The sequence below is a fragment of the Gobius niger genome (genome assembly GCF_951799975.1).
Source record: "Gobius niger genome assembly, chromosome: 6".
NCBI classification, from domain to species: domain Eukaryota; kingdom Metazoa; phylum Chordata; class Actinopteri; order Gobiiformes; family Gobiidae; genus Gobius; species Gobius niger.
Genome location: NC_136857.1, coordinates 32,892,564 through 32,959,847, shown reverse-complemented (window position 1 = coordinate 32,959,847; position 67,284 = coordinate 32,892,564). Strand labels below are relative to the sequence as shown.

The 67,284-nt window shown below is 43.7% G+C and overlaps 4 protein-coding genes across 5 annotated transcripts; 1 reads left to right on the top strand and 3 right to left on the bottom strand.

The window, feature by feature from the left end:
- Positions 1–3,859: 3,859 nt before the first annotated feature.
- LOC306964125 (putative beta-lactamase-like 1) lies at positions 3,860–16,687 on the top strand (the record flags this gene model as incomplete). Its single annotated transcript, XM_079558034.1, has 6 exons — positions 3,860–3,965; positions 7,865–7,968; positions 9,062–9,216; positions 14,435–14,637; positions 14,722–14,827; positions 15,712–16,687. The coding sequence occupies 6 exons, from the start codon at positions 3,860–3,862 to the stop codon at positions 16,685–16,687; spliced, it is 1,650 nt and encodes a 549-aa protein (XP_079414160.1).
- A 5,668-nt stretch (positions 16,688–22,355) lies between these two features.
- On the bottom strand, positions 22,356–31,211 carry LOC306964141 (histone-lysine N-methyltransferase SUV39H1-like). The gene is made up of 6 exons (XM_079558060.1): positions 31,168–31,211; positions 29,965–30,110; positions 27,561–28,220; positions 26,175–26,321; positions 23,491–23,620; positions 22,356–22,600 (listed from the first exon to the last, which is right to left on the bottom strand). The coding sequence occupies exons 1-6, from the start codon at positions 31,184–31,186 to the stop codon at positions 22,458–22,460; spliced, it is 1,245 nt and encodes a 414-aa protein (XP_079414186.1). The 5' UTR covers positions 31,187–31,211; the 3' UTR covers positions 22,356–22,457.
- A 3,928-nt stretch (positions 31,212–35,139) lies between these two features.
- Positions 35,140–42,866, bottom strand: LOC306964080 (organic solute transporter subunit alpha; the record flags this gene model as incomplete). The annotated part of the gene is made up of 7 exons (XM_079557931.1): positions 35,140–35,501; positions 35,672–35,924; positions 37,901–38,012; positions 38,088–38,243; positions 39,609–39,682; positions 40,843–40,994; positions 42,806–42,866. The coding sequence occupies 7 exons, from the start codon at positions 42,864–42,866 to the stop codon at positions 35,149–35,151; spliced, it is 1,161 nt and encodes a 386-aa protein (XP_079414057.1). The 3' UTR covers positions 35,140–35,148.
- A 1,830-nt stretch (positions 42,867–44,696) lies between these two features.
- On the bottom strand, positions 44,697–57,080 carry LOC306964136 (protein-serine O-palmitoleoyltransferase porcupine-like). Of its 2 annotated transcripts, none has more exons than XM_079558049.1 (13): positions 56,976–57,080; positions 54,099–54,324; positions 53,236–53,428; positions 51,273–51,316; positions 50,281–50,462; positions 48,740–48,870; positions 48,503–48,628; positions 47,966–48,066; positions 47,185–47,261; positions 47,047–47,110; positions 46,875–46,960; positions 45,851–45,961; positions 44,697–44,885 (listed from the first exon to the last, which is right to left on the bottom strand). In XM_079558049.1, exons 2-13 carry the CDS (start codon positions 54,232–54,234, stop codon positions 44,787–44,789), a joined length of 1,350 nt encoding a protein of 449 aa, XP_079414175.1. In that variant the 5' UTR covers positions 54,235–54,324; positions 56,976–57,080; the 3' UTR covers positions 44,697–44,786. The 2 variants fall into 2 exon arrangements, with proteins under 2 accessions (XP_079414175.1, XP_079414174.1); XM_079558048.1 differs by having other exon boundaries at positions 54,099–54,245.
- Positions 57,081–67,284: the final 10,204 nt, after the last annotated feature.

The following is a 67,284-nucleotide window of genomic DNA, read 5'->3' as shown; positions in this document are numbered from 1 at the left end:
ACAGAGACAAAGGACAAACACAAGGGGACAAAACTCCTCTGACTGTAAAACTGTTCTGATCAGAACCATCACAATAATGAAGTCTGAAAACTCCAGCGGCTCCTCCAGTTTCTGACCTGGAGTAGACACAGTTTCCATTTCATCATCAAAACATTTCATTTTGTTATTGAAAAGACAAATGCATCAGAGTTCAGCAAATATAATGACTGAAAAGGAGCAAAAAGACAATAAGATATTATCAACAGTTGTCATATTTTTAAAACACATTAAAGAACTTGGTTCACTGGCATGTTTGATTAGAACATCTTTCCTTAAAGTCCTTCTGTACCTGGGCTGTTTCTTGTTTGTTCTTTTCATCATTATGTCTTATACAACAACAAAAATAAACAAAACTAAACTAAACTAAATAATAACTAAATAATAAAAGCAGCACCAGTTTTATGTGCAGCACAAACACATTTGTATTTCGGGAAACACTTTATTTTACCCTTGATGCATTGTACCTAATTATAATTAGTACAATGTAATGTGCTCTGTAACAACTTAATAACTTGTACCTATGGATTAGATACACTATGGAATAATATGTGGCTTCTGGCAAACAGAAAGCAGGATTTCTTATGGTTTTCTTTTAAAAATGCCACTGTCATGAGGTCAGATGTGTGCAGTGTACGACTAATATTTGTCCTGTGGACAGTTTCCCCCACCTGAGCTGTAGCTCTCTGCTGTTCATCCAGGGTCATCACAGGCTTCTTGGTAACAGCTGTGGTCAGTGCTGTCCTTGTTCGGTCAGTAAGTTTAGGAGGACGGCCGGGTCTTGGTAGGTTTGCAGTGATGTCAGACTCTTTCCATTCCTGGATGGTGTATTTAACTGTACTTTGAAAGATGTTCAAAGCTTTGTAAAGCTTTTTATAACCTAACCCAGCTTTATACTTCTCAATAACTTTATCGTGGACCTGCCTGGTGTGTTGTTGGACTTCATGATGCTTCTGCTCCACAATAGTCTTTAACAGACCTCTGAGACCATCACAGAGCAGCTGTATTTGAACGGACATTAGAAACACACAGGTAGACTCGGTTTAGTTAAGGCAGCTGGTTGCACTAAAAGGAAATGGGCACAGATGTTTCCATTTCAATTCAACTTTATTACGGACTCGAGGTCCAAAGAGACAGAGTGACATCACAAACAAACAACACCAAAAATACACAGTCACTTTAAAAAGACTTTACCAGTACCTCCACATTCTCTGATAGTGAATGTGACTACAGGCGACATCAACCATTGAATCAATGACTGTATTTACAGACTTATTCAAACGGCATCTAAACATGTACATAAGCATCCGCAGTGTGGCTGCAGCGTGTTTATTCCAGCAGTGACAAACATCTCACTCACACTGGTCCATGTCGGCCTCCTGAGAAGCTAATGCAGAGGTCATTATAGGTCACCTGCAGCCTTTGCAAAGTTCCTTTTTTGTAGTTCGACCAGAACAGGTGCGCTGCGGCACGGTAGCGCAGCGGTTAGTGCTCTCGCTTCACTGCACTGTTCTCCCCGTGTCTGCGTAGGTTTCCTCTGGGTACTCAGGTTTCCCCTACCACTAAAAACATGCACAATAGGCCAGGATGAATGATGTGTGTGAGTGAATGTATGGTGGTGGTCAGAGGGTCCGTTGGCGCAGACGTGTGTAGTCGCGAAAGCGCTTCTGTCAGTCTCCCCCAGGGGAACTGAAGCTACAAACGTAGTTTACCACCACCGAGTATGGAGTGAATGTACAACTGTCTCATGTAAAGCGCTTTGTGACCATGTCTGTGAAAGGCGCTATATAAATAAAGATCTTCCTCTTCTTCTGTGTACACAGGTGTACAGTATGATCTCAACAACATTATTTTCACTTCAAAAAACAAATTGACTTTGCCAGCGTGTTTCGCCTGGGCCGACAACGCTCTACATGGTCTGTTTATGTCGGCATCATCAGACAAGTCCTCTGTCAGTATATGCCCAAGATATTTTATTTTGTTTGTGACATAAAGTGTTACATTAGACAAATAAAGATCAGGAAATGGTGTATTTTTATCCTCCTTGGTTCTACAGATCAAAACCAAACTTTTCACTACATTATATTTAATGTAATGCTCCAGGCCAGAGCTTGAACAAAGAGATGCTTTTGCAAACCCCACTTTTCAGATTTTATTCATAAAAAAAAGTTCAAAATCATGTATAAATTTCATTTCACTTCACGATTGTGTGTCACTTAGTGTGTGTCTTTCACTGTGAATATACTGTAAGTACATTGTGATTATTTACATCAAAAAAGTATGTTTGGTTGATTGTGTCAAATATTGTTGAGTTTTCTGGCTGGCGTTATTCAAATGTTATATTAAAAAGAGCCAGTCTTTTGAATGGCTCTTTCAAATGAACGGATCCCAAAGACTGGGCTCCCGGAGAAGAGCCGTAAATCCCATCACTACCTTTAAGGACGTGTGACGGCGGGAATTTCAGTAAGAATACGTGATCCATCTCTGTTTGAACAGATTGAACAGAATATTGAAGCGAAACTATATGAAATAAGTGTCTTTACATTTTGGAAAATAATTGTATCAATAGAAATAGTTAACATTTGTGTGAAAATGAACATTTTTACACTTTGACTTAAATAGAATTTGAAATTCTTTTTTTTTTTTACATGAAGTTACTTTGTAGCTCCTGTATCTGTACTTTTACTTAAGTCAGTACTTCCTCCACCATTGTGAGTGCAGTCAGTGAGTTGCAGTCAGTCTGAACCTGGAGCGGGTGGAAAGGTCCGCCCGGCTCTGTGACAGGAGAAGGTCCTCGTGAAGGCACTTGCTGGATGAGATTATGAGCTGGCAGTGGGCGTGGTCAGACCTGGATTAAGTGCAGTAGTAGGAGCTCTGCTGACCACATGCAGACCAGCACTGTCCCAGGACCACACCGGGATTAAGGGCTTTCCCAGGACCAAACCGTGCTGGACCATCTCAAACACCAAACCATTCCAGACCAGAAGCATCCCAGGACTGTTCCAAGATCTTACCAGGAACTGTCCAAGGAATATCTCAGGACCAAACCTGACCAACGTCTCGACTCTCTCAGGGCTATCCCAAGACCAGTCCAAGAGCCAGGGACCTTCGCAAACCAGGACCACAGCAACAGGTCCGGTCTGGGCCGAGATGAGCCAACCACGGTGAACATCGGAGAGCGACTGTGGTGAGTCGACACATGGCTCAGGTCGATACCTTGGCTTGGTTTACACGGTCAACCCAATCAGATCTGATGGGTTCACCCGATCATCCAAAACTCCGGCTTCTACCTTTGGATTTGGATTTTTAGAGTTACTGAACTCTCTCTCCACTCCCTCCCTTCAGTCAGGCCCATCTGCAGAACCAGGTCATACACTGAGGACCAAGCAGTGTTCTGCCACACGTGCAGCAGCCTTTACCACCCGACTATCTGCTGCACACGACGTCAGGGGGAGGCATGTTTTGTTAGTGGAGGGACAGTTTTCTTCATTTTAAAAAGACCAAGGGCCGAACCTGACAATTTAAGCCCAAAGTAAGGTGTGGGAGAAACTAGACTCATATAGTGGACAGACCCAGTGATTCCAGAGATATGAACCATAAACCAGGTCCTAACGTCTGTATTTTCATAGTTCGAAGGCAAACTCTACCATGGAACATTGTCCTCCGCCTTAATATTCAACTGTGGGTATGCCAGTCGTGTCACAGCACGGCAATAGAAGCCAACTGAGTGTCAACATGAGGGTGTTGTGATCTCTCGTGAAAGCGACCTGTGAAATGTATCTCCTAAACCTCATTTTTGCTCGTTCGTCACAGAGTTCTGGCGATGAAGATGCAGCTGTCCGTGGTGGGGACCGTCTTCTTCTTCCTGGTCTCGGTGCTCATGACGTTCGGCTTTATTTGGCAGTACCGGATACCCAAACTGAAGCCAGGTGATGTAACGCGGGCTGGGATTAGAGAGGAAATAGTAAAACAGGATTAGCACTTGTTAAGCGGCAGCAGCAGGAGGAGAAGAAAGAGCACTGCAGACACTTGGAGCATATGGGGGTCCTTGGGGTGAGGGCAAGAAAAACAGGTTTTCACGTTTTCTATCATTTTAGTTTCATGTACACTGCCTGGCCAAAATATGTAACATTACAGAAGCTTGTTGAGGAACAGTCTTGGCGTGATTCTCCTCGGCAAACCAGATCCTGTCTAACGTTGCTGATTTGTTGTGTGGGTACCCCAGGGCCCCCAGGGCCTGATTTTGTTTTTACTCTATGTCCTCCCCTTAGGAAAAAATATCCAGAGTTTTGACAATGTTTCCTAACATTCATTTGCTGCTCTGTTAAGACCTCTGGGATTCAAATTCCCAGCAACTTGATTCCTAGCAACTAAATCCAAAATTGAGGTGCTGGTGATGATGCCATTCCGGGGATCCAGCAGTATTTGGGCTTTAGAAAGCTCTATCTTTATCTGGCGCAACAACAGCGTTACCGCAGAGGAGAGTGACATCTTGCGTTCAAACAACTGGTGCTCCTGTGCTCCCGTGGCCAAGGCATGACTGAGGCGTGTTCCCCTTTTCTCTGCTCATCTTTACATTAACGCCGCTCGTGCTGCCTCATGTACTTCCTTCAGCACTGAGGCTGCATCATTTACAGGACAGACAACAAACTTTATTCCAGTAAAACGTCCTTGACCTTGACAAACTGCCTGAGTGACGTCCAGTCTTGGCTAAATTCAAATTTCCTGTCTTTGAACAAAGCCAAAACAGAGGTAGCTGTATTCGCAGGCTGTAACCCCCTGTCAAACCTAAATACTGACAGTGTTATTGGGCCTCTTGTTTCCTTTAACAGTGGGGCGGACTTTTGATACTGGTTTCAAATTTGAAAAACACAATGGATCTGTTGTAAAAGCCAGCTACTTCCAATTGAGACTGAAGGCCTACTTGCCTTTAGAGAATTTAGAGAAAGCGATCCACACCTTCATCACTTCAAGGTTGGATTATTGTAACTCCCTTTACACAGGGCTGGACCTGAAGCCTGCGCCTGCAGGGAGTCCAAAATGCACAAGAAAATGGGAGCACATTACTCCCATTCTGTCCGCTTTACATTGGCTACCAGTTCCCTTTCGAATCAGTAAAAAAATTCTGCTGATTGTTTTTGAATGCCTAAATTTGCTGGCACCTAAGTATCTGTCAGAACTGCTGCAGCTCTACTGTCTCTCCAGAGCTCTGAGGTCTGCAGACCAGCTCCTTCTGTCTGTTCCTAAATCCAAGCGTGTGTCCAGAGGTGACCGAGCCTTCTCAGTGGCCCCTAAACTTTGGAACAGCCTCCTCTACATGTGCGCTCGGCTCAGTCTGTAGAGGAGTTTAAAACCAAATGAAAAACTCACCTTTTTGCTTTGGCCTTCGGTTCCATGTGGACCAGACACAGTTTGTGCCTTTGTATATTACATGTTTAAAGTTTTATTGTGTTTATTGTAGATATTGTTACTGTTCTTGTACAGCACTTTGGTTGCCTGAGGTGTTTTTTAAATGTGCTTATTATACGGCTCTTCACAACGTAAGTAGAACGCTCCGTTGATTTGAATGGGATTTCCCAACGTTCTACCGGTCATTATTTTCTGATAAAGGACCTCTGAAAAAAATAATGACCGCTGCCAATGGCAACGGAGTTCGTGCTTTCATATCACTCCGCGCGTACGTAGTAGCGGACACTATCTCTGTCCCCGTCACTGCGAGAGAAGTTGGGGGAATTGCTCGTGAAGTTAGCGTGAGTCTGACTTTCAACTTACCAAGAGATTCACCACTATTCCTCCTCTCCAACTGCACCTTCAACTAAGTAGCTAGGCTAGCTACTAGCCTTGCTGCTTCTAGCCTAGCCAAACGTTGCCGAGCAACGCGCAAACTTTTGGGAACTATTTGTCGCGGAAGTCATTAAATAAACCTTTCGACCTTCATAAAAGTGTACGACGTTTATGTTGTGTGTGTTCAGTTGGCAAATGGCCGTATAATAAGCGGGATAATGTATAGAACGCTGGTCATTATCGGGAAAATAAGCACCTTCAGGGCGAAACAAGACCGGTCCGGTTCGCCCTGTCGGTGCTTATTTTCCCGATAATGACCAGCGTTCTATACATTATCCCTTACTTAATAAATAAAATTGACATTGACATTGACATAATCCACTGTGAGTTAAAAATGGGCCGTGTCCCGAAAGAAAGAGAACACACCGCAGGCTCTGGGATTGAAGAGCGCCGTGCAGGGCTCTACACGCGGCAGAAACGTGATCAAAACACCAGCACGTTTGCCCCCCCACCAACTGTACGGCTCATAACCCCAATCTCAAGACTCCCAGTCACTTTTCGTTTCCATTTTAAAATCCTGGTGCTGACTTTCAAAGCCTACATCAGAGACATGTTATGTTCCTATACCCACCCTCGGAGGCTGAGGTCTTTGGATCAGAACTTTCTTGTGGATCCTTGTCTGAAGCTCAGGAATAATCCTCAGTTTGCCTTACGTTCACTTGATGACTTTACTTCTTTTTTTTTGCAAACAAAAAACCTGTGTAATCTGATTAAAGGAACAGGCCACCGTTTTAACATTGTTAGAGGATAACATTAAATCACTATTTATCATACTGGGTCAGGCTGTACAGTCGTACTGTCTCTGTCACAGCCTTGACTGTGGAGCTCAGACTCTCAGCCACTGAATGTTTGCTTGTGTATCAGTCTGACGCTCTGAGAGAGTATTTATCCCTCTTCTGTGGAAGCACAGACAGACTTGAATGGTAGGACTGGCTCAATGTCTCGAGTTCATGTACCGGGTCCCGCACCGATGGTAAATAAACTTCTCCTGTAAAAGACATCCAGACTGCTGCCTGTTCATCCATCCTCTCCAACACCATTGTTGCTTCTCTAACAAACATACTGAGATATGTTCTTGCCTGAGCTTAGATGAGTTGATATGTACCTGTCTGGTCTTTGTGCTTGTGGAAGAGTGTGGTTCTCCCCCGTTTGGAGCTATAGGAAAACATTGGGAGTGCCCAAATGCAAACAACATCTTTGGTCATTTTGCTTGACTGACGGGACACACAAAGACCAGACAGGTACGCATCAACTCATCTAAGCTCAGGTAAGAACATATCTCAGCATGTTAAAATGGTGGCCTGTTCCTTTAAGTTTATATAGCAACCACAAATTACATAAATCTATGGTGGAAATTGTAATAATGAATAAATGACGGGCAAAAACGCGCTCAACTCACAACGTATTCTCTGACTGGGTGCTAATTCCTAGTGATAATGTATAAATGAAACAAAGGACAGCACTCCTAGTCAGGATGAACTTTTATAGCCTGTCAGACGTTTCGGGGGTCTTGGCCACCAATGTCTCCACCCACATCTCCAGTGATTGACAAGATCTATGTGGGAACCAACATGAAAGAAAAATATATATTGGAAATTGTAATAATAAAACTTGTTGTGTAGATTTGGTTTTCTACGCTTTAGTTTCCTGCTAGTGGCGCAGGTGAAGAATGGAGACCTTAAAATGTATATAAGATTGAAATAAAACTAACAATGTTGGTACTGAGAGGAACTGAAATCAATAGTTTTGAAGGCATTAGCCAGGATCACATTAGGGAAATGGCTAGAATGAGTCTGGTGAAGCTGCTTTACACTTTAAAAACACAGAGTTGAACCACCTCATGACATCAGCAGGTGGGGCTGTGCTTTGAGCTGGTGAGAAGCAGACGAGTGAAACAAACCGGGGCGACTGGTTACAAAACAGATGGAAAAGTTCACTATTTGGGGAATGTTTTTTGTCTGACTGTCGTCCCTGTCCCGTGCAGTGGTGGTGCTGAAGAGGCCGGAGCCCGTGGAGATGTGCCCCCGCTTCCCGGAGCCGGTGCCCCTCACCCATCCCATCACCTCCCTGAGAGTGGCCCTGGAGAAGGTCTGTGCTCTGCTGGGTCATTTGGCTTTTGAAAATATGACTTATTTATCTGTTGTAGCTAAGTCAAAAATATTCTATTTAATATATAAATTTTATTTCAGTGAAGCAGCAAGTTTAAAGAAGAAATGTCGGGAAGTTATTTCTGTTTGCATGTTTAAGCTGCTGACAGGAAGTGACATAGATAGAGGTAAAGTTCCAGAGCAGTTTGACTCATTTCCCATTGACATAACATGGTTGGCACGGCAACAGTTTCAAATTGTTGGCCTCTATCTGTGTCACTTCCTGTCAGTGTCCAATAAGGAAGTAAAACTATAAACCTCACTAAATGGGCAAACTAAAGAAAACTGGGGAACATCTTTAATCTTAAATAGAATTGTGTTAGCTACAGCATGTTTTAACTAAAATGTGTCGAATGTGTCATATGCACTTTAAAGTGACAGTCTGTAAGTTTAAATGTTTGACAAATCTAATAGATTGTGTATGATTGAGTGCTTGGGGCTTCAGTTTGACGTAACGTATTAAAGGTACATTATGAAGCTTTTATGCATGTTCAGTGACCCAGTGGCTGAATGGGAGGTCACTGGTCGATCCCGGTGGCCTCTAGGATGCTCTCGGATCAAATGTTGTTTAGGGTTTCAGGTCCTCACTGCTTATGGAACCATCTCCATGGTCACACATACAGTACATTCCATCTGGAAAACTGACGTGAAGCCCTTAAAACAAAAAAAAGCCTCTGTGGGTATGATTCTCGTTCTCTATTTAATCAGAGTCAGAGCGGTGCCTGTTAGCTCCGCCCACTGTCCACAGCTGAGTGGCGGAGACGAGAGGGGAGGGGGCGCACATGATTAGATGAACTATTTAAAATAACGTCTATTTTAAATATTTTCTTACTCCCAGGCCCAGAGTCTCTTTGGTTAAAAGTGATGTTAAATGCAGAAAAGTTTAATCTTAGAAATATATTGTTGAAGTATTGAAGTAGAAGTCCCATTTACTGTTTGCCAGAAGAGGGCATTGTTCCTATAGTTTGTAAAAGTCCTTGCAGTATATTAGAAAGTGCTCTGTGTCTGTAACACTCGCTGTACCCGGTCCACAGATGGACGTGCTGTTGCGCTCTCGTGTCGGCAGCCGACTCCCAGCCATGTCCGCCGTGGTGCTCCTCAACGACTCGGTGCTGTGGAACGCTCACTTCGGCAAACGCAACACCAGTGACCCCTCCTCACCGCCACCCAACGAGTACACCGTCTACAGGTACGCCCTCTGCTACCTGACCACACTGACCAGTTATTCCATCTGACGCACCTGACCACCACAATTCAAACAGAGAAAAAGTGTCTCAGGGAGCGCCTGGGATGCTATACTGTAACTACATTATAGCAAACAGATATTGAAATCACTTTATACCAATCATGGCTTAAAGGGGCTACATGCAAGTTAGCCATTTTATACTCACTACTGCCGCCTCAGGTCACATGTGTAACTGCAGCGTCAGCCCCGCCCACTTAGTTACTGTTGCTATGTCCGTCAAACTTTCTGATGCAGCTTCGAAAGTGACTCGTGTAAGTGACTCTAATTGAAGCAATAAATGCGCCTCCAGATCGAGGCAAAAGGGGTCACAGTCTGCAGCAGAGGGAGATATTAAGATATTAAACTATCCCACGAAGGATAAAGGACTATTGACACTACAGCAAACAGACTGGTCTGCAGCAAAGTCAAAGAAACCTTATGATCTCTTCCTTAAATGCAACAGCGCCGCCTTGTGGACGAGTCGTGCTCCTCTGACGTGTTTAGTATGTCTAAAAATAGGAACATTTCTCCGGTGCGCTAAAGTTAGCTAACGCTAGCTAAACCTACTGGTGCCACAATGACAATCAGCTACAGCCAGTTATCAGGACACAGACAAAATACACAGTACTTTTATCAGGGAGTGTTTGTGCCTTAGGCTATACAGTGAAATTTTTAAAATTGTAATATTGCAATGCAGTCCACCCATAAAGGTTCACTACGACTCCATGAAACTACACACCAAATTGTAGCTAATTTGGGCAACATTTAGAGGTCCCCCAAGGTCACTGAAGTTTTACCATTATGACATAGGTGACACTGCGGCAGGTCACAATTATTGGCCAAAATTGCCAAAATTGCAACAAAATCTGAATAATGGATTGAGCCAGATTAAAATGTATGGTTTTATTTTATTGGCATATTAGTAACTAAGATTTTTTCAGAGGGGATTTAGGATATACTGTTACTGTTATAGTGTTTCAATCATAGACTGTAAAAAAAAATGGACGTCTTATGCTCACTCCTCCCCGTTTACCAAAATGACCACGGTCGTGGGGGAATTCATGGCGGATTTACAGACTCCCCCTCCCCAGCTCTGACGAAGCATGTTCCTAAAAAGGACATAAGGGCGGGATTTTCCGCCCTTGCGTAACGTGTAGCTCGCGCTGCTCCAATGCTGACTGTCCGTGCCGCATTAAGTACGAGATTTCAAAAATTTAAACTACGAAAACCAGCCTGGTTTCATATATTGTGATTAACCCAGCGTTATCTCAGGAGGAATATCTAGCCTAGTCTAGTGTTAAAAAAATTGAAACCAGGCGTTTAAGTTGTTTTTAAGGTGTCTAAACTCCAATGCTTTTCAATGGGGGCCTAGTGGCGATATGGAGGTACTACAGCAATGGCGGAGCAATGGCGGCCCCCAGTGTCTTGGTCATAAAGCAGAGCAGCCAGCGGCCATTGGTTTCAATGAACTAATCACAAGTGAAAAGATCTATAAAAACTCAAATTCTGCCTGTTTTTTTGGGTTCAAAGCTAAATAAATCAGGCTTGGAATTAGATATTAAAATATCATTCTAAAAAATCCTTCAAAATATTGTTAAGTCCAAGACTGGAAAGTTTGAAGTCTGTTGTGCTCACCCGCTGACCGAGTGGGACCTTTCTTCATTGCTTTTTTACTTTTGTATTGGATTTCTGTGCTTTTTTATTGTGTTCTAGTTGCTTTTCCAGCACGTTTTTGTTGCTCTTCTGTTGCTTTGCTTCGCTGATTTGACGCTTGTCTTTCAAGAAGCTTTAAGATGTGGGTAAAGCCTAGAGAAAATGTGCTTGGTTCAAGTGGGGGTTAAGAAGTTAATAGTTATTTAGGAATAGCTTTTTGCTAGGGTTTACTGTTTAGGCCTTCAACTAGCTTGAAAACCAGACAAATTTATCCTAAACAAGTTTGCTCACTGTGCACAATATAATGTGTCTAACATTTATGTTTGCTTGCTGCAACATGGCCAAAACAATTAAGCATCACCTGGAACTCGAAGTACAGATAAGGTTTGGTTGATCGGTCATCCATGCGAAACAATAAACGGAGCTCGCCGTCCATGCGGTCCAGATGTTATGAAAGACTTTCCAAAGTGTAACCGTCACGATCTTGCAGACATGTAGTTCAGCTGAAGTGAACTATTGGGTTTATTGTGAGGCTTGTGAGCAGAGTAAAAGTTCTGAGAGCTTTGCAAAATATTGCTGTGAACATAAACATGTTGTTACATTAGCAATAACAATAATACAAGACTGTTTTGAAAAACGCTTCCAGTGTCACCTATATGTCTAGACTGTAGGCTTGTAAAAGTTCACCGCCGCAGTTAAAGTTACAGCTCCAGTGTCAGCTTGTGTAACGTTATGTGACTGTCAGTAGCCAAAGACTGTAGAAAAAATGGACGTCTTATGCTCACTCCTCCCCGTTTACCAGAATGACCACGGCCGTGGGGCAATTCATGGCGGATTTACAGGCTCCCCCTCCCCAGCTCTGACGACGCATGTTCCTAAAAAGGACATACGGGCGGGATTTTCACCGTAGACTCGGCCCTTGCGTGACGTGTAGCTCGCGCTGCTCCAATGCTAACAGTCCGAGCCTCATTAAGTACGAGATTTCAAAAAATCATATTACGAAAACCAGCCTGGTTTCATATATTGTTATTAACCCAGCGTTATCTCAGGAGGAAGATCTAGCCTCGTCTAGTGTTGAAACAATTGAAACCAGGATTTAAAGTAGTTTTTAACGTGTCTAAAGTCCAATGCTTTTCAATGGGGGCCTAGCGGCGATATGGAGGTACTACAGCAACGGCGGAGCAATGGCGGCCCCCACGTTTGTGGTCAAAAAGCAGGGCAGCCAGCGGCCATTGTCAGTAGCTAGATGTTAGCATGCTAAGGTGTTAGCATTCTAAGGTGTTAGCATGCTAAGGTGTTAGCCGAGTGGCGAGGCCCTAGCCTTAGCTTAGAGCAGACGTATGCTTGTTTATTTGGAGACATTTATCTGGGCGTAGGCCGTCCACATGTTTGATCCATTGTAGGCAGTCTTCAGGTCGTGTTTTCGGCTTTGGGAATAAAAATAACTGGACTCCCCTGACACACTCTTGTGGTCCCTAGTGTCTGATTTACATCCTCCACAGGCAGATGCTTCACCATTTTGCTTTTTCTTCTTTGTCTGGTGGTTTTTGGTGGTTAGCAGTAAAAAAAAAAGTTCCGTGTTCATTGCTGTTATGTCCCATTGTTTTGCATGGGAGGGTGGCATGACGGACCTGGCTTCATTGTAACGGTTGCTAGGATGTCTGATTGGACAATAGCCGTTTTGGGGCGTGGTTTTGCGACAGGTCAATACGAGCGATCACGATGTCGTCACATCCGTTGGCCGTGGTCGGCATTTTACATTTACATATTTTATAAACATTTTATTAAAATCCTATAATCAGCAAAAACAATGTTCATAAACAGTGCATTGCTTCTCTTGCGCTGGAACAGATCTATCATTTTATAAAACCGAGTTAGAGGCCTGTATGCATCAGCTGCTGCCGACCATTCACCAACACATCCGGCGAAAATTGTGGAAGTAAACAATAACAGCGATCACTCGTATATTCGGACTCGAAGTAAAACTTTCTGAGTGACAGTGCAGGATTTCAGAGGCAGTTGTGGTGAACAGGTCTGAGCTCATTCTACACTCATTTTACTTTTAACATTTTTAAACTCTATTTAGTCCCTTTAAGTATAAAACTCTCCCAGAAGCGGTTTGGAATAAGACTTTATTATTTGGACTCACCTCACACTTGACTAGAGTGGTAGTCTACATCACTGGGAGGGTTAGTGGTTGGAATCCTGCTCTGGACTGGTAATACATGGTCACCACACAGCTTAGACTGTTCCTTCGAAATGAGCAAGTGGGCTCCGACCCAGCAGGACTAAAGCCTTTGTGATCTCGGCTCTTAGCTTGATTAAAAGAGATCATGTCTCCTAAGCACCTAACAATAAAGATGATTACGTGCAGAGGATAAACAGGACACATTACACCATCACACACTGCATTCTGCTGTGAGGGTGTTTGTGCAAGCTCTTAGTTGTCCAGGAATTTTTCATTCCAGCTAAAGGCTATAACAGATGGTCATCTGGACCGAGTTGTCTATGAAGTGAAGGCGTTTTTCTGAGCTCTGACCACTCCACAGTCTGAGATACAGACCTAGGCCAGACTTAACTGCTGCTGTTTTATTAGCCTATTGTCCTGACTGTCACCTGAGGCTCAGTAATATGGGCTGAAAGACTTTGTATTGTTGTACATTTACCAGACCATTGTTGATTGGAGGACGGTCTGTCACCAAGTCCAGCTGAGGACTCTCACCAAAATAAAACCCATCTATGCACTTGTAACCTCGTGTGGATTATTGTAATGCTTGAACTCCACCTGGGCTCTATCTGTGCACGTCCCTGAAATGCACTGCACTCTGCAATCCTGATCGTTTGTTATACTTAACAGAAAACTTATAAATACCACCGACCTGCCCTGGGGCTGACCACTTCAGCATGGCTTACATACTATATATTATTGCTGGGATCAATTGTCCTTTATTTATCCAGGATAAAACTCATTGAGATTAAAAATCTCTTTTTCAAGAATGTCCTGGCCAAGATGCAGAGGAACAACTTCACACACAAGTTACATCTGTACACTTAATCACAAACATAGTAAAACTATAGCCGACAGTTGTGCACAGCTCTGTGCATGTGATTCTAAAGTGTTTTTATGGATCATACATTGTTAGCATTGCTGTGGTGCTAGTGCAGGGGCATGGCAGTAAAGCTCCGCTTTGCTCCCTGAAACATGTTCATAAACTCATTTCTGTGAAGACGTGGGATAAGAAAATGACCTGGGTACTTTTTTCTTCTTCTCAATGCTTGGTTTACGATACCGATTCCTGGACGATACTCTTTTCGATACCTGGGGTTAGGGTTACTACTAAAATATTTATCATCTGAACCATAAAACAGAACAATAATGTTAGTATTTCTTTTACATTTGCATCATTTATTTGAGCTGAAACAACCACAAACACAACTGTCTCTATAGTCTTTTATCAGCTCCTGCTTTCGATGCTTTTCTTGTTCATTATTTGTAATGAATTCTGTGTAACATTGTGGTTTGTTCCAGAATTGCCAGCGTGTCAAAGATCTTCCCCACGCTCATGCTGTACAAGCTGTGGGAGGAGGGCTCCCTGCGCTCCCTGGATGACCCTCTGGACAAGTATGTGCCAGAGTTCAACATAAAGAACCCCTTGGGTGGTGGAAGCAAGAGCAACGGGAACGGCCCCCCAGCCGCTCTCACCCTGCGCAGGATGGCCAGCCAGCTCTCCGGTATACGGCGTCTCCACTGTGTGATGTTTTCTGCTCGCAGCATTAGCATCACCGGTTTAAAGGACTTGTGTAATCCTTTGGCAGGTTTACCTCGCAGATTACGCTCCACTAATCTGCTGTGGGGCGGAGACACTGACGAGGCGCTGCGGCTGCTGCAGGACGACGTGCTGGTGGCTGACCCCGGGACCAGGTGAGAGCCCAGGCCTGGGACTGCTGAGTCAAAAATGGCTGGTTACTTCAACTGAATGCCAATGTTTTATTCCAGTTTTTTGGTTTCAGTGGAATTTACTTACTGTGTTCAGTTGTGTTTACTTGGTTTAGTAAAATATTACAATAATACGGTCAAGCTTTCGAATACCAAAATATAATACAGCCCTAGTTTATTGCAGTAAATCCATGTGTTTGTGACTGAATGGCACTGAAAGAAAGATTTCATGGGCCTAACTGACTTTTAAAACCTTTGGACGACTCAGCCTTGTATTATCATTTGCAGACCTGTCCTGTTCACTAAAGCAGAGACACCGTTTCAATCTGCACTCCTGCTGAAGTGGCTCAAATGCTTAGTGCAGGCAATTTCAGTGCTGAAGTAATCAGAACAAGTCAAGGACTTCATGGACTAAACGACGTGAGGAGGGACTAAATACGCGGAGGCACAAACTCCAGTGATATTTCAGCTGTAGTTTCATGTTTGAAGCTTGAGTTGAGACGTTAATGTGCTATGGAACAATGTGTCGTAACCTGTACCATGTAGTACATACACAGTAGAATAATGTGTTGTACTTTAGTGTTTAGCAAGTGAGTGTTTGTTGTATGTTTGTACTATTGTCATGTGATACAAGTTTTGTCGTACTCCTCTTGCCTGGTGGTTTGTTTTTACCTCATGGGACTGAAGGGAATGAGCTCTGAGTATGTATGATGTATGGTGATTCTGTCCCCAGTGTCCGGGTCAGATTTACGGGCTAGTGTGGGCTCCAGGTGAAATTGTGTAGCGCAGCATAAGGCATGCTTTGAGCACTATGTGGCGCTGAATAGATGGAACATGAATGTCCTGACCTCTGACCTCTGTGCCTCCAGGTGCCACTACAGTAACGTGGCCTTCTCGCTGCTGGGGCGGGTGCTGGGGGAGCGGGTGGCCCGGCAGGACTTTGAGAGCTGGGTGTCTGAGAACATCCTGCAGAAGCTCAACATGGAGGACACCAGCTTCCAGTGGGGCCCGTCGTCAGGACGACCGCTGGCAGTGGGCGTGTACAGCAGTGGTCAGCCCGCCCCCCTGTATGACCTGGGCTGGTACCGCCCAGCGGGACAGATGTACTCCACCACTGCGGACATGGCTAAGCTCACCATGGCTCTGCTGGGGGTCCCGGGGGCCAGTCTGCTGAGGCGGGACACCCTGACCACCATGCTGACCCCGCTGTTCCGCTGCCACACCGGCTACTTCGCCAACGCCACCGGCACGCCCTGGGAGGTCAACCAACAGCTGGGGTACGACGTGGTGCGGAAGGATGGAGACCTGGACGGGTACGCGGCCACTCTGTCCCTGGTGCCACGGCTGAATCTGGGCCTAGTGCTGCTCATGGCGGGGGTACGGCCCACGGAGGACCTGGTGAGGCAGGCCTACTCCTACCTCATCCCTGCCATCGAGAACGCCTTCAGAGAGGCCCCACGAACACTCCGGGGCCCCCCGGACCCTCTGCCCTACCTGGGCTTCTTCACCTACAGGAACATGACCTTCTATGAGATCAAGGCTGACTCTGTGGGGGTGCTGGTCATGCAGCAGTTTGGCCCGCAGGTCAATGCCTCGGTGCCGGCTAAATACCTGCGCATCCGGCTGGACTACCTGGACCAGCGGGTGTTCCGGGTGGTGTTTGACACTCCGTACCCCTGTAAACTCAAGGTGCACAGCTCCTCTGTGTCTCTGGAGACTCAGGACAGACAGTTATTTAACTTTTACATGTTCAATAAGAAGGGCCTGTCTCCAGGCTTCGACTCCCCAGGACTCAACACGTACCGCGTGCAGCGCATCGCGGGACGACCCTTTTTCACCACATGAACCGTGAACTCAGAGCATGAGCAGCTGCAGGACAAGGACAAGGTCCTGAATACAAGCAGTGATTTCATTCACTATATTTCAACAGAACATATCCAGCAGGACAGCGGTTAGTAGTCTTATCAAAGTCAGGGTTCCCTTAGCACCATAAATACCACCGCTGCGGCCAAATGTTTGTCCAGGTAAAAAAGAAGTGCAATTGAAAGTGTTCATGTTAATGTTTCATTTCAAATAAAATATAGAAAAAAAGTGAAAACAAAGGATGATCTGTCTCTGTTGTTTTTGCTGGAGATCTGAGAGCATTTCAAATCAACGTCGTCATGACTCTCTGGATGTCTTTTTTGTGGCAGGTTTTGCGTTTTCTACACATTACTTTGGGAAAATGCTTTTTCATGCCAATGAAGAGGCAATATTTAGAAAAAAAAGTAGAAAACTATGAGATTGTCCCATTGGTACAGTATGGTCTGATTCTGAATGCCTTATGACCCAAGACGTCATGTGAAAATCCTTCTACTATCAAAATTAAATTAGTTGCTCAACACTCACCCAAAAAAATACACCTTTTCCTCCAAATAAAAACATTTGCGTTGAAATAATTGCTTGCATTTTGTTTAATGGGTGAAAAGTTACACAGTATAGCTCAAAACATGGACAGCTTTGGCAGAACTCAGGCCACACAGAGGTTTATCATGTGCATAGTTTTGCAATTCATAGTTCAATCTTATTAGCGCAAAAGTGGCTAAGCTAACAAATACAGGAACGCCCACATGGCCACAGACGAGGGGGGAATTATTACTCTACAATTCCTTCAACAAATGTTGAATTATGGGTTTATTTAACAACAGATAAAGACATGGAGAAAGTAGATACATAAAAAACTAAAATGCTAACCATAATGCTGTAGGTTAACTTCGAGTGTGTTTATTTTCATTCTAGTGGACAATCTGCTCTTTAAAAACATTCATAATGACCCAGACTTTTGTGTGAGCTGAATATGCTTATTGTCCAACAGAAAAATAATGATTTCCCTCCCCCGTCGCTAGGCCACGCCTCCTAGTATGCTAGACCTAACTTCACAGAGCTAAACCATCCTGGTATTATAATCACAAGTCCAATGAATGGAGATCAAGTTTCAAACACCTGTGCACCGTCATGTGTACATGACCCGCCCACTGCTGGATCCAGCCTTTTGAAGGAGCCACATGTTTTGAGGCCAAACATCGGCTTTGAAAGTCAAGAAAATCCAACCAGTTCCATTAATTGGACTTGTAACTTAATAGATGTAGTTTGTTCAACTCATTCTTATTTGTAATCAGGTTAAGGCTCGCTGGAGAAGTTCAAAGCATAGAAAAAAAAAGAAATCTCAAACCAGTCAGATCATTCGGTCTGTTCTACTGTACATGAGATTTCAAACCATGAGCTTTTATTTACACCGAGTCTCCTGTACATGTACGCGTGTGAAAGACCATTTTCATTCCTATTCATGACAGAGTCTCAGTCGCTTAAAGCCACGCTGCGGAACATTCCAGACGGTCGTCTCAAAACACAAAATGTCCGTGAAGAGGCCGGCAAAAGGACCCACCGCGTTTTGCTACATGTAATCAAAATCTCCACGGAAACGAGCTGGTGACGTCCCGCTCCCCGCACAGCTACAAGTCAAGTCTGAGTAAAGGGAGTCGCTCGCAGTAAAGCAAATAAATGTCAAAATAAACACTTGATTTTATTCTGATTACTGGGTGGAATGTTACACTGTGTGGCTTTAAATCACACACATTACATGTTTGAGTCTAGATTCAAAAGATCATTTTGGGACATATCCACAATGCTCTTTAACGTTTTTATAACTCTGCGTAAATCTCACTCACTTTTAACGGTTCATGACGCCCTCTACTGGCGACATCAGGAAGTGCACAGATCTGCAAACATTTGGGTCAATAAAAGAAACTAAATTCATTTACTCAGGCACACTTGACATTTAGTATTTGTCATTCGCACACTGCACTTTTTACTTCTACTCTAGTCATATGATTTTTGTTAAGTTTCAAGTATCAAGAGTTAAATATATTCTGTCTTTCCTATGTTCATCTGATCTTTTGTATGTGTACTCTTTACTGCCCATCTAAAACATAACAGACTTTTACACTCAGTTATTCATCACTCAAGTTGTATTTCCAAATGTTTTTGTGACTCGTCTAAGTATTGAGATGACTGCTTTTCACTTCTACATGTGTGTCTTTGTTTAAGGCACCAGAATATTTACTTTCCACAAACTTGAAACTGAACTGCAAGGGAGTAAAATGGATTTCATAAGCGAAACTCAATATGGAAATGAGAAAAATGGGGTACAGGGACTTGACTGAAGTAAAGACAGTCCAAATGTGTACTCAAGTAAGAGTCCAGTGTATCCAGAAAGTATTCACACGATCCCCACATTTTGTTACGTCACAGCCTCATCTTTGCTCTGACACTCAAAACTGAGCTCAGGAGCACCTTGAGATGTTTCTACAGCTCTCCTGGAGTCCACCTGTGCTAGGGCTGCTCGATTATTGAAAAAATAATAATCACGATTATTTTTGTCATAACTGAAATCACGATTATTCAAACGATTATTTGTTGCCTTTAAAAAAAAAAGTCTATCTTTATTTTATTTATTTATTCATCAAAACACTATGATGATATTTTATGTTTTCTGGACAGTCATAAAAGTACAAATTATTTCAAGTTTGCCTTGATTAAAGAGAGGTCCCCGTTTCACACCTGCCCCCTGCTGGCCAGCCCTCACACCTGCGCAAGCAAACTGAGCAGTGCGGCCTGATGACATCATCACACAGCGCTGTTTGTTTTTACGTCACGCAAAAGCATGAGCCGTGAAAAGCGAAGGGAAAATAATCCCAGCGGCCTGAAATAACGCAAGTCTGCTTTGCAAAAAAAATTAAAAATAAATATATATAATCGATTTTTTGCGATTATGCTAATTTTGTAATAGTTTACTTTTGTAATCGAAATCATAATCGAATTTCGAGTAATTGCACAGCCCTAACCTGTGCTAAATGAAATGGACTGGACTTGATTTGGAAAGACACAAACCGATCTGTAAGGCTCACAGCTGACAGATGCAGGTCAGAGCAGAAACTAAGCCCTGAAGTCAAAGGAACCGTCTGGAGGCACAGATCTGGGGAAGGTCCTGAAGAGCACAGTGGCCTCCATTATTCGTAAAGGGTTCAGAACCACCAGGACTCTTCCTATACCTGGGCCCGTCCAAACTGAGCCATCAGGGAGGGGGGCCTTGGTCAGGGAGGGGTCCCTCTGACAGAGCTCCAGGTATTCTGAGGAACAGGGAGAACCTACAGACGCACAAACATCTCCACCATAAGGTCGGATTAGTGGAGTGCTGCAGGTTTTTTTTTGGCATTGTTGTGGCAAAAGTGTCAATACTTTCCGGATGCACTGTAAGTTATACTTAAGCTACAACTTGAGTACTAAATAAAGAGTAACCAAATGTTGTACTTATATTACTTAACTACTTGGAGATGTACAATCATTACAAAGTTGCCCTTGTTAATGTAACTGTGCCTAAAGTCCCATTGTCCAGCATCATCAAAGGTTAAGCAGTCTGCGGTTTTCCTTTGGTAAAAGCAGCTCATTGGGAGAAAAGGCGGGCTTTCTTATCTACTGTACAAACTTTAAAAACACACAAATTCAGCTCAATCAAAAATAGAAATAAAAACAGCGTTATACAGCGGATAAAAAACTCCATTCGGCATTTGTCCCGCCATCTTGGCTCCACTTGCCTCGGGCTGGGTACTGTTGCAATAGTTACTGCAGTATTTGTGTAAGCGCTTTAAATTGTGCAGCGGTTTTCCGTCGTTGTAAAGGTTTTCAATGTCGTCAACTGGACTGGGCGGTTTGGGAGTTTTGATAATCCAGTGCAGCTGACGGCTTTGAATAACAACAGTGTGATGAACCCACTGGTGTCATCTTTTGTTCACCCTGTCCATATCACACTTCAGTGCATGACCTGTTCGGACGAAAGCTTTAGTTAGTTCTGGCAATCTCAAACAAATCAATTAGGAAAAGACGACTGCACCGGAGATGTCCAATAACTTGACTTTTATGGCTCCAAGATCACGATTAACACCGCAAAGGTATCAGAATTGTGTAAAATGGGGTTTATGCAGTATAGCCATGATGTCCTGGTTTGTCCTGGACCGGAGTAAGAAATCTGTCAACGGGGAAAGTTTTTTACACTCAAATGAAGTAAAAAAAAAACATCCACATCAATCCTTTTAAGTGAATTCAAAACTAATATATCTCTTTGTGATATTTTTCTTAATCTAAGGAGAGATGCTGCAGGTGAATAGGGGAAAATGGAAGTTAGTGATATTAATTTGAAACTTTTGCTGAACATCTGAAATATAAATATTACAAGTCATTTTATGTTTTCATGTAAAAATATTTATTTTTTGCATTTGCAGATATTTTCTGTGACGAGTCTAATAAATGGATAGAGCCAGGTTTCAATTGGTCCATTTTATTGTTGATATATTTGTTCAGACAGATTCTGGATCTAGTTTTCTGAATAAACCATTTCATTGTGAGAAAAATCTGTAAAAATTCAAATTTTGTCTTATTTTGGGATTCAAAAGTCCATAAATCAGGCTGGGAATTCGATATTTACGAATTTCACGGAATGTTGTTAAAGAGCGGAATGAAAACGGCCCTAAAGTTGAGTCCATTATTCTGCTCATGCGCCCTGTGTTTATTTCTCCCGTCATTAGCCGCTGTTGTCTCCCAAAAGGAAATGACCATATTTGGATTTACAGCGTCATCTCGGTCACAGCCTTCCGCGCTACACATGGATACCAAACGTGTCAGTATTTGGGAATGAATAAGCGTGGGGGGGAAAGCTCGATGCAGCTCGTTGGGACTTACTTCCTGGAAAGCTCCGGTTCGCTAGCAACAAAACGCCGTCACATGAACATCGCAAAGGACATGTTTTGTCTTTTTCAATGTCGAGGGAGAAAACAAAGCTAATAATCTCAACAATGCCCACGGATTGAAAGTTCTTATGTCTAAACAACAACAAGCTTTTTTCCTTCCTGGTGTTTTGGTTTGTAAAAATCCCTGAAAACAGCGCGTGTCTTTACTGTGAAGTGTGAATCTCCAGCTCGTCTCCATGGAGATGTTGCTGCTTTGTTCTACGGCACAGATGTTCCACTATTCAGCCCGTGTGAGGACGACCCGCTGCATGTACGGTCTGCCATGTTTGTTTATGGTCTTGACACGAAGCAACCTCCAAACCTGGAATGTTCCGCACTGGGGCTTTAATAACGGGGCTTCCATCTTGTTAAAATAACACACGTAAAATAATCATCTAAAGGCAATTAACGAATAGAAGTTCAGATTATGGAACCCTTTTCACATTTCTTCGTCTCTAAACTTAACATTAGCCATTAGCTGCATGACAGAAACGCCCACCTTTACGAATCCTGCATCCCACACAAAAGTCCTCTTAATATTCCCCAGTAACTCAGTGTTCATGATCTTCAACACTGATTGAAACAGGAGTACACTGGGGCAGGAGCTAGTCTTTCCCTTTAGCAGGATAGTTCAGTATATGAAGCCGTCTGAACAGTACCCAGCCCCGGTCGTAGCTGCAGCGTCTGCGCTACATGGCACTCCCCATTGTTCAAATCAAACCATCTTGGAACATAAAAAAAAAAGCATAAAAACTGAAATTCCTGATAATAGTCTTGAGTAAACAGAGGGCAGGCTAAAAGAGGTATTTTCGGCAGGAGCTGGAGCCGCAGCGACACTCCACGCGGAGCCTCTTCTTTGGGGAGCTCTTTGGAGAGACGGGCAGCTCGGCCAAAGTAATACTGTCCAACCTGCTGCTGTCCAGGTCCACCGGGTCGACTGCGGGAACAGAGCACACAGACACAGGCACAGGGGTGAGCCTTACCCCGGGACCAGACTAAAGTGGAATTCTACAATGTTTTAGGAGACTGGTATTAAATGACCCAAGTGATGTGAACTTCTTGTCCATCCTTCCTTAATCAACCTTCTACGACTACTTTAAACACGGTAGCTTTGACATTTGTTCTTGAAAGGACTTACAATTTTGCTCTTCCCTCTTTAACTCTTCCCTCTAGAGGCCATAAGCACAACTGCAGGTGTAGTAGCAAGTTACCATTTTTTTAACTTATTAAATGTCTTGGTTGAGTAAATACTACACTGACAGGAAAGGCGAAGGGAGAGAGGGATACTGTGCATCCAATTATACAATGGAAATATTTTTTTTTCACTCAAACTTGGCTGTAAATACTGTTTAAAGTGACGCTAGCCCGCAGTTAGCTTTGCCCGTTAGCATGTTAGCTTCTTCTTCGTGATTCCATTAGTGTGTATTGCTTTCTCCGCACCGGTGGCAGTCAAGTTGCAAACATGGTTTTCTGTCCAGAGACACCAGGGGGAAATGAAAGACCCTCCAATCATCCCATAAACACTTGTATTACCCCCACAGGGACTACGGGAAGGATTTATTAAGGTAAACACGTTACTTAGTACTGCTTTAATTGTACTCGGTGGTGGTAAGCACCTTTGTAGCTTCAGTTTCCGTTGGGGGAGACTGACAGAAGGGCTGTTGCGACTGAACAGTGCACACAACTGACCACCACCATACGTTCACTCACACACACGTCATTCATCCTGGCCTATTGTACATGTTTTTGGCTAACGTGCCGCCCTAATGTGAGAGCGTGCAGCATCAGTATATCACATCAGCTTGTCCTACACGCCCCAGTACCCACTCTGCATCTTGTAGTCGAAGGTGAGCTCCTCGCCGGCGCAGATGGCTCGTGTGGAGAACAGGGCGATCCTGGGCAGCCTCTCGTCGATGTTGTCTATGAAGACGTTAAACACCTGCAGGTTGGGGTTGCACTGTGGACACAGAGTTTACAGTCACAACATCACAAGGACATGTTTGGAGAGGTCAGCAGCTTTCAGACGCGAGACTCCTGAGAACAGAAGTGGGTTTGGAGGCGGGCGGGAACTCGTCTGAGACACACCCAACTGTAACAGAATTCTACTATCTTATTTTTTTAACTAAGTGTCAAAAGGTCAATTTTTTCATCAAAATCAAACTTTTATTTGCATTTGACATCAGTTTTAACTAAAGAGACTCCGAAGAATAAGAGAATACTTAAAATAGGCTTTATTTGAAATAGTTGTATCATCTAAAAACAGACACCATGAGCACCCTCTCCCCTGCTCTGCCACTTTTCCAACATAATTGCCCATTTTTATTTTATTATTTCAAAACATGTTTACCCAGTGCTTGCCCCATTATCCCATTTTTTTTTTTTTTTTAACAAAAACATTGTTTTTTTGCCCCCTCCAATTCCCTATATTTTAGTAAAGGCATCATTAAAGTATAGTTAAAGTATCATTCACCCCTCCTGGAACCGCCACCTTAACGTGGTGGGGGTTTGAGCGTCCGAATGATGCTCTGTTGTCGGGGGCTTCGTGCCCCTGGTAGGGTCTCCCATGACAAACAGGTCCTCGGTGACGGGTCAGACAAAGAGCGGTTCAGAAGCGCCTTATGAGAGACCAACAGGCCCGGTTAGAACCATGAGGCCGTCCTTCTGTGGACCCACCACCTGCAGGGGGCGCCATAGGGGGGCTGGTGCAATGTGCTTTGGGCAGCTCCAACAGCTGCCCCCACGACCCGGCAATGGAAAAGTGGAAGAAAATGGATGGATGGATAAAGCATCATTCTGGTATCAGTATCAAAAGTCAAATATCATTAAGTACTGGTATCGAAAAAAATGGGACAGTACCCAGCCTTAGGTGTGACAGGAGCATCTCCAGAAAGTTACTCAAAATCTACAGGAAAGCTTTCTCAATCTTCAAAACAAATTTGGACCTCACTGAATGTGAAGACGACAAAAATGATACTGTTCAATTGTAACAGATCTGCAACTCTTCGACCTCAGATGGATCCATCACTATGATCTATTATGATCATTTATCAGCATACTTGCAAATTTCACTTTTTAATTGTTCTTCTTTAATGACTCGTGTAGATGAGCTTCATCCCGACATACTGTATGTTGTGTTTCCAGTCTCTGGGGGGCAGCAGTCTCAGCAGAGATGCCCAAACTTCCCGATCCACGCACACCTCCCCTAGCTGTTCTGGGGGGACCCCGAGGCGACACCAGGCCAGCTCGGAGACATAGTCCCACCAGCGTGTCCTGGGTCTTCCACGAGACCTTGTCCCACTAGGACATGCCTGGAACACCTCCCGCGGGAGGCGACCTTTCGGACATTACCCAAATCTCATGACCATAGGTGAGGGTGGGAACATAGATCGATCGGTAAATCGAAAGCTTTGCCCCTCGGCTCAGAGGGGCAAAGCCAGAGGGGTGACAAAAAATTGTGATTTTTCTGACAAATATTTCGATTGCAATTCGATTATACATTTAAATGTATCAAATATAAAAATTGAAAAACTGCTAAAGTGAAGGGAGTTACTTTTAGTCAAACAACATATTCTTGCTCAAACTGTCCCACATGAGAACAATACACAATAATCTACTCTTCTGGAGGAAACTCAGACAAACATTTATCTGTTGCAGCCAATGGCCACTGGCTGCTCAGCTTTATGCCCACAACACTAGAGGCCGCCATTGCTCCTCCATATCGCCGCTGGTCCCCCATTGAAAAGCATTGGACTTTAGACATGTTAAAAACAACTTTAAAGCCTGGTCCCAATTTTTTTGGAACTATCTAGAGCTAGATATTCCTCCTGTGATAACGCTGGGTTAGTTACAATTAAGGGGACCAGGCTGGTTTTCCTAAGAAGAATTTTAGAAATCTCGTACTTAATGAGGGTCGGACTGTTAGCATTGGAGCAGCGCAAGCTACACGTCACGCAAGGGCCGAGTCTACGGTGAAAATCCCGCCCTTATGCCCTTTTTAGGAACAAACTTCGTCAGAGCTGGGGAAGGGGAGTCTGTAATTCCGCCATGATTTCCCCCACGAGCCTAATCATTATGGTAAACGGGGAGGAGTGAGGAGAAGCTGTCCATGGTTGAAGCTGGACCTGAGATCAGAGGCGCCACAAATCTGATCAGTGACATCTACTGTATCACTCAGAAGAAGAAAAAAAACTCAGCCTCTTGAGGTTAGGTTATTAGAGTAGTCAAACCCTCGACTGCCATTGGATGCCATATCGATAAACCTGGCAGCCCTACTAACTGGTTCATGTGTTACTTTTGGAAACGGGACTAGTTTCTTGAGTTTTTAAATGTGAATGAAAGATCATGAAAACAAATGTTAATCAAATAAACTTTGAATCATGCAGTTGTTTAGCAATGTTAAAAAAGGATAGAAATCCCATATGCTGGTTTAACAGTGATCTATCGTAGGATTATGGCAGTATCGGAGTATCATGAGGTTGTTGTATCCAGAGGTTCCCTCTCCCTACACTCACACTGTGGTTGACAAAGTGCGAGATGTTCCCGTAGTGCGCGGCGTCCACGGTGTACACGTCCTCCACGTAGTCCAGGTCGAACAGGTACGTGGAGCCCTGGCTGTCGTACTCGCGGCCGCGCTTCTCCGCCTCCTCATTGGTGATGATCTGCACACAGACATTGCACTTTAGTTACACGGAAAGTTAGGAAAAGAGCCGTGAATAGTCCTCTCCTGCCGCGCTGTCAGGAGGACACTGAGGACACTGCATACACTGGCTGGACTTGGACAATGCTGCGCAATTTTGGCAAAAATATTGCTTTTGAACAGAAATTAAAATTAATTTCAATGAATTAAGGCGATGATGCTATGAAACAGGACTGCATGATTTAGGAAATGTGTGTACATCGAGTTTTTCTGACAAGTGGACTATTGGATGTGCTAAATAATCACGATTCTTCACTGGAACAAAGGCATTACCATTTGAGAGAAGACTTAACTATGATCTGTAAACTAAACCAAGGAGCATTTGTACTTCAGAACATGATTAACAAAGCACAGGGCTAGCTGGTTTTATAGGGCTGGGTATCATTAAAAAAATTGTACCAGTACTTTAACAGGACAATAGGGAGTTTAAAAATGTGAAAGCTAAGTATTTTCCTCCCCATACACGTTCCAGCCATGTCCTAATGTGTAGAATGAGCTCAGACCACAAAATCCTGCACTGTCACTGAAAAAGCTGCTGTAACGCTATTATAGACAGTGGACTGAACACTACTACTAGTACTACAGTCAAATCTTTTAGTGTGAAGTGAACAAATGATCCCTCAGACCCTTTCCTCACAATCAATGTTTCAGAACCAAGAGGCACCAAGAGCCCCCACACCTGCAGCACAGGAAGCGTCACAAGAGGGGCTACAGCAAACAAAAAGGGGACAAACGAGGAGATGGTGAAAGACTGCTGTGGAGCGGAGGGAGCTGCACAGGACCAAGAGGAAGGAGGAGATGGGGAAGCTGACCAGTGCAGGACACCACGCTCTGAAATAGAGACAAACCCAGGAGGCGCTGCACCATTTCAGAGGATCAGAGGGCAGCTAACCAGGTTTCTGCCGGGTGCTACAGTTTTACTTACTTTACTTACCGAGTCTATCCTATTAGTTTCACAGTTTAAGTTGAATAACAGAAATGAAGGCACTTTTTAACGATATTTTACTTGTATATCTAAAATGCAGCAGAATGCTGGAAGTGGCATGTGTTATGTTTTAATTCCCTTATTCCCTGTTAAAGTTTACCTGTTTTTTTTGGTTGTGCTCTTAAATTTTTGACTGTGCTCCTAGATTTCAGAATTAGGAGCACAAGCGCTACCTGTAAAGGGGTACGGATACTTCTTCAGCCCACTGTAACTCACCTCCCCTATGTACTCCATGACGAAGGTGTTCTTGTTGATGTGCTGCAGTGTGCGCACGCCCCAGCCGCGCCCGTTCTCCGTCCTGAAGATGCACAGGTCAAACTGGATGCCCCGCTGCACCACTCTGTTAGGGCAGTCGGGACTACACCGGCAGCGAGAGTTGCACTCATAGATGGGCTGCCCCGCTCTCACCCGCAGCCGCTGCTTCTCGTTGTAGGCCAGCCTGTGCAGAGACGCCCCGGGACAGCACCCGTCCACCGGGTCCTCCAAACAGTTAATGCACTCGCAGCCAACCGCCATCTCGTCCAGCACAATGCCAGGGCCGGCTTTGTAGTTGTTGATGTAGGTGAAATGTTTGGGGGGCCCCTCCAGGTCCACGTCGTTGATCACAAAGATGCGCCCCGGGTGGTTGCGGGTCTGGTTGAGGTGGGCTTGCCAGCGCTCCAGACTTTGCCGCAGTCTGGCCTTTTGGACCAGGAAGGAAGAGATTTCTTTGTCGAGCCGTCGGGGCACGCACCGGCGCTTGTGGCGGCGCAGCTCCTTGTCCAGGTCCAGGTGGAACAGCTTCATGAGTTTACGGCACTTCAGGTTATCTTTGGGCTCCCACGTGTTCTCGGCCATGGCAAAACCACGCCACTTCACCAGGTAGAACTCCTCCTCCTGGACAACAAAGAGTACTTTCAAAAGGTCAGGAATATACATATCCAACTTTGCTGTGATCATTATTAGAATACTTTATGGAGACAATCTTTTCTGGTGGTAAGCTCCGCATGTAGACGACAGGAAATAACATCACACCATCAGCTCCTCTGACCAACAGCCATCACTCACTCACAACATTCATATACACATGGTGGATACAGTGCTTTGTCCAAGGACACAAGACAGAGCGGCGATTCAATGAGTAGAAATAATTATTGAAATCAGGATTTGGGCCAAAAAAAAAAAAAAGTTCTGTAAAATCTTGTTCTTTAGGGTAAACGGTAAACATTTTTGTGTTAAGACAACAATCTCTAACAACTGGTTTTAGATTTAGATCTGATGTTATTTTTAAACTATCATCTATCAGATGGAGCTGAGACTAGAACACTTGTTAAGTAGAAAATGTCGCATGAACGCCTCTTCATTGGGGCTGCACCGATACCGATACCACATGCTTGTACTCATTAATCTGGTCCCAATACAACACTTCCGATCTCTGACTTTTGAAATTTAAACTGAACATTTAAACTCTACACAGAAGCACCATAACCTGAGAAGGAGAATTTAAAGTAAAAACTTCAAAGTAAAAAAAATAAGCAACAGTGCAGTAAAGTTTAAGATTAAAAGGAAAATATGAAACTACTGAATTATCACTGTACAACAATAATAATAAACACATGACACTATTTTATAATATTACAATGAAGTTTCTCTGCAAACTGATTATGATGCTCGAACATGAACAGATGCGTCATCTCCAATGTTTCCGAGAAAACGTTTGATCCTGGTCGGATTTTCTGACTTCCGACATTGGTGGATAAATCCTACATCAAAATACCTTTGTATGTGCTAAATGTGGCCATTAGGTGGGGCAGAGCATTCATCTACAAAAAAGAAAATGTAATGTGAATTTTTTTTAACTAGTCTATATGTCTTTTACATTTCCAAAACGAATTAACAACAGACTTTGAAATAGCCTGCCTTTTTTGTTTCTTCCAAGCCTGTACCGGCACTCGCAAGTCTTAATTTCATTTCTTTATTTGAGCAGTTGGGTTTTTAAGTGACAGTTTAACAGTTATTGAGAAGAAAACAAAAGCCCTAAACGATTAGGCTTTTTATGTCTTAATGTTTTCACATCAAAATGAGGCATTTAGGCTGTGCAGAGATGACCACAATTGTGAAGAGAAAGATAACATTGAATATGCAAGCGACTACTGCCTCTCAAATGCCTGACCAATCAGAGTGATGACATGCCCCCCTCCTCTTTTAGGGGGAGGCTGGCAAACCGCTCCAGACCCCAGGGCTGTGGAAACACCTGCAAAATGCTCCGGCCCGTTCTGGTCCTATGGAAATGCCCCATTTTTGTTTTCAACATTCTGTCTCCAATCATTTGTCTGTTACAGGATTAACTGCTTTAAATGTCCTATGTCCCAGTGTGGCGAGCTCAGTGAGGTATGTCCACTATACCGTATAGGGCCAAGGGTTCATGATGCCTGCTCATAAATGCTCATGTCAGATCTTCTACCTTTCTTTAACATCCAGAGGACATGAGCTAATCAGGATTTTGTTTTTCAAAGCAGTGGAAAACATCTTTGTTATTGAGTTTGTTTATTGCAATTGTAATAGTTAATAGTCAGTTGATAGCTCCATCCATAGCACATGTCAATAAAACAATCCAGCCCCACAATGTGTCCATCCATACCTTGACCCTCTTGTAGTCGCAGATGAACTCCACCTCGTAGTCGTTGACATTGGTCCTGCTCACCCCCAGCTCCTTACAGCGCAGCGCCTCCAGGCGGCACACCGTCTCCACTTCATCCCAGGACAACTTACAGGGCACATGGCAATCTGCAAAACAGACTCTTATTATTTCTACATACACTTGGATAAAACCACTGTGCCTCCTGCAACAGGCCAGACACACACTGGAGCACCCACAGGGAGAACCCAAAACACACTCTGTAGAAAAGTCAACAATCAATGTGTGCACATCATCAGGTGTAGATAACAATAAAAAAATAAAAATAAAAATAAAAATAAAAATAAAAATAAAAATAAAAATAATAATAATAATAATAATAATAATAATAAAAATAATAAAAATAATAATAATAATAATAATAATAATAATAATAATGCATCGGTTTGATATAGCACTTTTCTGGACACTCAAAGACGCTTTACATGGCATTATTCATTCACTCCATACTTGGTGGTGGTAAGCTACTATTGTAGCCACATCTGCCCCGGGGTAGACTGACGGTAGTGAGCCCCCCACCTATTGATCCGAGGTCAGCTTTACCTAAATCTAAAATCTTGACTGGAGCTTAAAGCTTAAAGGTAGTGGTAACGCATAATTTGAAAGCTAAGACCGACAAAACTAACCGGTCCTTAACTTTTTGTCGCCACATTTTTCATCTTCTTTTATCTGTGCTTTTTCGAGGCTTTATTGTCGTGTTGTTATCACTTTTTCATCACATTTTTGTGGCCTTTTCTTCACTCTTTAGTCGTGCTTCTTTACTGTGTTTTTGTTGCTTTTCCGGCGCCGTTTTGCCACTTTATAATTGCACTTCCGTCGCTATTTTGAGGCTTTTTTCAAGAAGCTTGCAGATTTTGGTGAGGCCAAACTGGAGATAGTGTGCTCGGTTCAGGCGGGGATTAAGAGGTTTAGCTCAAAGAAGTAGTAAACATGTTAAATCGGAGCACTGTGCAGGTGCACCGCAGTTTAGTATCGAGCAGAAGCAAAACAAACCCTCGAACAGCGTCCTGTTCGCAACATTAACAAAGTCTACTCTGCGGAGCTAATGCCAACAACAGTCCTCCGGGACTTAAAGCGACCGAAGGACTGGTTTTCACGCAGAAGTATATCCACAGTCACATAAGGGAAATGTTAAGGAGCCATTACCTTTCAAATGTTCCGCCATGTTTAGCGCGAGCCGCCAAAACGGTCCTGTGCGGGAGGGCGGGTCATAGGCGGAGCGCTGCAGAGGCACACAGCCAGGCCGCGCCGCCATTGGCTGGAAGTCTGCAGCTCTTCTTCTCATTGGTGGCATTTATGATGGGGGCGAGTCCAAAAAACTTAAACAAAGTTATTTGAATTCACCAACTTTTTACGCACATAACGTATCAGTGTGGGGAATAGGGGACTACGCTTACCGGAGAAAACAGGCGCAAAGACGTTTGTGACGTCAGGAGCAACATTGTTGTGCTTTTATGTCTTTTCCCTGGCTTCTCTCAGACTTGGGGCAACGGAGCATGTATTATGTTTTCTCACACGCGGGAAGGCCACATTTATTTATTTCATCAATATCATTAAATGTTGCAAGGAGGTATCTGACTTCACTTGAAAGGAATAGGTATCTATGCTTTCAAACTTCACATAATCTAGGGCTGAATCAGAATTCCTACAATAATTGCTGGGTTGCAGGTTCTAGAATGTGATGATGTCACCGGACCCAGCGGGGGGCAGGGGCCACTTTTTCCTATTAACAGCATTACACTTCCACAAGTCATATCTGAAAAGAAAATGTATGAATTACAAAAATGCTCATTAATATCAGTCACTGGGCCCATGATCTCTCTGTACAAGACCAAACATTTTTCACATTCAAAGCACTTCATAACCTGGCCCCTCCGTACATATCTGACCTCCTCCACATCGCAACTCCTGCCCGCACTCTCCGCTCCTCTTCCACTCTCAAACTCTCTGTCCCACCGGCCAAACTCATCACCATGGGGCACAGAGCATTCAGCCGCTCTGCTCCCCAGCTCTGGAACTCTCTCCCCTCTGACCTCCGTACCATAGACTCTCTGCCACTCTTCAAATCCAAACTCAAAACTCACCTGTCCAGACAGTCCTACACCATAGCTACGCGCTCACCTTCTCAATCGTCTGTATTCTGTTTTATTGTGTTGCTCTTGTTTTTAATGTTTTTAATGTGTCCATTGTACAGTGTCCTTGGGTGTTCTGAAAGACGCTTTTAAATAAAATGTATTAAACATTTCCTCAAAAACAAAATCATTTTTCCTCTATATAATCGTATAGGCCTTTAGAACGCTGTGATGTCACCTGCAACCACCTGGACAGTAAACCTGACGCTGTTCTTCCTGTCCGCTATCTCTTCCCATTAAAAATGAGCAGGGTCCCACAGAAATGAAGCGAGTGAGTGGTGGTCAGAGGGGCCGATGGCGCAGACTGGTTGCCTTGTGTCCGTCAGTGTACCCCAGGGCAGCTGTGGCTACAATAGTAGCTTACCACCACCAAGTATGGAGTGAACGAATAGTGCAATGTAAAGCGTCTTTGAGTGTCCAGAAAAGCGCTATATAAAACCAATGCATTATTATTATTAGATTATCAAGTGTTAGCCATAAAAAATTATGACAAGCTTAATTTACATTGCACTTTACATTCCAAAGTACTACAACAGGTCAATAAAATCAGTTTAAAAAAAAATGAACAATGGCATAGTACAACAAAACAAGCACAATAAAAACAGTCAGAGGGCTACAGACAGGGAGAGGTGTGGTTTACGATTGTCCAGAGCCGTTTATTGGGCACTACGAATGTCTATCATATGTGTCTGCAGGAGCCATAGCCAATCGCATCAATTGTATCAGATGACGTACCCTAAACCTTCGAGCTAAACTAGAACACGGTCTAAAGCTTGATCGAAATATGGCGTCGCGTCTGCTGCTGTCATGTTGGATCTGTAAATAAACTTTTAAAAATATTTTTTATCCATAAATAAACTACAACAGCCTCTTCCATATGGCGAATCGCCCATCATTGTCTCGCCGTCCCTCCTCAGCCTGTGATTGGTCCCAAATCCATGTGAAGATTTGGGCCATGGTCCCCAGACTGCTGTGAAGTTCCAAAGGAAGCACACAGCAGCATGAGGATTCCCAGGCGACAAAACTTCCTGGCTAGCAACAGTATGCTAACGCTAGCAGCAACAGTATGCTAACGCTAGCAGCAACAGCATGCTAACGCTAGCAGCAACTAATCAATGCTGGGACAGAAACTATGATTGGATGTCCCAACTTTTTTTCATCGAGTGCAGCATATTAAAGTGTATATATATTGCTTTTTTGGTTGTGGTTTTTGTCGGGTTTTCATGCGTCAAAAGTGTGTTGCCATTTTAACGCTTTTTAGATTTGGGTAAAGCCAAACTGGAGAAAAAGTGCTTGGTTCAGGTGGGGGTTAAGAGATTAATAGTATCGGCTATTGGCAGAGACTCACACTATTGGTATCAGAAGCAAACCAATCTGGATCGGTGTATCTCTAGTCATACCCGTTGCTATGGGCGGGCCATAGGGGGCCGTGCCCGTCCCCCAAGATGCTTGTGCCCCCCCAGACACAGATGTGGTGTAGTCTACGTGATACGCAGGTATACGCCGTATAACCACGAGAAGGCCTGCAGAATTACCACTACAAATTGGGCAAAGATACGTATCACTCATTTGCGCAGTGTTACTTTTGCGCTTTCTGCCCAATTAGAGACCAGCCCAAACTCCACAACAAGTAACTATTTCCTCCCCTGACACCGAGAGAGGCATTTCATCCCTCTCTCTCTTTCTCTCTCTCTTTCTCTGTCTCTACAGGCGCTCGTTCTACAGCCCCAGAGTCCGGTCGTTTTCCACACTCAGACACGTGTTTTCGTTGCATCGGCGCAGTACTCTGCACAGATGCAAGGCCCAGCTCATTCAGCTGCTTTTGAAAAGAACCTCACTCATAAGTTCATGTCTGAGTGGAAGGATGTGTTGATGAGGAGGTTCAGCTCGGAGAAACGCCACCTGCAACATACTGACGTTTCCGCCACGAGGACTCGTGTAGCAGCTGTAATTGGTCTGGTCATGTTTGCTGTTGATTATGTTTAATGTAATGATCAGTGTGCGCCAGGGCTACGCGAATACCATATGAAAAATATGTACTTCATAGTAATACTAAATGTGCCCCCCCGTGGATTTCATATGCCCCCCTTAAGACTGACGTCTGGCGACAGGTCTGTCTCTAGTCACGGGGTGGCCGGGGGAGCACACAGTCACAGCCTCTGCCTGTGTGGGGCTCAAACGCCTGGGTTTCACAGCCATGCACACAATGTGGAATCCAAGTGAGGCCGTGTTTCTCAGACTGTGGTACAGCTGAACATGAGGGTAAGCACTTTAGAGTCCATTCATCCATGCATTCAAGATTACAGGCACCCGCTCGTTTTTGGAGAAGTGCACAAAGCGTTGGCCACGGACCTCGTTTCCTCCACGCTTCCTGGTCCAACAGCCTCCTCCTCAAACAAGCAACCACGCTGTGATATAATCTGAACAATCTGTGACCGAGAGATGTGCAATGAGATGTTTTTGAACAGCACTGTCATGTAGCTGAAGCACATCCGGTTTGGGCTTAGACCAGTTTGCTCGATTCAGATGCACCCTTAGAGAAGCAGCATGAGTCCAGAAACAATGTGATGGGTTAGGGGTGGGCCAATATGGTCTAGTCCTTTTGTTTATCCTCTTTCCTCATTAAAACTTTACTTAAAATGTGTTTATCCTTTGGGTTGTGGCTTGTCACTGAACGTTCTTAACAAACAAGAACATTGAGTGGAATATGAAAACTTGTGTCTGCTGTTGTACATTTGTAACCACTGTATGTCAGGTAAACTTAGATCTTAGCTTGTTTCTTCACTAGTTTACTTCTAATTTTTTTGTTCACCCTCTCATATTACAATTCTGTCCATATATTTTATGTTAGCTCCATTCCACCAAAGAAAATTCCCAGTCTGTGAACACCCCTTTTACTGACAATTGCAGCAAAAACACAGATGTATTTACAAGTATATTTAAAAAAAAGGAAACAAAAATGATGAGTAGGAAAAGCAGTCACCCATTCAGTCAATCATACTACAGTAACAGTTGAGGAGTCCTCTTTGCCCTGCTCCGGGACATTGCACGTGTCGTCTCTTTTTTGGGGTGTGAGATTTGGGAAGTTGAACGCCTCGAGTGGTGCGTGCTCGATCCTGCACAGACTGTCTCCGCTGCCCCGCCGGTACTCAGCCACACTGCCCCTGTTTATGCTCTGGTCCCTGGGTCGACCCGTGGAGCTCTGGGTCTGCACGGCCTTGTCCTCCTGCCCCCTTCCGCACGGGGCCTCCTCGTCCACTGCCGCGCCGGGCTCCACTTTCCTGAAGGTGCGGCGTGCGTATAGGCTGATGCAGAACATCTCCACGATCACGCAGTAGTGGTAGATCACTGCGAAAGACCAGAACCATCACACACTTTTGGTTTGTTTTGACAAATCTGCTCTTAAAGGCCCGATGCCTGATTTTGTCATTACAAACAATGAAAGAAACCACAAAATTAAAACGCGTGTTGTGGTCCAGACTCGTATGAGGTATGGTACATAACTTAACTGGACGTACATTGGGAGCGGGCCAGCACAGAGAAGGGCGGGGTGCAGGGGAAGACCCGCAGTGCGCCCATGGTTTCCAGGATCCCGCTCTGCAGACCGCACAGCACTAGCACGACGATGATGCAGACAAACTTAGCCCTCAGGCCGTACCCCGGCAGGGCTCTGCGCGTGGCCTTGTAGAACAGCAGGTGGCCGTAGAAGGACAGGAACGTGGACACGCCGATGATGGCGTTCACGTACAAGTTAGGGTTGAGCGAGTCCACCTGTGAATAAAAAGTAGCAGTATATCTTTACTTGATACGTGGTGCAAGAGCAGACTGAACTAAACCAGGGTCATACTCTTAAAGAGGGGGCATTGTACTGCCGGTATTTGGTAATACTGTCATATAAGTATAAAGTCATCTTTAGCACTATCATACACTTTGCTGGTTAGAAAATGCAATATTGATCTAGAACAGCTAAAGTGGTATCCAGTGGTTTCACTTCCTGGTTATTCAAGCGAACTAACTCTAATCTCCTCCCTCTTGCTTCCCTTTGCTGAGCAGCTGCAGAGAAAAAAGAGAAAAAAAAATACACCATTTGGCTGTAGTGAAGCTATGGTGAGTGTTTTACTCCGTGATGACAGGATTAAGCTTAAAGCTCCGACATGGCTGACTTTGAAGTTTCAACTGCAACGCACAACAACTCTGTAATTCCAACTCGGAAACTCGGACAGGAGCAGCTAACCCGAGAATAAGCATTTAAAGATGTGACATGTAACACATGTAAAGCTTCAATAAACCATGTTATTTGTCAGATGTTTCCCAAATAAACTTGTAAAATATCAACGCGAAACGGATAAACTTTACTGCTCTGTCTCTAACGTCTTATTAAATGGTAAAAAGTAAAATATGAAGCAACTAGTGCTGAAATATCACTGTATTTACAACAATTATACTATTGCATAATATTACAATTAAGTTTATCTGTAAACTGATAATGATGCTCAAACATGAGCAACAAAGTTGTAATTTTTACGGACCATCTCCCTCTAATATTTACGCTACAACCTGCTCAGATGTTCCGACTTCCCTCATAAGTGGAACGCACCATAAGTAAATTGTTTACCTTAATAAATCCTTTCCGTGGTCCCTCTGGGGGTGATTATTTTTTTTTTCCATAATCACCCAGCCCTACTTAATTACCAAGTTTTAAACACTTAAAACCCCCACATGTGGCTTTTTGTCGTTGCTTTTTGTTCAAGAAGCTTAGATTTGGGTAATGCAGAACTGGAGAAAATGTGCTCGGTTCAAGTGGGGGTTAAAGGATCTGTATCCTGCTATTTTAGCCATTCCAAAGTAAAGTATAGGCATTTATATGATATAGTGTACCACAATGGAGTAGTAAGAGAGAGGTATTTTGCAAACCTGGAAGACAAGACGTTTGGATTCAGTTAACTCCGCCCCCTCTCTCCGAGTTGATGCTCCTCATGCAACATTAGCAGTAGTAGAAATATCACAGCAATAGTGAAGTTACTTCATAATGCAGTTATAAGGAGTTGACATCCTGGCCGCTCCATCAGGTGTTTACATTATGAAACTCGTTGGTATAAAAGTTAATGCACTTTGATTCTGGTGAAGATTCACCAAACATCAGTCACAGAAAAACACTATTTTGGTGATAGTCGCTGAATCCCGGAAAGAAATTCCAGCTTCTGGTGAGTGTCCTCTTCTCTAGGAAGGTTGAATAAAGTCCTGTAGCGCTTTTCTCCATGACATTATCGTTAGGTGAGAAAAAAGAACCGGCGTGTCCAGAGTAGGTTAGAAAGAGCTCCTTCTTCACAAGGAGTGCAAACATGACATCTGTTCAGACGCTCAGGGGGTGTGTTTGTTTTCTCCGCAGGGGCAGCGTTGACCTGGAAGTGCTTCGGGCCCTTCCTTTTTTTTTTTTTTTTTCTTTCTTTCAACAGAAATAATGAAAAAGCTGTTTAATAAATGGAAATCAGGCCGTAAGGCATTACATTACAGACGTTGAGCACTTCTGTTCCTTTCTAATGTCAGCGTGTCACAACTCAGTGGTTTTCCAGCAGAGGGCGGAGCAGCTGCTCAGAGAGCAGGATTCAAGAGGATTGCTGAGAACTGTGTGAATGAAGCCAAAAACCACTCTAGGTTTTTTTTTGGTAAGGAAATAGCACTACAACAGCATACAAGTCGATTTTACATGATATAGGACTTTTAAGAGGTTAAACGGGCAAACGTACATCACCGTAGTCATATTGTTCGTCAGTCCACAGCACCAGAGTGAGAAAGAACAGGATGCTGCGGACCACCGAGAGCTGCAGCACCGCGGCCATCATCCACAACCGACTGCTCCTGCTCAGGAGAGCAAAGGAGAAGTTCATCAGCGCCAGAGATCTCCAAGTATTGTGTTTGCGCAGTCTGCGTTACCTGTTGACGGCCACCAGGGGCAAGCAGCAGCAGCAGCAGCAGGGGAAAGGGTCCGGGGAGACCGTCTGTCCGGAGAGCACTTCCATCATCCTCTGCTCCCCTCCGAACAGGTCTGTGATCAGCCCCATGAACTTCAGCAGCGTAAACGAGTGGTACCTGCACATGGACATGGTCAGACCTACAAGCAGAAATGAGCACTTGCTGCATTCCCTTCAGTCAGTTATCTCCCATAAGGCCATCTCTGTCCAAACCGTGCGGCACGGTTGCTCAATGCGCACACGCATGGATACAAGCAGCTGATATGATTACACTAAAAAAAGTGAGAAAGACTGTATTCTCAATGTGTGTCAGAGCCACTGTGCTGCGTTTACCTCCTGATGAATGAAGAGAGCATTTGCATTGCTGCTCCTCGTGTGCAGCTCAGTCCAAAATCCAAGGAGCGCATTTCACAAACTTTCATTAATTCAGCCCCTCCAACAATCCTGCAACTGTAGTGCAACTGCTCCAATAAGCTACAATTTCTGTGCAACTACCGCATAACTCTGCATCTTCTCCGCAGCCAATGACACTTTCTGATCAATTCAATTCTTTTCATTTGGTAAATTTGCGCCGATGGCTGCCTTTCATTCGCTGCCTACCTCACACTCATCTCAGATCTGACTTTGCAGCTGAGTGGAGGGACAGCTTTACTTCTTTCAACTTTATTAAACATCCCGACCCCCCCTGGCACGCCCGCAGCCCTCCGCCTTTCGCTGTAGTGGTCTAGCGCGGGGAGGCGGCGCCACAACATCGCCATACCAGTCTGTCTAGCCCCTGTCCTGCCCACTTTGCAAGGAGCGCCACCCGTCTGCGCAGATGTCTGCTCTGCAGCTTACGCTAAGAATCTGGCCTCAAGTTTTGATGCTGTTGGTCCAGAGACATGAAACTTACTGAAAAGAAATGGTCTAGTTATAGACGACTAGTATTATGGTTTAGGTATCGTTATCGAAAGTATCGTTAAAGTGCTAGTATCAGGAAAAAAAAACTAGTGCTCTCTCAGTGCATTCTGAAAAGTAGTGAGCAGCGACGGTCACTGGACCACAATGCATTGCGAGACTCGGAGAAGAACAGACAGAGACAGGTCTTTGAACTAAACACAACAGAATGAGTGAAAACCGCTGTTTCAATCACATCGTGTGGTGTTTATTTCATGAATAAACTACTTGATTATATATTGTTATGGTAAAAAGTTGCTAACGTTAACGGCTATGGAGCTGTTAAATGACTGATAGCTTCCTTTCTCAGACAAAAAGGCAATAATCCAAGCCGTTATCTTCATTCATGTACAATATGTGTGAAATGTAACTGATCTGACTGATCTATCCATAAATATTCCACTGACTCATGAGTTTCTGTGACTATATTCTACTTCTATATAGTGCGGCCATTGAGCGGTTTAGTCTTAACTGATTCAACATTTCCTCATACACACTCCCCCCCCCCCCATATTAGGCTCGTCCTTGAAATCAACGGCAAACTCACAGTGAGGCCAGGAAGTTGCAGAGAGAAGAGGAGCGTGGGACGTAGAGGGCCACGAGAGAAGAGACCGCGAACACCTGCAACGAGCCACATTTAATCATTTCATTCTTTTTAATCTGGCTTTGCAGTTTCTTGTTTTTTTTCCAATTAAAAATACAGTGTGCATTTTAAACACATCCACACTGAAATATGGACCAAGGACCGAGGAGAAGAAGTTCCAGATAATCAGGTCTCACAGCTTGACTTCCTTCATGATGTTATATGGGGGAAAATGAAGCTACAGGTTATAAGAATGGGGTCCTTCCCACCACCACACTTGTGTGGCTTAGCTGCGAGTCTTGCCCAGATACCTCTTTCTTTGCCCCTTTTCTGTTTCCTCCAGTGTGCTGCATGTGTGGGGGGGCTCTCAGGGCCTCTTCAGTGTTTCAGAAGAACAAATCTGCGGCCGCTCAAAGACCTTTAGCTCATAAGCTGAGTTTCCTTCATGGCCAGTATGGAAGAATTTACAGAACAGAGCTTACAGTGGGTTGCATAAGTATCCAGCCCCCTTTACTGCATACATTTAGTTGACATTTTACGTGATCATGAAGTGAAATGTTTTTTTATTTATAAAAAAAAAGTTCAAAATCATGTATAAATGTGTGTCACATAGTGTGTATCTCAAATAATTTCAATTAAATATGTTTTTGTTTGTGGACCATAGTGTGGCAAAATGGCAAAAAGTTAAAGGGGGCGGATACTTATGCAACCCACTGTATATGGATGATTTTTAAGATTAAATGGTAAATGGACTCAACTTATAAAGCGCTTTTCTACCTTTATCAGGCCCAAAGCGCTTTACAGTAAGGAACCAGTCACGCATTCACTCTCATTCATAGACCAGTGTACACAGACACTGAGAGCAAGTAGGGTGAAGTGTCTTGCCCAAGGACACAACGACAGTGTGCATTTGCAGGAGCTAGGATTCAAACCCACGACCTTCCGATCACGAGACGACCCGCTCGACCACCTGCGCCACCGTCGCCCCCAAGATCCTGTCAATGTTCCTGAATGTGTATCATTAAAACAGCTCTTTTGATGGGAGACACATTATAGAGTAAAGGTGCAGATATAACTTCCCCAGAGCTGAAAAGGTTGAGAACCACTGAACATAACATCAGTGGCCATTTTCGAATGCTTGAATCTGGTTCCCACACATCCTGTAGCCTGACCAGCTTGTACAGTGGAGAGACCTTACCGGGTACATGCCCAGGATCCACAGGGACAGTTGTCTCCGTTTGGGCGAGGGGACATGGCGCAGGAAGAAGCCCACCTCCTCCAGAAACAGCCCCAGAGTGAGCAGCGCCAGGCCCGCCGGGATCAGGAACAGCCACAGCTCGTCTTTGATGGCTGGATGCAACAGAGCGACACACAGGGATTTTATGTTGAGCAACGAAAACCCACACTGCAGCCACGCACTCAAAACTGACCCTTTACGTAGTGGTTTGTCAAAATAAGATCACTTCTAATCTTACAATAATGGATGGGACATGTTCTGCTTATATGCTTGATGTCTAATGCCCCCTGCTGGCAACAGTAGGGAGCGAGCCATGTTAAAGTTTAATCACAACATGACACTAGCAAACAGAGTGTTATATTAGTTTAGTTTACATGACTTAAGAACAAAGGAGGATGAATTGGCAGCAGGTGTTGGAGCTTAGAGGCGAACCCTACAAGCATGCAGTGTTGGGGAGAATACTGTGAAATTGCATTTAGTTAGAGAATACTGAATACTCGGATTAATGTATTTTGCAAAGCATTCTGTCTTTTTAGGAACATGCTCCGTCTCAGCAGGGGAGGAGGAGTTTGTAAATCCGCCATGATTTCCCTTTCGAATGTGGATATTATGGAAAACATAGAGGAGTGAGGACACGGAGTCTATTACTTATTATGCCCATGGTCAGGCAGCAACCACAGCCTGATATGAGCCTGCATCAGAACACCTTTGTATATGGTCATTATTTTATATTATGCCTTTTATAATGGCTTTAATCATTTATTGAATGTTTCCACATCAAAATCAGGCATGTAAGTTATGAGTAGAGAGGGCAAAAAATGGTCTTTTCTGTGAACAGGTCATGATAGAGCCTGGTTTAAATTTGTGAAGAGAAAGAGAACTATGAACAGCAAGCCGACTATTGCCCTTCAAAGGCCTGAGTGACCGATCAGAGTGGTGACATGCCCTTTACCCCCAAACCGCTCCAGACCCCATGGCTGAAGTGGTCGGGGACTGGAGCGGTTTGGACCCCTTTTTGGGAGACTTTGGAATACTTCCATTATATTTATGCGTAAATACGGCATATTATTGGAATATGACGCCGGTTACTAACTTATTTACTCTTTATTAGGAATTAGAACAAAAGCACCCACAGCCCAGAAGGACAGAGCTAAACCTTTCCCCGACGGTTTTGATCTTTTCTCATTCACTTTATGAATATGAATCTGAAATGTAATGATTGAGTTCTGCAATGTATTCCTTTGATATTGGAAAACACCTTTTAATGAGCGGCCTGACTACAGCACACGCAGGGGGGGCTTCAAGGAAAAAAGGCTGAGACCCACTGTCCTATCACAACATGTGTTTCAACCCCGATGGACCAACTTCATGCTGTGTGCGGGTGTGTGGGCAAAGAGAGGACGGTGTTTACATAAAGCTGGAGCTGTAAGGTCAGTCTCACACAACACTTTTCATGAGACTCAAAGACATACAACTTGTTCTATTGACACAATAGACCCATTTGGTCAAATACTTGGAACCATGACATCCCCAGGCATTGACTAAACTGGGCGTAAACCTAAAAACAGCTCACTTACATGTTGCTAAAACATGTTTTCTCAAAATGAAATGACTGAAGTCTAAGATGGCAGAATGTGAGAGCCACCTAAACATCGGGCCACAGTTTGAGCACCACTGTCATAGATCATTGTGCAGGACATAGGAGACCATTTTTAAAACCCATAGCAGCACTTCCTGGTTTCAGTTGTTTGCACAGAGTTGAACCTGATGGAGTAGATAGACGCGAGAATAAAACAAAACCTCTCCACGGCTTTAAGAGAAAACATTAAGACGTATTTAAAGATAGGTTTTCAATCAACTCTTTCTGTCCTTGATATAAAGGCCCGGGAAGTGAGGACTGAAGAGAACGGCCTGGTTCTCTCACCGCTGAAGATCTCCGAGGACAGAGGGATCTCCGGCCCCATCCAGCTACAGTTTGGTCTCATTCTTCTCCGTGGGGTTCAGAGGGACGTCCTGGTGCTTCAGCCGCTCTCGCCGAGGCTATGGGGACACGGCACATGTTACCTGTGCAGAGTAATGATTGACCAGACACAGGTGAGCACAGCCCAGCGCCGGCTCAAAGTCCAGGAGAGGAATCATAAAGTCCAGCAGCAGACCAGAGGAGAATATTATGGAGTATGGGTATCATTACTTAGCATCAGTATTTAAGAGTGAAACACTGAAGGTTCTAAGGAAAAATAATTACAAGTTCAATTCAAGCTAGATAAGGGACACAAATATGATGGGGGAAATGTATAATAAGGAAAGAAGTAAAATGGCTTTGTCTGGTCAGAGGGTCAGGTTACAAGAGACGTCATATATGACTAAAAAAGGTGTGTGTGTTATTGCTATAAATCAGCGACATGTTGTATTGACTCCAATATTGTCAACAAAACTTCAGGAAGACTTGCGGTCTCCGTCGCTGTGTAACTGTTCCTTACATTGAAATAACTGCATTTTCCATTAGAAAGCTCAACTTCAACTTATCATCACACTATTGCAAAATGAAAAGACAACACAATATGCACTGCTGGGCCTTTAACAGTGAATATGACGACCAACATTTACAATAGAGAGATTTGTCCATCACATTTCATCCAAAAGAAGGTCCAGTCAATGAAGTTTTCACTTTTAAAGGCCTTGTACCTGATATTTTTTTGTTTACAAACAACGAAAGAGGGAGCAAGTAAATTAGATTGTTAGTTTTGTTCAAATAATTGATCACGACAAAAAAAACAACAACAGTCCAACCCATCCAGTCCCAGAACACTAGAACCACATTCACCTTCTGGTACTGAAAAACTGAAGCTGGAGTCATAGAACGTCATACAGTCACACTACAATAACATGTGGAACAAGGACTCCTGACACGAGCAATATGGAAATATAATATTCATATTATTTTATTATATAAAAAATATGATATATATATATTTTAAAGGGGGGGTATTATGCAAAATTGACTTTTTCAAGCTTTACATCATGTTATTATGTCATTCCCTCATTAAAAACATGCCTGAAGTGTTGCCTTGGCACATTCACGTATTTTTGAGTAATCTGTAAAAACTCTGATGGCAGCCATCTTAGGGATAGGTTTGCCTGAGTCCTCCTAGGAACGCCCCCACCTCCTGGAGACGCCTCCGAGCTTTCGTCACCAGCCGAGTAACCAAGCACTGCTCCTCAGCAGAACCCCCTCCCCACTGATGCCACAGACAGTGTGTGGAGGGGGCGTGTCGGAAAGAGTCAGAGGTTCTTAAAGAGACAGAGGCCTATTTCAAGACATTCACTACAGCCATTTTGAGAGAGACATTTTATACAAGGCAGTTATTCTAATTTACTGCATTTACAGACCAACAGAAGGTTTCGTCATCATTGTAGTGTGATATAGACTGGTGCTATGTGATTGAAAAAAGCATAATACCCCCTCTTTAATAACAGGCGTTTATGAGCTAACACCTCAAAGAATGTCTTTACAAACTGTATTACTCAGACACTATCATAAAATTCCTTGTCACAATTATATAAATGTAAATAAAAGAAAGCGTCTTCAGTTCACCAGCTTCAGTTTAGGCCTAAGACGAGCCCTGCATCTCAAACAGATCATCCATTAGAGAGAAAATATCAGCCCTACCCCCAAACTGTGGAATTCTCCGCTCATTTGTCCAACACGACCTTTCCACCTTCTTCAAACCTGGCAGAGTTCACATCATGTTTTTAGTCAGGAGTTGCTTTAGCCGTCTCCAAAATCTCTGGAAATACGACCGTATCTGGAAAGTTTTGATCAAAAGCCTTTATTTTACAAAAGTGATGAGTATAAAAGGTAAAAAAGATAGAGCTCAAAGTATGTACAGTCCACAAGTGTTTTTTTATAGTAATCGACTTATGGTCCAGCTGAGGAGGATGATCCAGTGACCGGTCCAGTGGAGCTCGGACCACCTCTGGATGGTGTGGACCGCAGCATAGCCCTGAAACACAGCAGAGACACGGCACATACTGATACTTATGTACAACTCAACGAGAGCTTGGCAGTAAAAAATCCACCCACAGTACCAGCCATTACAAGCTAGAAGCTACAGGCCATCCTCTGGCTTTGTTCGTCAGCAGATGTCAGCCCCCCCTCTCCTCACCTAAACTACAGCTTCCATGAAAGCGTTTGGCTTATAGAACAGTTCCATTTAGAACTTTTTAGTTTTATATCCCACATCCCTTGAACTCCTCCTAACCCTTCCTGTTCCATTAGCTGCTGATAAAACAGAAGCGACAATACCTCCTGGAGATGTTGGACTAATAAACAAACGGACATTTCATGAGGATTTTAACTGGTCAGCCACACACACACACGCTCACATGCACTCATTGCTGTTTGGTGTTTCCATGGAGACCGGTTACCCACCACCAAATGAATATGTGCACCACGTGACTAAATAATAATAAATAATAATCAACAACTTTTGGAGCTTGATTATTAATTACAGATTATTTATAATTTGCTGTGACCAGGTTTAAAGCCTCAAAACACAGAACAAAAGGCGTCCCTTATTGATTTAATACAGGACACGCCCATATTTTTAAAAATACAGGATGATTCTGTATTTCAAGGGAAGGTTGGCCAACCCTAAGTTTGGAAGGCGTTTGTTGTTGTAGGCATTTCTCATGATGGAGCCAATAAGCAAACTGAATCTGTCGGGTTTACATGGGTCGTCTGGTCTGCATAGGTGAGCGATTGGAATGGTCATGATGGACAGACAGATTAACCAATCAGAGACAACATGCAAACACCTCATTCCCACCGCCAGCCCTCCCATCATGAGAGCCCCCCGTAAAGTAAAAGGAGAATGAATAAAAACAGATCACACAGAAGACTGAGATCAGCGTGGGCATCCGCCAAGTCAGCAGCAGACAGTGCCCAGGTGCGGCGGGGCAAACTCACCTGCTCCGCCTCCTCCTCATTCAGGCCGGGGTCGAACATGGAGCCCAGGTAGGTCAGATGGAGCACGGCCAGGAAACTGAAGAACAGGTTTATGAGCAGCACCCACAGATCCTACAGAGAACAAAAGGCCTTTTAGGACAACTCAGGGTGACGGGGCAGACAGAGGCATTGATTTCTGAGCCGTGTGTTGGGGGGTGAGGCGTGTGTTGAGGGGTGAGGCGTGTGTTGGGGGGTGAGGCGTGTGTTGGGGGGGAGGCGTGTGTTGGGGGTGAGGCGTGTGTTGAGGGGTGAGGCGTGTGTTGGGGGGTGAGGCGTGTGTTGGGGGGGGAGGCGTGTGTTGGGGGTGAGGCGTGTGTTGAGGGGTGAGGCGTGTGTTGGACTAAAAAGCTGAACTAAAATCTAAAAATAAGACCCTGGCATATGCCTTATGGCTCTGAAATTACGTCTGCAACATAAAATAGAGGAGCAGTGTGGAATAATATAGAATAACCTGTGCCTGGCCTTATCCACCAGAGTGCCATTGGTAATGATTGACTGTCAGATCAACCAATCAGAGGAAAGCAACCACTGCAATGTTTCTCAGCTCCTCTGAGGCGTAAGTAGTGGTGGGAGGGCTCATTTTTAAAGCTCTGACTGTGCTCTTTACAATGAAGAAAAAAGTCTATCCCTTTTGGTTCCAATCCAGTAAAGTTCGGAGTCTGTAGGAGCCACTAAAGTGGAGATGTTGTTGAAAGGAAAACCTGATTTTTAGAAAATGGCCTTTACGCTTCATACCATCTGCACATGCGCCTTGTGTATTTCTCCCGTCTTTAGCCACTGCCGTCTCCCACAAAAGGAAACTACCATCTTTGGATTACAGCGTCATCTCGGTCACAGCCTTTCATGCTACACGTGGATACCAAACATGTCAGTATTTGGGAATGACTAAGTGTGGGGAAACTGACTGGTGTGGAGAGTTAGACATTAAAACTAAGATCTAAACATTGACCATCAAACAGAGACTGCTGAGCTCGCTCTGCCGTACCTTTTTGTGCTGATGGCTGCACCCAGCTGCACACGGTCTGGAGAGGACACATGCACTGAAGATGTTGGCGAGCTTCTTTCTTAGAACTGAGGGCACAAAACGATATTAAAGAGATGCTCACCTTGGTCAGACCCAGTTGTGAGAGTGCAGCGCAGGTGAGGAGCGTGCCTACCGTGTTCTGTGTAGGTGAGGAAGCCCAGAGACAGCAGCACGGCACCCAGGTGGAAGCTGAGACCCTGGGGAGCGCACGTAGCACAGACTTTAGGTTTGTACTGTGGCTCTGTCCTGGTTCAGAGCTGAGAATACTCACGTGCAGCAGAGCGCTGGCTGTGTAAGTCACCAGGATGGCAGGAAACGTGCCCAGCCTCATGGCGTTCTTGAAAACATCTGGAGAACATGAGAGAAAGCAATCTGTAATGCTAAACCTCGCTCTCTGGGCTCTAACGCAGCTAAACAACATTGGAATTATGCATTTTGCTTCCTTTCTCCTGTGTCATGATGTTATTTACTACTGCGAGTGGATCTGGCAAAAGCTGAATTTGTGCATTTAGTAAATCACATAGATTAAAACCTGCTAAAGGATATCTGAAACACATATTATATTATATATACATATTAGTACACAAGTACATAAAAATGTAAAATGTAGAGTGTACCCTAAAGGGGGAAACCGGAGTACCCGGAGGAAACCAACACAGACATAGGGAGAACATGCAAACTCCACACAGAAAGGCCCCGTCCAGGTGGGAATTGAACCCAGGACCTTTTAGCTGTGAAGAACGAGCACTAACCGCTGCGCCACCTTATGAAGTACAACTAATAACAGAGTAAATACCAGAGCATTGACAAGAGGAGGCTGTAAAACCATGCACGACTATCTTGGCCAAAAGTCTGGACAGGTAGATCCTACTCCTACATGTTCCTTAATATGCATTGTCTTATTTCCTAATGAAATCCTAATTAAAAATAAACATAAAATGTAAAAGTCTTTTGGGTTGATATTTCCTGCTTTCTTTCCTGCTTCCAAAGGCATTACTTTTAGAGTAGTTCCTATAAGTGTGGATAACAAGGAATATAGAATAGATCCTTACATGTTTTGAGCCACTGGGACATGGGGATGTTCCAGGAGGTGACCACCAGCACCAGGGAGCGGGGCATCTCCACCTGCAGGGGCCTCACCACGCTCATGTCCCTGAGAACAGGTCAGTCATCACACATCAGGAAAACTGCCCAATGCCCTGACGGAGCCTTTCTGCTCTTCACTGATTGGTTTACTCCACTTCCTGTTTGCTTGTGAATGTTCCACTCTAGAAATGTAGTTGATGCCAAATCTTCTTGGAATTTCCCCGCCAAGAATGGACCACTGCTTTAATTCTGTCCTAAAAACTGCTTGAAAGTTTCTGAAAGTTTGCCGGGCGACCTGGAGGAGCAGCTGGCTCGGGAACACATCTCCAGATCTGGAGCCAGGCCGATGGTCAGATACACCTGGCTGGAGGAGTAACCTATTGTACAGAAAGGCCCGTCCCGGTGGGAATCGAACTTGGGACCTTCTAGCTGTGAAGCACTTCATAGAACGTCTTCTATTTTCTTAGATATATTATTTGTACAAAGAAGAATGATGCCCTCACCAGCGAGTCTGCTCCTGGTCCAGTGAGAAGCCCGCTCCGGCCAACATGCTGGTGCCCTCACTCAGGTGGCCCACAAAGTAGTTACTGAAATGGAAGGAGACGGCATTCTCATAGGCGCGCAGCCACCTACGACCAGAGAAACACAGACACACTGTTCATTTAGAAGCTTGTTCATATGGGGCAGCTCGGCCCCGTATGGCACAGACTGGTTGGTTCTCGAGGCCTGCAGGGCCCTACCTGTCGGTGAGGGGCCCGCCGCTGACGGGGACAAACACGGGGAACAGGTATGGCGCCACGCAGCTGGACACCACCAGACACAGCAGGCTCTTCAGCAGACTCGCAGCACAGGCCAGGAACCAGCTGACTGACTGCAGAGAAAGAAACAACTCTAATCACACATTACCTTCATCCTCTCAGGGTATTTTGTACCAAAGTCTGTAATCCAAATTCTGTAACCAAATAAGATATCAAAGTGTTCTCAACATTGCACATTGCCTGGGAACAAATGGAACTATCCCGCTATAAACATGAACTACAATGAAACCTATCTAAGGTTGGGTAAGAAAATAAATGATTACACTAGAAAAATGGGCAAATAATGCAAATAAATGTACAGATGTTAAATATTGAGCCCCAAAATGTATTGTTTGGCTGTCATTTATTGAACGATGAGTGGATATAGCGACAGGCCCAACTATACAACTATAAGACTAGGCGCAACTCATACCTCTTAGCTTATGGTCACTCAGGTCAGATAGGTAAAGCTCTAACCCATAGCCTAGCTGTCAAGTCTGTATATTTCTCCTGTACATACATAAATATTATTATAAGAAATAAACAAGAAATTGAAAAATTAAGATTAGGAGTTAAGCATTCAGACTAGGAAGTGGAGCATTCAGGCAGTGGGGAATTCAGACCGGTAATCTAGGGACTGGACAACAAGAACTGAAGCTTCAACAAGAACTGGACGTTCTTTTGTGGTCTTGCCCCGTCCGCTGAGGGACTCCCATTGGCCCTGGTTCTATAGCCTGTCCGTCCATAGGAGTGCATCTCTCCTTCTGTGGAGCTGGCTGAATAAAAAACTCGATTCATGATTCGATCCGATTTTTTTACACCCCATTTCAACAAAATCAACAATCAACAAAATAACTGCGAACTGTAAATATATACATATATTTATTGTATACAATAAAAGTGCATCAATATAAACCAAATTGCAAAGGCAAACCCTTTCTCAACTGAAAAGTCACTGTGCAACAAAGACATTAAACATCCAAATTATTTGTACTGTATTTGGATTGAGCAATAAAACAACCCAAAATCCTGAGGTGGGCTCTGTTCTACTTGGCACGTTTGTGCAGCAGGACCTTCTTCCTCTGAGCAGGGGGCAGAGACAATTTGACCTATCAACTCGATTTTTAAATCAAATAGATTTTTGTTCCCAGCCCTAGGTTCTCCCAGAGGTTTCAATTTTCTCCCACTGGGTTTTTGAGTTTTTACGGGATCATTTTGATTTTACTGATGCGGGGGCCGGGGGTTCCAGACTGATGAAAAAAAAATATAGAGGGGAATCATTCTAGTCTCACCAGGCTAGTGATATTGCAGCAGGGCTATAGGGGACACAATGTGAGAAACTAAAAAGTAGACTTTATCTGCTCTGTTGGACAGAAAGAGACAGAATATTTCAGTCAAATAAAGTAAATTGATCCCATGTTGTGGATCCTGTAGAGAGTTTAAACTCAGGGTGTGTGTAAGCATATGGAGTGTGTCAGACTTACCAGCGTCCGGCCCTCCGCTGCACTCATGTAGTGGGAGAAGGAGGTCCAGGGGCCGAACACAGCACTGCCCACGAACAGGGTGTAGCCAAGGAACTGCGCGGGGCCGGGCAGGCTGCTCACGGCTCCTCTGTCCAGGTCGAACGCCAGGGAGATCACCTTCATGGCCACCACCATCTGAGAACCTGCACGGCAACTCACCTGGGTCAGCATTTTATAAAAACATCTGATTGCATCGTTTTCTGTGATGTATTGACATTTGTACTTCAATCCAGATTCAGCTGACACATCCAGGAGCGTTCACATTTAGCAGGTCACATTAGACAAAGAAATAATCAACTTTGTGTCCCACGTGGTATATTTGGCGGGATTCCACAGGCAGATTCCACATTCTCCGTCTCTCTCTCTCTCTCTCTCTGCAGCTCAAAGTTTAACAGCGCGTGGTTTTGCTTTGCTTTGTTTCGTACGGAAACTTAAACCGTTTTAAAATGACGAGATGGCTGTCACATCGGAGCTAGATGAGCGCCCATGGTTTGGATTATTCTCATGAAGGACCGAGAGAAGAGAGAGAGGAGAGAAAGAGGCGGTGCAGGAGTTACGAGGTTGCGAGCACACGGACCAGGGCGGCGCGTGGAGCGGCTTCAAAAACGTAAACTACGACGCAAACTTGGTATTGAGGAGGAGTTGACAATCTGAATAAGTGGTTCTTTTCTCAGACTTTACGTATGAGTTTTAACACATTTCTGTTGCAAAAGTCTCTGACTCTGTTCAGATCATGTTTAGTTTAGATCCATTTATCCTGCAATATCACATGTTCCTAACATACAGAGTAATATGCAGCATATATATAGGCTATGTAAATGTATGTCTTATATATGTCTTTAAAAAAATGCTTATAATGAGAAATGGACGATATCATCGTACATATCACGATGGTTCACTGTAAACATCGTCAACGGCCAATTAAGGGAACATCGCCCAACCCTAGTGCTCACCTCTGATTTTGTTCCAGGTCACAGGGTCGATAAAATGCAGCTCTCTGAAGAGAGAAGGAAAAACAAAAGGACAGTTAAAGTAACCTCAAATATACTCCCAACACAAAGCCATCTATGCTACGTACTGTGCTTCTTTATACTTCAACATCCAGTTTCACATGGCCACATTCACTCTCACAGTCATCACATAGACCCTAGCTACGTGTAACTGATATCTAAATGTATACTTTTCTACAACCGTTAAAGAAGTCCAGCAATTACTGGATAGACGTACAGTAGTCATTGGTTAAAATAAACAATGCTTTAGAGCAGATGTCTTTGATGTGGTTCTTTAAAGAGCAATGGAAAGGACAGACATGTGTCTGCGTGTGTGAACAGGCGGATACAACAAGCACATCAGCTGTGACACCATGTTACCCATGAAGTGAATGGAACATTGTCTCATGTAAAAGTGCTTTGTTCCATGTCTGTGGTTTCCCGCAGTGCTTTCCTGTTTAGGCGTCCACCTAAACAATACCGGGCTGCCACTATATATTACTATATATTTATTTAAAAATATAATATTCTTATTCTCTGTTAACAATATGAACTGTAAACGTAAAGCAGGCTACAAAAGTCAGTCTAAATAATAAATATTAGACTATATATTAGGACTACTATGAAGCTAATTACAAAGCGCAGCTGACGATCACACTGGAAAAGTGTTCTCTCTTCACAGCTCGTCAAAGTTTCCAAGAGAGCCGTGTCCTGCAGGTAAGTTTGCCTTTATATAAGTGCACGAAGAACTTTAGGGCTATAAAATGAAATGAATTTATTGTTTAAACCACACGAGTCCAGTGAGACTGGAGCGCAACCTGAAGCAGCTCCTCCTGGGACTGCCCCTGAGTGAGAGCCTCTCTGTGCAGAATGTGGGGCTGGAGTTTCTCTGTACGCACTTTCGGTTATGGAGATATCGGCATTTTATCAGCCAATATCAGCCCGATATATCGATCAGGCCCTACTTACTCACATCACCAAACATCCAGCTCCAAAACAATCCCATGCCTCATAAATGAAGATGAATTAACAGGTGTTGAAAATAGTAACACTTTAAACAATGCATCCGGTTCGTCCAATGTAATTACTATGTCCATATTAAATGAATAAACAAATGAAATGAAAAACCATGTGATGTAACCGAAATATCCTGTAGTTCTGTATCTACGTTTTATACACCGTTTATAAAAATCTCCACTATAAGCGTTTTAAACTGAAAAGGAGCATAGAGAGGGTTTATAGACAATATCCCACGTCAGGCCAAAGTGGACTTGAGCAAACGGGGACTCTGTTGCAAAGGTGAGTCAGCGCAGTATTTTCCTCCTTATGACTGTTCTCCTGGAAGACAAGGTTTTAAAGGGATGTTTCAGGATTTTTGACATAGGGCCTCATTTCCTAGATATCTATTGTGGTGTCGATTTCTGGACATTTTTTTAATCGATTTTTTTTTATATTCATGCAGTCCATACGTTTGAAGAGTTTAGTGGTGCTAGGCTAGTGCTAGGCTAGTGCATGTCTATGGTAACTAGTAGCCAGCATTAAAAACAGCCTGACCCAAACACAGTGCACCTGAGGCAAATCACTTATAACACCAGACTAACCATATTAATGTCTGTGTCGACTGAATAATACAGATAATAATTCACAAAGGAGTTTTCTGCAAATCAGATATGGCAACATTTGGAGGACGACCCTATGATTTTGAAGAGGTTTTTAATGCAGGCTACTAGTTACCATAGACATGCGCTAGCCTAGCCTAGCAACACTAAACTCTTCAAATATAAGGACTGCATGAATATTTTTTTTTTTTAAATCTTCAAAAATCAACAATCGTCTGGAAAACTAGGAAATGAGGCCCTATGTCAAAAATCCTGAAACATCCCTTTAACGCCTAAAAGCGCCAGTGCTGAGGATGAAGAGAGCTTACCCCGTGAGGAGGAAGAGCAGGATGAGCAGCGACAGCAGAACGCCTCTGCTGTTGGATCGCTGGTTGAGCAGCAGCAGCAGGTAGGACAGCGCACAGAGGAGCAGCACCCAGAGCGCGTGCAGCTGGAAGAACAGGTACAGGCCGCACACCCCCGCCACAGCAGACAGGCCATGCTTCAGGGAGGGCCCCCAGCCTGCAAAGCAGCGGGGCAGTTACAACTGAGGAGGATGTGAAGGCTGGAGGAGACAGGCCTCTGCTTTACTCATGTTGTGGGTCCACTAACTGATGCACGCACTTTTTGAGAGATGATTTCAAGGTATCAAACGTCAACACAAGGCGTGCAAACTTCTGTTAAAAATGCTTTAAAGCAGTACTAAGTAACGTGTTTACCTTAATAAATCCTTTTCGTAGTCCCTGTGGGGATAGTACAAGTGTTTATGGGATGATTGGAGGGTCTTTCATCTCCAAAACCATGTTTGCAACGTGACTGCCACCGGTCCGGAGAAAGCAATACACACTAATGGAATCACGAAGAAGAAGCTAACATGCTAACGGGCAAAGCTAACTGCGGGCTAAGTCACTTTAAACAGTATTTACAGCAAAGTTTGAGTGAAAAAAAATATTTCCATTGTATAATTGGATGTACAATATCCCTCTCTCCCTTCGCCTTTCCTGTCAGTGTAGTATTTACTCTCCAAGACAATTAATAAGTTAAAAAATCGTACCTTGCTACTACACCTGCAGTTGCGCTTATGGTCTCTAGGGGGAAGACTTAGTACTGCTTTAAAGAATGCCTTTAAACTTGGAATAGTGAGATAAAAAGTGCTCGGCGGTGTGCGTATAGTGTGTGTCTGTGAGCTCACTCAGGGTGAAGTTGAGTCTGCAGAGCACACAGAGCAGCAGCAGTCTCCAGACCTGTTCCCAGCCCTGCTGCAGCGTGCCCAGGCCACAGGACTGAGCCAGCTCCCCCCACAGCTCCAGGCGGCTCCACGCGTCCATGCTGCCCCCTGCTGGACACAAGAGGACACCGGGCTGTAGGCAGGGTTCTGAGGAGATTCACGTCTGTGCTGTTTGAGGTTAAGGTTCACTCTGGAAGAGGGCGAGTGATCGCTGCAGTAGGCTCAATCAGGTCAGGTGCTCTTCAAGGATCCATGTGCAAAATGCTTATTTTGAGAGGAGAAAAGAAGCCCGAGGCACAACCGACTTATACAAATAGAAATCTTAAAAATAAAAAACGACAGACAGAGAGGCATTGTCCTTATTAAACTTACTCTCCCCCCTGACCTCCACAACACCGACTCACTCCCACACTTTAAATCTCCTCTCCTCTCAACTGATCTTTCCATGGGAAGTTGGGTGTACAGCTGTTCTGCACAATAACATATATGAAATGTCCAGATTATGACTTTTCCCAAGTTTTTGATCATTATTTATTTCAGTTCTGTTCAGAACTACCAATATCACACATAAAGTGTATTAGAGTGTCTAGTTTCATAATACATAAAAAAAAAAATACAAAAAAGTTTACGTTTTTGGCACTCAACAACATATCTGTTTTTAACTGTACAGCACTTTTAATGTTTGCCCTTGATGTATGACCACCTTGAGTGTGTAGAAAGGCGCCAAACAAATAAAATGTATTATTATTATTATTATTATTATTATTATTATTATTATTATTATTATTATTATTATTGTTAATAAACGCTCTCAACAATCTGTACGAAATAAAGACCAAAAGTAACTTTTGCTTGGCCTTGTGTACGACACAGAGATAAAGTATCAGTCGTGTCAGTACAGGAAACTGGGAGAGATTATTAACATACTTATCTTTGCATTGTTCATGTTTCTGTTTCCTGTGAAAGTTGCGAAGGTTTAGGCCCGACTGTACAGCCATGACCCTTTACTGGGCTCTCATTGGCTCAGTCTTTGGTGGGGTGAATTCAGGTCATTTGGGACAGTTTTTGTTATTATTCATTTGTGACTTCGCTCTTGTCCACAGTGAAGACAATGTCCCAGCCTGTGATACGTCTCTGAAATCCTCTGGGACTCTTCTTCCTTTATGTCAAATATGAAGTTTGTGTGACGTTTTTACAAAATGTGACTCACGATTTCGTTGGGATTGACAGAGTTTTTGGGGTTGTGTTTGGTCATTTGGGTTGTTTCCTAACAGTGTGTTACTTTTTCATGCAGTCCACTTCCTTTTTGTTGTAGAGTCTAAAAAAGGAACCAGAACTGAACTGGACATACACCGATAACATTACAATGAACAAAATATAGCCTATTAATCAGAACAAAAGTCAGTCTGAATAAGAATTAAAAAAACACAAGAATGTCAGAGCACCATTTAGTCCAAGTCCCAATAAAGTTACACACAAGATTTTCAAATGTTTTGTGAAACATAATCAACAAACAAATGATTTTTTTTTTTAATTTTGACTCTTTTAAAGGCAGCATGGTTTAAGTTGTTAATATCACCAATACAATATCCTCCCTGCACGGCTCATTCAAAGCACTTTTTGCAAGTTCCACAGCACAATTACTGTTCAGATTGAAAAAATGAAAACTTGATCATGAATTTATAAAATTATATATGAATATCTAGGTGAAAAATATAATTCTATTGCTATCCAAATTACCTGAAATGTGCTGTCCAGCATCAAAAAGTGTTAAAAGTAAAAATATACACATCATTTTGATAAAAATTGGCATGTCATTTGTTGCACATGATTGTATATTAGATACAGTTTTCATCAGTCACCTCAGACCACATGTTTTTTGGTGCACACCTCATACTTCATGTCACAGGGTTAAACTTTATTTATCCTTATGACCCCCGGAGCAAGAATTCAAGGTAGTAATAGGCCATTTGCTTATGCTGTCCCACATTACCTGAATTCACCCTACAGATGTTTGAATGTTATTAGGAACCAGGCCAAATGTGAACCACCCTACCCACAAATGTCACTTATCAGGATGGTGCTTTTAACACACAGGTCTTCATGCTCCTGAGAAACAGAGCCGTGAGAAGATATTTTAGCTAGGGGGTGCTGAGGGACAAAATTTACCCCCAAAACGCTTTTTCTGCGCATATTTCCTATTTATTAATATTGCCTGCTGTTCCCAAACTATCCACCAGGGGGTGCTGCAGCCCCCTCAGCACCCTGGGTTCCCACGGCCTTGCTGAGAAATGCAATCAAACGTGGACTAAAAAAAAAATACGAGAAACAAATTGTGATTTATTGTTTGCCTGACCGCCCAGTTCCACCATTTAATGCAACTCTAGGCTCAAACCGGGCTCAACTCTAGTCCTCTATGGTTATTGGTCATGCTCTGAGTGACTGACACGTGGATTCAACCAATCACAGCAAAGTGTGGACTCTCAGAAGAAACATAACTTTAAGACAACGGACAACTGATACGGTCATACTAAAAACAAAAAAGTGCAGTTCCTTTTTCATTTTTTTCCCCCAAAACCATTCAATTCATATTTAGTTTGCATCCCAAGCTAGCTCTGCATCCCAGGAGGAAACTTGAAAGAAAAAGTGAGACGAACCCCCCAAAAAAGTTCAGTCCCGTCAGAAAGAATGTTTCCTCCCCCAAACCCTGGCGACAGTAAATCCAAGCCCCTGCGGAGTCCTGGTCACACGAAGAGCTTTGGGAGTCTGTGGGGAGTGTGTGGGGAGTGTGGGGAGTGTGTGGGGTGTGTGTGGGGTGAGTGTGGGGAGAGTGGCTCTGACCTGCAGGCTCCAGCCGCTGGCCTCTCCGTGCGTACGACCGTACCGTAAGGTCCGTGCGCGCTCAGCGGTGTTTCCGTGCGCGTACTTCGATGTTGGAGGCAGACTGGAGAGGGAGAAGGCGGGACTTCCGGCGGAAGCCACTGCTGCTCTTCTTCTTGTGTTTCTAGTGAGCGCTGTGGGACGAAGCGCGCGCGTTATCGCCCCCTTCCGCCCTGGAGGGGCTAATGGCAATAGAGTTCGGGAATGTCCACAGTTACCATGGAGATCCGCCATCTTTGCAGCTGTTAGCATACATTTCCATAGACTAACATTAGCTAAAAACAGTATTAAAAAACAGTGGAACGACTCGGCTAGCTTCTGAGTTACTGCTGGTAAATACATCTAACACACTGTGGTCTCCAAGTGTTTTAATGTGAACAATAACTCCAGTATTTTAACTTTTAAAATCTCCATTAGTTTACAATGGCTGCTAATCCCATAATGCTTAGCGATATGACTTCACATTCCCGAACAGACACGAAGAACCGGTAACTGAATGCTGAAAGGTGAGCGCCGGTTGCTAGTTGGTTTGATATAATAGATCCATGGTTGGTACACAGTGTACATCCTTCATCCTTTCTTCATCTTCATCCAAACAGAGATGTATTATAGCTGAGGTACCTGACTTTTTGTTGGTTTAGAGTAGGCTAAATGTATTCTCCACTATGTTATAAACACAGCAAAAAAAAAAAAAAAACAGAAAAAAAACAGATCCTGTTGCGTTGTCTTCACCTATTGTTTATTGAGCAATGAAAAATTTAAAAGGACTTTACGGAGTTTAAAAATGTCAAAATGAAGTATTTTCCTCCCCCTACATGTTCCAGCCATGTCCTAATGTGTAGAATGAGCTCAGACCTGTTCACCACAACTGCCTCTAAAATCCTGCACTGTCACCCAGAAACTTGTTGCTTCAGGTCCTAAGTGGGGTCATGCACGAGCTTAATATAGAAGGTGCAGTTACATGTATGACCTGAGGTGGCAGTAGTGAGTATAAAATGGCTAACTTGCATCTAGCCCCTTTAAGTACAATCTAAACAAGTGCAATTTATTTGGGTTGATCCCCTGGTGCATTTTGCCACCGTTCAAAGCTGTACACAGGCGTGAAACGTGCATTTCATTCATCTGCATAAACAGTTCACATTTCAGAAAATCCGGAACCCTTGCTTTAAGTTTGGGCACCCGCCACCCTCTCCTCAAGGTTAGTGGCTCGGGAAGGGTCAGCACCGGTCATTCTTTTGGTTAATTAAGCCTTTGCCTCACTCCTATATAGGTTCCACCTTTTCAACTTACCAAGTGAATAGTCTAAAATAAATGATGTAGATTAACATTGTGAATGCGACCATATTTATGCTCCTTGTATAGAATGTAAGGTCATTTTTTTTTACCTACTATGGCTATCCCTGTGTATTTAAAGCTAAAACTAAAAACTTGAATGGTTTGTGTAAGCTCCCGGTCATAAAGAAGTTTTTCATCGTGGAGGAAAGCTCTCAAGACGTCATCTGTGCTTAGTAGTTTAGCTGCTAGGAAACATTTCGAAAGGAGAAGGGGTTTAACGTTGGTGTCCCTTTATTTTACAGATGACAGTTTAAGAACTTTTGTCTAAAATCCATCCATTTTCTTCAGCTTTATCCAGAGTCTTCCTCGGGGGCTCCTCCCAGTGGGACGTACCTGGAACACCTCCCCAACTTCAGGAAGTATCCAGAACAGGTGCCTGACGCCTCATTTGCCACCTCAGCTGGCTTCGCTCCATGTGAAGGAGCAGCAGCTCTACTCTGAGCTCCTCCTGATTGTAAGTTGCTTAAAAAAGTCATTTCTGCTAAATGTGCCTCTCACTTAACATGGTACTTTAAATGAGTGTTTGTTTGGACAATAACACACCTGTACATACAATGACACAAACTGGAATGTTCTTTTGCATGTCCAGTTGCTGCAACATACAAGCCAAAGACACAACATCTACTACAGGAGGAGGTGAGAGCTCGGGCTCAGGTACATTTAGCAGTCAGTCTAGTCTTAGACAAAAATGAGTTAATTTTGATAACACATTTTTATTCAGTTTTAGTCCTTTGACAGAAACATAGTTTAATTTTAGTTGAGATTTAATCAAATAATTCTATTCAGTTTTAGTCTAATTTAATTTAAGACAAATTTAGTCAACCTTACATTTCTAATATTTATTATTATCATATTTATACCATGGTCTGGGTGAATACTCGATTCTGATTGGCTGGTGGGGGCTAACAATCGTGCATTATTTTGGTATAACCGCACACGTAGTCCGGTAGTTAAATCACTGGGATATCACTCCGCTGTGGCATCGCCATGGCAACGCATGACACAGCTGAATCAGATAAACGCGTAATTAGTGACTGACAGGAACGTATGAGAAGGATTTTGTTTAATTTCAACGCTTTTGGCCAAAACAAAACGTTTGATAAATGGGAAGTAGAGGAGAGTGAGCAGCTAGGTTAGCTACTGTTAATAAAATATGAGCTTTATATTTCGATTGAAAACGGTTAAGGCACTATTCATTATTTTCAGGCGTACATAAAATGATCCCAGCATTTAAGCATATTTGGCTGGATTAGTAAAGTCAAACATAAAAGTTTCAGTTCGTGGGGCCCAGGTGTAAGCGACTCCACTGCATCTGTTTCCATATCCATGACCGGCTAATAGCCCACATAAAATAGTCCCGGTAGTCTGGCATATTTAGTGAGTTTAGTACATAAAAAAAACATTTGTTATAAATGTTACGTTTGTGGGACGATGGTATAAGCGGATTAAACAACGAGGAGGCGTGCATTAGACGGTTATAATGCACTTTGCGGAGTCCGCTGCGCGTTGTGGTGTTCTTGATTCCGTGTCGTGCATTATAACCGTTTATTATACGGCTCTTCACAACGTAAGTAGAAGCTCCGTTGATTTGAATGGGATTTCCCAACGTTCTACCGGTCATTATTTTCTGATAAAGGACCTCTGAGAAAAATAATGACCGCTGCCAATGGCAACGGAGTTCGTGCTTTCATATCACTCCGCTCGTACGTAGTAGCGACACCATCTCTGTCCCCGTCACTGAGAGAGAAGTTGGGGGAATTGCTCGTGAAGTTAGCGTGAGTCTGATTTTCAACTTACCCATAGATTCACCACCATTCTTCCTCTCCAACGGCGCCTTCAACTAAGTAGCTAGGCTAGCTCCTTGCCTTGCTGCCTCTAGCCTAGCAAAACGTTGCAGAGCAACGCGCAAACTTTTGGGAACTATTTGTCGCGGAAGTCATTAACTAAACCTTTCGACCTTCATAAAAGTGTACGAAGTTTATGTTGTGTGTGTTCAGTTGGCAAATGGCCGTATAATAAGCGGGATAATGTATAGAACGCTGGTCATTATCGGGAAAATAAGCACCGACAGGGCGAACTTGTTTCGCCCTGAAGGTGCTTATTTTACCGATAATGACCAGCGTTCTATACATTATCCCTTACCAAATGCACGGTTTTCTCCGTGCATTAGAGAAAACCGTGGGTTTTCTGGACACTTTAGGTCAAGTCTCCAGTTCGACTTGACCTAAATCTAAAAGGTTACAGACTATAGATACAGACGGCATTGTGTCATAGAAAGGGGGCGTGGCTTTGCCAAGGGGGAAAATAAAGTCTTTAGATAAACACAATTTTCCACTCGTTTTGACATTTTCTTTTGGAATATGAACTTATTTATCACACATAAATAAAGTCAAGTCTAAACCGGGCCCATATGGATATTCTATCACAGCAGATCAGTTCAGTGGAAGTGAAAAAATGTCAGTCGTAGCTAGTGCTAGATAGCCATTAGCATTAGCTCGTTGCAACCATGAAGCATGATGTTAGCATTCTCCATTATTTGTGCATTTATGGGCTGTTGAACCACTTTACTCCTCTCCATGTCTTTGTATCTTTGTATTTTTTTAATAATTAGAGAAAGTTTTGATTTTTCTCCAAGTTGTTTCCCCCTTAACTGTTTTCAAACAGGACCAGATATGGGCGATACCAGAGATGCCGTCATGTGACTTTTGTTGTTATAGTGGCCATTTTGAATACCGAAGTATATGAAAATAAAAGACAACTGATCGACAGTGGCATTTTTATTTACTCGTAATCATTGCTCAAGAAGACAACAGTAAAAACACGGCCCCAGAGACGCACGTTTATGTGAATAAACCAGTCAGTGTTTAAGCTGCTCAAGACGGTTAGCATTTAGCTTCAACAGCTCAGCTCTGACCTCTCCAAGAAAAAGTCCTGAACCACAAACATCTAGCCTTGGATACAACATGTGACAGAGGTCAGAGCTGTGACTGTAGTATTTCCTCAGTGTTCATAGATGTGAGCCACACATGTGTTTATCAGGTTGAAGCCATTGACAGTTGATTGATGACAGTTGCTAGCCAGTAGCATGCTAACGTCTTGAGCAGCTTAAACACTGACTCAGACTGAGACTCTGTTGACAAACTGTTAAATTCCCAGAGAAAGATTTTCTCTTTCCTCTTTGATGTGTTCATTTAGTTTGAGGGGTGAAGCAGATCTTTAGTAAATCCTTCTGTAGCTCGACAGACAGAGCTGCTACGTCTGTCACATTTGCTGCTTATATCACATAAACACGTGTTTTTACTGTTATCTTCATGAGCTGATTACGAGTTCACAAAAATGCCACTGTCAATCAGTTGTCTTTCATTTTCATAGAGATATTGAGAGTAGAGATATTGTTACATGTTGTAGTACTGCATAAATCTACTACGGTATTCAAAATGGCCGACAGAACCATTTGTGATATAATTGGAAACTCATGTATAGGTCAGAGAAACGCCTCGTTGCAAAGACTGACTAAACAGATCTTTTTACGTGCACTGTTGCCATGTTGTCGTCACTTTTTTCCTCTCGTTGTTTCTCCTTAGTTGCTTTTTTTTTTATCATGTTTTTGTCATATTGCCACTTTTTTGTTGAGTTTTTGTTACATTTTTGTTGGCCTTTTGTGGCTTTTTTTCAATTTTTCTTCTCGTTTTTGTCGCTTTTTTCAAGAAGCTTTTAGATTAGAAAATGTTTGAGCTGATAAATGAACACTGCAGCCAACAGGATCCAAATTTCACTCAAACGGCAGGAAAAAGGTTAAAGTGTAATCGTTGGGAGACACTGATGTACAACAGACTCTCACTCTGCCCTGATCCTTCTGTGGGATGCTGTTCCGGGCCACCAGGGGGCACCACAGGACCACACAGACACCGTTCTGCGTCCATGAGCTTCAGATGAAATGGAAAAGAAGGTGAAATAAAGTGCAGATGGATTAATATTGTTTATGGAATTTATTTAAAGTGTTTTCTAAACAATGTAATTTGTTTTTTTAAGAGATTAAGCGGCCTGAGCCCCTCCTCCTTCTCAGCTGCAGCACAATTAATCTTTTATTATCTTTTTTTCACTGGCCTTTAGGGCTGGGTTTACACCACAACATTCTAAAGAGCCTACAGTTTAACAGTGAGGCGGAGGCAGGTTAGAATTCCATGGCAGTAACTATGGTAACGGTCTTTATGCAGATTTCTAGTCTTAGTTTGTGGCTTGTTTCTTTGTGATTCCTAAGGCCGATATAACATGAAACAAAAACTGTCCCACAGTTCAGAGTCTCTTCAGCTCATTTGAACAATGGTCTAATTATTTCCTCACAAAGGCGTCCAAAAAGTGGAGACAATGATGTCGGTCAGTAGAATCACAATCATGTGACAGGTTTGAGAATCAAATCAATGTCAAATAATGATCAGGGAAAACATTTGGACGTTTGCTTTTAAAACGGTTTCTTTCCCATAGAGCTGTATCGGCACCTGCTCCGACTGAAATGGAATTTTACAAGATGAACGTGACCTATGAATTGATTTCCATTGAATCGCAAGGTATCGATTCAATAAACCTTGACATCAATCCTATGGCCATGTATGCAATAACTTTGGAACTAAATGAGATAGAAACGCACTTCTTTTTGCACCATGTCCATCACATTCCATTCTTCATTTTAATGATTAGCTTCTTTGACAGGGACACATTACACATTAATGAACATTTCTGCATGTGGTGATGTGAGTCACTTGGGGTATAGTGTTGTGCCCGCTGGAGGCGCACTATATAGGGCCCCGGTGCAGTATTGCTTGCCCTCTGACCTTGTGTATCAATCTTTGACGGGAGCGCGTCATGGCGTCACGCTGTAGCATCGCAGTAGATTGGGTTTGCAGTTCCCCGATGGTCCTGTGGAGGAGCGTCTTCCCTACAGCGCACGAGAGGTGGCGCTAACTGGCGCACGGCAGTAGCACCAGCATCACTGTCTCGTCTTCCTTCTAAACATGTCTGTCTGAGATTTGGGTCTGTCCAGCGGTCCACGGAGGACTCTTGCCCCAAATATGAAATCTTTATCTCATGGACTAAACATACATCTGTGCTAAAGGTTTTAAATCAAGCATACTTATGAAATGCAATAAACTAAAAACATTTTGGAACAAATAAATTCTGGAACAAATAAATAACAAATAAAACTACTGGAACACTTGCCCTTTTTCAATGTAACTTACCTGTGTGTCCTGAAGCTCAGGTGAAAAACCTCGCTCTGCTACATGTACATGTGTCAGTATCAGCTGCAAAGCTCGTTTTCAACTGTTGTCCCTGGTGTATAACGCCAACAACATAGTAGTAGTAGTAGAAATGTATTGTCCCCGTGGGGAAATTCATTTGCAGTGAGTGGAAATACACAAATACAACAGTGACCACAGCAGCCAAATCCAAACATTGACAACATACAAAAAACAAACCACGGCCCGTCAACCTCAGTTTAAATGATGTTAAAATTATTTTCTACATTCCTTAAAAACCTTCTCTGACAGACCAGCTGTGCAGAATAATAAAAATAAATCACTGTTGTTTACTTCGTATTGTTGGTTTGTTTAATTGTACAATAGCTTGTGGCACAAATGACTGCCTGGTCCTGTTTTTAGTCAGGGCGGGGCTCCTGTACCTTCAACCTGAGGGTAGCAGCTCAAACTCTCTAAACAGAGGATGTTTTGAGTCCGATATTATTATGTCTGCTTTATTCAGAGCTCGAGCAAAATAAATGTCCTGCAGACCCTTCATAGGAACACCTAGGATTTTGCTGCAACTGTACATATTTTCCTAAGGGAGTTCTTTTGTGCCTCAGTCATGGCCCCGTACCAGCAGATGATACAGAAAGTCAGAACACTCTCCACAAAAGCACTATAAAACATTTTCAACATGTTTCTATCCACCTGAAAGGACACCAATTTCTTCATAAAATATAGTCTCTGTTGACCCCAGAATCAATGACTTCTCCTTTGATGATGGTCGGGCTGCGTGTGGACTCCCGCCTGAAGTCGATGGTCAGCTCCCTCGTCTTTGTTGTATTCAATAGAAGATGGGAGTCGTCACACCAGGAGATGAACTCGTTTAGGACAGGGCCGTGTTCAGTCTCGTCTTCCCGAAGCTGGCTGATAAGGGCTGTATCGTCAGCGAACTTTACCAAGTGCCTGCCAGGGTGGGAGCTGGTGCAGCCATTGGTGTAAGGAATGTAAAGCAGTGGCGATAATACGCACCCTTGAGGAGAGCCGATGTTAGTGACAATCCTGTCTGAAAACACAGACCCCATCCAGACCTGCTGCACTCGTTGGCTGAGGAAGTCCAGAACCCATAAAATGTGTCCTCCTTCTAGAGAAAAGTCCATGTCTAGTCTCTGAGCCAAGATATAGTACAGTGTTGAATGCTGATGAAAAATCCAAAAAAGCCATACCCAAATCTAAAAGCTTACAGCCTGCTGGGTTTCAGGTGACATCACCGCGTTCTAAAGACCTATTATACTGAAACAGGTGGAGGAGCATTGTTTGAAAGCTAAGACCTACAAATCTGTTCTAAATTGACTTTTTTTACCCTTGCCTTGTTGTCATCGCTTTTTTTTTGCGTTTTCATTCCCTTTTGTTTTTGTTGCGATTCTGACGTTTTTTTCAAGAAGCTTTTCGATTTGGGTGAAGCTGAACTGTAAAAAATGTCCCTGGTTAAGAATGAAGCGACTGTGTCCTTTTATGATGGTGGTGGATCCTGACATGGTTAGCCTCATGTATAGTGTCACTCCTTGTGCCCCTCTGTGGTGATTGAGGTCTTTTCTAACTCCGACACGCGCCTCCACTTTATTTGGAAACATCAGAAAGTCAAGCAGCGTCTCCAAAACCCTGAAATGTAATTACTTGTCCTGAACGGAGCACAGTCGGTCCCTGCTCCGACTGAACGAGTCATTTCAGTTTTTAGAAAAAGGATGAGTCACTGTCAGACCGAGACGGGTGGGGTTCAGATGCAGCCACAGCACTTTCCCTGTGTTCCCCTCCAGGGGGCGCTGTGACCGGAGCCTGTCAGAGCTGCTATGGGCCGGAGGACTGACCAAACGACCGACCACCGGGTACAAAGTCCAGATCCCTTTAAAAAAGGGTCGGAGAAAATAATGAACGGGGAAGTTTGATATCCACGTGTGAGATGACGCTGTAATCCAAATATGGTCATTTCCTTTGTGGGAGACAGCAGCGGCTAAAGAGAATATACACAGGGCACATGTGCAGACAGAGAGACTAACTGTAGCAACATCTGCAGTTTAGTCGCTTCATAAGACTCCACACTTTACGGGCTCTACAGGCTCCGCACTCTTCCGGCTCCGCACTCTACAGGCTCTACAGACTCCGCGCTCTACGGGCTCCGCACTCTACCGGCTCCGCACTCTACAGGCTCTACAGACTCCGCGCTCTACGGGCTCCGCGCTCCGCACTCTACAGGCTCCGCACTCTACAGGCTCCGCACTCTACAGGCTCCACACTCTACAGGCTCCACACTCTACGGGCTCCGCGCTCTACGGACTCTGCACTCTACAGGCTCCGCACTCTACAGGCTCCACACTGTACAGGCTCCGCGCTCTACGGACTCTGCACTCTACATGGCTCCACACTGTACACTGTAGAGTGTGGAGCCTGTAGAGTCTACAGGCTCCACACTCTACAGGCTCTACAGGCTCCACACTCTACAGGCTCCGCGCTCTACAGCCTCCGGGCTCTACAGGCTCCACACTCTACAGGCTCCACACTCTACAGGCTCCGCATTCTACAGGCTCTACAGGCTCCACACTCTACAGGCTCCGCGCTCTACAGCCTCCGCGCTCTACAGGCTCCACACTCTACAGGCTCCAAACAAGGATTTTACTGATCTGATTCCTTACTGATTTATTGATCTTTGCTCAAAATCCCTGAGCAAATCTTTAGAGCTAATAAGTCATAAAATAAAAGCACACATTTAAACCTGACTCTGAACATCATTTACATTTCTTCATTTTCATGCATAAACTCTATATAAAAACACATTTCTTCCAGGTTTCTGCAGCTGTAGCTTCACTTTGACGTCTCTATATAATTATTTCCTTTCACCTGCAGAGGCTTTACACACAGCGTGTGTTTCCCGCCGCAGACTGTGCCTCACGGCCGAACTGCTTTCATTAAAGCCTGTCGTATCGATGGAGTGGCTCCTTCAGTAAAACCCCTTCTCAGACCTTTGAACACGGATTCGCTCACAGAGTGAACGCCACAAGCCACATTTGAACTTCTTTATCTACGTTATTTATGCTTTTCATTTTCATGAGAATACGACTGGAAAACAAGCCTCTGCTGGACTGTGGACCAGAGCATTATGACAATTTGAGATCTGAAATGATGGAGGTGAGTGGACCACAGGACCAACGATTAAAGTGTTTATAATGTTGTATGTCTGGAACAGATGATCACAAAATCCCAGAATACAATACATCTCCTTTAAAGCATGTTCATGCTAGAGGTGGGAGATACATCGTTTCGGCGATAATATCCAAATTGTTGTCTGGACGATATGCAAAATTGGGATATAGAACATTTCATAATTTGTACAATCCAACCCCCTACCTTGTGGGTTGCCGTAGCGCGGTGCGAGCCAGCAGTGCCTTCCCTGTGTAACACAGTCAAAACAACAACATGGCAGCGTGGAGCGATTGCAGTCTCCTTCCTGAAGGCATTACCTTGAAGAGACTGTGAAGTACATGTCCTTAGTAGAGCGGATAGGGGCTCCGCAGATCTTCTCCACTGCTCTCACGATGCGCTGGAGCCTCCTTCGGCAGGAGGCTGTGCCACACAGTGATGGAGCTGGTCAGGATGCTCTCTATAGTCCCTCTGTAGAAGGACCACACAGTGATGGAGCTGGT

Bases quoted from the DNA above. Each gene is read 5' to 3' on its own strand.
- LOC306964136 (XM_079558049.1), bottom strand. From the start codon at position 54,234: ATGGACGCGTGGAGCCGCCTGGAGCTGTGGGGGGAGCTGGCTCAGTCC. The intron at 53,429-54,098 runs GTGAGCTCACAG...GCTGCTTTGCAG, and splicing joins CAGACTCAACTTCACCCTGA to GCTGGGGGCCCTCCCTGAAG. The intron at 45,962-46,874 runs GTACGGCAGAGC...TGTTCTCTGTAG, and splicing joins GCAGCCATCAGCACAAAAAG to GATCTGTGGGTGCTGCTCAT.
- LOC306964141 (XM_079558060.1), bottom strand. The intron at 23,621-26,174 runs GTGAGTGTAGGG...CTGTGTCCACAG, and splicing joins CGCACTTTGTCAACCACAGT to TGCAACCCCAACCTGCAGGT. The intron at 22,601-23,490 runs GTGGGTACTGGG...CTGTTCCCGCAG, and splicing joins CTTCGACTACAAGATGCAGA to TCGACCCGGTGGACCTGGAC.